We start from the raw sequence: 70,430 nt of genomic DNA, 5'->3' as shown, positions 1-70,430 counted from the left end.
GGAAGAAGTTTCCCCTCTGAAAAACTTGCATTTTCTCAAATGCGTCATTTAGGCGATTAATACAAAATGAAAGACGTTTCCACGTGTCACACTTGTAGATGAAACAGGTAAGCGACCCTGTTCATTCTCACACAATTCTGACTTCAGGACAGCAGCTAAGCAGCCTTTTGCAGGCACAAAACATCCCTCAACACAAGTGTTTGCACAGGAAGCAAACCAAGGCCACCAGTTACAATCCAATTCTTGCTTATCAGCGCTGGCGCTTATCGATCTTGTGGATTAGCTGTAACCACCCGTTTTTACTGAATTCAGCATTATTTAATGGACTGCCAGAACGCTGCTGAAATGTTACTTTGAACGTCCCGTAAACCAATAGCTGGAAACAGAAAGGTGTGTTTGCACAAGCAGCACGAGGACAGTATCCAGGCAGGCCAACAGCAATAGCTCTTAGACGTGGGCTCCTGTGCTGGGGATAAGGGGCAGAGCAGTTTAAGTTGCTCCATGGAAGGTTGCCAGCTCCGTTTGGGAATGATGGGTGAATTCCACAGCCCAGGTTATGCTCGATCTCAGCCTGCGGGTGCCAGAGGTGCAGGGGAGCAGGCAGAGGGAAACAAAGATGAATGGAGTTTCTCTACTTCTGATGCGGGCCGTACAGAAACAGCTCATTTCACACTTAACACCACGCAGGTGTATCCACTCACTTTTCTATTTACCACTAAACCACCGCCTCCTGGTGCTCTTGACCGTAACACTGCCTAAATTAATCCTCATTCTTTACAAACAAGAAGTGCTAACTATTTATTTCCAAACAATGTTTTCAGTTCACAGGGGCCTTGCACTGGAGGTGGGGTTGTCTCCTGGGTAGTTTAATTTCTGTGGGCACTGTCACCATCTAGTGGCATCTGGCTATTGGCTTGCAGGGGCAGCTGTTGCGTTATCCTCCCGTGGTCCTTGCCCCGTGGTCCCTCATTTCTCCCGCTTATCAACACTGCCTTTGCCAATTCTCAAGTTAAAAGCCTGCAGGTGTGATGGCAGCTTTATCTGGCAGATTTTCCCACTGCCCTTGCTAGGGAGCAGCTCTGCCTGGTTGGAGGAGGATGATTTCCATGGTAAGGTGTCTTTGGAAGACTGGAGGGTTGTGTTTAAAGGTGTTTGAGTGCAGAAGGAAAAGCTTGTGGGGGAGTTTTCTGCTCTTGAATGCTCAGGCTATTGCAAAGTGGGAATGCAGAGGGTTATGACCAGCCAAAATAATCTCTGGCAATAATACAGCAGGGTTGGGGGTGTGTGTGTTAATCATACAGCCATGACTATGTTATTTAGTGGTTTGCTCCAGTTCATGAAGGAAGCGTATGGTGAAGATACCCCCTGCTTGCTGCTTGGGTCTCTGTGCCATCCCCCCTAGTGCAAAACATTCACTTCTCATGATCAAAGCCCAGCTCTCACTTTCCTGTCTGATGCTCAGAAATTTGAGATGAGCAATGCTGTGTGTTTATCCTGGACTTCTCCCCTGTTGCCGTACCCTTGACAGCCCTTAGTGGGTTTCTGTGATGTCCCACAGGTGGGTGATGTCCACGGCTGCTCCTGTGTGAGAGCTGGAGGGTGACACCACTTGCCATGTGGCAGTGCCTCGATTTTACAGGGGTCATTTCCACGCAGGAAAGCAAGCAATGAACCCGTAAATCAAAGCAGTAATTTCCCCTTGCCAAGGCTGAGAAGGGACAACAAGCAGGACGAGGGCTGTGGCACTCTGCCTGGTATTGTGGGTTTCTCAGAAATGACTTTCAGCCCTATAAATCCCACTCACTTTACATAATAATGCAACTTCTAGGCGTTTCTTCCCCATGTGCAGCTTTGGTTTGAGTTTTCTTTGGTTGTGAGTCACTGGTGGCCCACAGCGTGTGCATTAACGAGGAATACAGCGATCGGCTCTGATGCAAAAGCAAAGCCTGGTCTGGCCGATCCAGCTCGCTTTGCCTTTCCCACAGACACTGTGCAAAGCCCCAGGGAACTGAGCTGCTTGCAAGGCACTCTCTTCCTCGCTTAAGAGAGGAAGGAGTCATAAAAATAGTGAGGAAAAGGCAAAATTGCACTCTCCCATATGGTCTGTGTAGCTGGCAGCCTCCGCTCCCGCAGAGGTCCCCGTGGGACCCCCTGCAGCCACCCCTGCTCTGCACCGGCTCTGGCTGCGCACCCTTGGGTGCGTAGCTCGGTGTAGGAGAGACCTGAAAATGGAAAGGCACATGGGCTCAACTCTGTAACTTCTCCTTCTGCCAACGTCTGTCCGTGCAGCTGAAGGACTGAGAGGTCTCGGCTCCAGGAAGGCAAAAGGCGATGCGGTCGCGTCACCTCCTCGGAGAGAGCTTCATCCCCGCGTGAAATGCCATCACGGGTCCCGTGCGCTGCCCTGGTCCAGCTTCAAACAGCCTTGCGACCTCAAACAATGCCACTGCTTGTGTCTCATCCATAGCGCTGAAAACTTCATGTGGTTTTTCAGTTTTCTATTTTTAAATTTAAAAGATACCTTCCCCTGTCCATCTGCCTCTCCAGTTAGCAAGTGCCCTGTGAGCAGGGGAGAGCGCAAGCAAGGAGCTATTCTCAGAAAAATGAAGGTAACCACATCTGAAAAAACAAGAGCATACCCTCACAAAGAACAGAAAATGAAAATGACTGCTTTTAGACCAATTAAGCTAACTGTTGGGTTTTCTGTTTTTTCTTAATTATTTTTTTTTTTTTAAATTTATTATGACTCCTGGCTGGAACTTGGAGCTAATGAAGCATAGTGAAATAGCAAATGGATCGCTTCCTTGAGATGCCTACTAGCTCCTTCCATGATAACTTGATACAAACTACAGAAGGAATACGAGTTCTGGTCAAAGTTTGAATTAAGTTATAAGAGCTAAGCTATCATGAGTTTTAGGTTATATTGTTTGTATGACTTATAGAACATAGTAATTAGGAGTTTGTCTTGAGAATGGCCCAAAACACTAAATGGCAGTTCTTTTCCCGAGGGTGGATGGAGAATTTATCTTCAGAGTAGGATGTATGCAAATAAAAGAAAATTTTTGGCCTCAACTAACTTTACGTTGTGCTGTCAACGCTGAGGCTTTGCAGCGCATTGATTGGAATTACAACCCTGTGGAAATCGGCGGTAAAGCCGTCAGCTTCGCCGGGGTCACCTCCTGTCTCCTCTCCTCCCCCGGGAAAGCGCGGCGCATCGGCATCGGGAGGGGACCGGATGGGACCTGTGCTCGGGCAGCGAGTGCATGTGGACCTTGAAAACAGAGGAGGGCCTTTTTATTACGTTGCCACGGTATTTGGGAGGAATGTGCCTCTTAACAGCATTGATAGCACATTCATATTTATTCACCTCGATCTCAGCTTCAAAGGAAGAACTTGCTGTCTGTTTTCCCTTTATTGATGCACTTTAAAAAAAGAAAGCGACTGTATTCAGGAAATTTACTTTTGTGCTACTGCCAATTAAAATGTTTAGCAAGCTCAGTCCTGATTAAGAGGCAGAAAATGGAGGTCAGTTTATCTACAGGTATGATCCTCAGCACTGTGGGTATTGGGGCATGGAAGGGGAAATCATGCTCACCAAGCAGTTGAGGAGCATTAATCCTCAACTGCAGCTTTGTTCCTGTAAGGTCCAAATCTACCTACAGGTTGCCTTAAATACCTAAATAGCTCCTAATCGGCTAAAATCAGATACCTACCCCTTGCACCGTTCCTCACCGAAAGCCGAGTGCCAGCAAGGGTTGGTGGGGCTCTCTGAACCTGGCAGGAGAGGTTCCCTCAGTCTGCTCACACAGCAGAGGATGCTTAAAGCCAAAATGTAATTAACTTATTGGTATTTGACCAGGATGCTGTGGTCAACTCTCACAAGAGGTCATGAGGTCTCCACTGACCACAGGAACTTGGTTTTGCATCTCATGGCAGGTATAGTAAACCTTCAGTTAATGTCTCTTGTATAATGCGTCGGGCTTTGATCTCCCTCTGTAGCAACCCTTTACGCCCAGCATAATAAACCATGTCTAGTGCATGGGGAAAAATCCACTTACCTTTTCTGCTGACTTTGTCCAAAAGATGAATTGGACACCTACTCTGATACTTGCTTCCAAGTTACTGATTCTTCTCACTGGTGTGTTTTGAATTCATCTATCGAGAAATAATGACTCAAATGTCACCTTCCCTCCCCATGAGAAAAGCAAAGCAAAGGGGGTATAATATTTTACACAGGTGTTCTGTAGAATCTGTTTTTATATCTTTTGTGAAAGGAAGTTTGGGGCTTTGGCTTGGTTTCAGTTGACATCTCATTATCGCAGAGCTGTGGTGCATCTCCTGGAGAGCTGGAGCACAAAGGGCTCGGTTAGGACTTGCACAAATGTGGGAATGGACCTAAACCCATTAAATGCAAGTTCTGACAGCGTGGGTCAAACTCGTATGTGTCAGTCTTTGGGTTCCTCCTTTCTCATTCTCCTAATTGGGCTCATTTTCTGTTTAAAAATAATTGGCAGAATATTATGATGTCAAAACAAAAATAAGGCAACTGCTGCTGAGATCCGTGAAGGCAAAATGTTTTCATGTGCTTCAGAGTTCACGTGGTGCACCTTTCTGTCAAAAGGTGCACCAAGAGATGCGTTTTGTCGTGACCCGATTTTGGCTGGCGGTTGGGAGTACAGGGGGCTGCTCTCTGCGACTGGGTGACAGAAATATGACTTTTCAGTTTGGATCCTGTAAAACAATGTGGGTAGTGACGCCCTGTGGATCAGTCGGGACCAAACAAAAAGAAAAAAAAACCCAAAGGGGGGAAAAAACCCAATCCACTCTCACCATTGATCTTTGAAAACTCAAAAAATAAGGAAAATCAGTCAAAACTTCTTTGTCATATTTTAGAGAGTTTTCTTGCCACAGCACTTGTGAAAGGGGTGGGGAAAAAAAAAAAAAGACTCCAGCATCCCCCAATGCTTGGAAATAGGATTTTCATACTGGCCAAATCCATGCTCAACAATTAAGCTGCAGTCCAGCTTTTTGCCAAATGTTTGTTTAAAAATAATGTACATAGGCTTGATCCCTTTTAAAGAACACTTCCCAGCAATTTACTGGGAAATTTAAAAAAAGAGGGGAGGGAGGGAAGAAAGTGGGCTTCTGGGACTGCAGCATTCCTGGATGGGATCACCACCTGCGCCGCTGCAAGACTGGGCACAGGTTTGCAGTGCTTGGTCCTGCGCTGGCGCAGGGCTCGGGCATGCCTGTGCCGGACATCCAAGCGTGTCTGAAAACGGGCAGCTGGCTCCTGTTCTTGCTCCAAGGAAGGAGCAAGCTGTGCCGCAGCCATGCGTGGTCCGGTGCGTGGTCCAGCGTGCCCCGTGGTGTGGTGCCCCAGCCAGGAGCTGCCTGCCCCTGTGTCGGGGTTCAGCCCCAGGCAGCAGCTCAGCACCGCGCAGCCGCTCGCTCACTGCCCCTGCCCCGGTGGGATGGGGGAGAGAATCGGAGGAGTGAGTGAGAAACACTCCTGGGGTGAGATGAGACCAGTTAAATAATTGAAATAAAGTAAGATAGTAATGATAATAATAACAATATAATACTATACAAAGCAAGCGATGCACAATGCAATTGCTCACCACCCGCCGACTGATACCCAGCCCGTCCCCGAGCAGCGATTGCTGCTCCCGGGGCAACCCCCCCAGTTTCTATACTGCCCATGACGCCGTATGGTATGGAATGGCCCTTGGGGCAGTTGGGATCAACTCTCCTGGCTGTGCCCCCTCCCAGCTCCTTGTGCCCCTGGCAGAGCAGGGGAAGCTGCAAAGTCCTTGCCTGGCATAAGCAGCGCTGAGCAACAACTAAACTATCAGTGTGTTACCAGCATTCTTCTTATACTAAATCCAAAACACAGCACTGTGGCTGCTACTAGGAAGAAAATTAACTCTGTCCCAGCTGAAACCAGGACAGGCTGGCTTGCAGACCCGCTGCCTGCTCTCCTCTCTGTCTCTGGGAGGAGGCACAGGCAGGAGCCTAATTCAAGTCCTATCAATTTTCTGCAAGGTATTCCTTATTCCACACTGTCCACTAAATCAGTTCTGTGAATGGTTTATTTCTGTGTGCTTCTGAGCAATTTATGGGAGTCTTTGGATTGTAAATCCATGTTGTTTCCCACTGGATGCATAAGTTGCATGACGTGCTGCTTCTCCCTCTTTAGGAGCTGGTATTTCTAGGTTTCAGCGTCTGGTATAAAGTTCAGTGTGACGAGCTGAAAATGTGCATTTTGCTCTTATTCTGAAATATGGGATTACAATTTGCTGTCTTGGTGACTATTCCCACTGGTGGATTTATACATTTAGGCTTGGCATTTCATGGGGACTTAATGGATTGAGGTCCCCAGAATGGAAATATTCCTCTTACGCATCCCTCCTAGAATGAGTCCAAGGGATAAGGCTGAGTAATTCCTTGAGGGTCCTCTAAAAACTCCAGCCAAAATATTTGGCTTAAGCCAGCACAAATGGCTGTGAAACTGTTGGAAGGTAATTAGGTTAGAGATGGAAACAGCAATTCACAGTTTGGAGGAAGAGGAGAAATAGTCACCAGTTATTCCACAGGCTGGTCTAGGCAATGCATTGGACATGCCTTAGCAATTAGGGTTGGTTGTTTTTTTTTTTTTGTCAGAGTGAAATTTGCTGTTTTGCCAAAGTCCTGAGCAATACCCTTTTCTTTTCCCAGTTTAAGGAGGATTGAAGTGAAACGCAGACCTTGCCCTGACTCTGACAGTGAATTTCATTCCAAATGAGCAGAGGGAATTGCTAGAGAATACTCCTGGCTAAAGATTTATACCATGTGCAGAGATGCATCCAGAGACTTTGGCCACTTCTAATGTACAGCTCAAACCTGTGAGAGCCCCTCTGACATCCAGCTATTGGAGGGAATTGTAGAATTTAATATGACTACAAAGTTTCTGCTGGCTTTATAACCATCACATGAACAAGGATCATTCAGTCCTATAGAATTCTATAGGATGCATCAGGAGACAATATAAACAAAACTCCATGGTTTTGCAGCACTTTTATATAAAGCCTTGCAGTGTTTTTGTAGCTCTGCACTGCTTTCATCCCCATTGCACGAGGGTTTCTTGCACCCAGTGTTCTGGCAGCCAGGAGCTGAGTGGCTGATGCATGAGTTCATGGAGTTATTACCCCTCTGTCTGCATCCTGTTGGAGTTGCCCATGAATTTGCACTCTCTTCTCAGATCTCAGATGCTGGAGGCACTGCAATGGCTGCTGTCGTGCGAGTAATGAATTCCTACCCGAGAAAGAGGAGAAAAGCTTGTGGAGTATTTTGTCAGGTCTAGATCCAACTTCAAACTGCAGTAGCTTTGATGATGGCTTGGCACTGCCCTTGCTCTGCGCAGATATGTCAACTGCCAGATTTGTTTTTATCATATGAGGAAACAAACTGTTTAATGAATGAAACCAGATGCGCAAGATTGTGCTGAAACACCTACAGTCACTTTGTAAAGGACTCGAGCCAGAAACCTTGGAAAAGGCACATAAAAACATTCATGGAATTTATTCTTGGCAATTAAAGGTAAATAGGCATTATGCAGATATTCTCTTTTAACTGCCCTGTACCCATTCCTTGCATTTCCACACAATCCGTGTGGCGTAGGACTCCAGCACTGTCCATCTGTTCCTCATCATCTTGTGTAACTCCTCGTGGGACACCGGCTGGGAATAGGGCTGGGGGTGGTTCCCTGGATGTTTTCTTCACAGAACAAAAAGATCCAGAAACACGAGTAGTTGTGAGAAGAGCAGATCTTCTGACGCTAGGTAGAGCAAATGCGAGTTAATTCTTGAAATGAACCAGGCCAATATTAAAGCTTGCACAAACAGCTGGTTTCAGTTTGGACAATTCCCATTGACCGGAGTGGTTTTCTCCACCAGGACCCACAGGGATTAGTCAGTATAGACTGCCTGTCATCCACCATGCAACCAGCATGTGTTCCAACATGTTATTCCATGAAACAAGCTAGTTAAAACTTCCCGAGAGCTACTGAAACACTACTAAACTGAAAAAATGCCTTGTTAAAAACTGATTGAATCAGAAGTTATCCTGCAACTTTACTGTATGACCCAAACGACTTTGAACTTCTCTGATACTCATTTTATTAATACCAGTCAGATGAGAACCCCATTGTAACTTGGATGAGAGACTGTGGGTTTTGGTTTTTTTAATACCCAAAGTTAATGATTAACTCTTCCCCAAGAGTCTTATTTTCACCTTAATATAGCCAGTAACTGCTATTAGAATATGCTGTGGTGACAGACTTGACTGTTAGCCAAGGCGCGGTGCCACCAACCCAGGTTAGCAAATAGGCACCAATGACATGTGGGACGGAGGTAGGATGGGTGAACAGGGCTAATGCCATTCCCATGACACGTGGGGACCAGCACAATAAATGGGAGAGCCAGAATTTTCCAGGTGAATCTGAAATGAAATTAAATCATTTGTGTTTGCTTTAATGTAGGGATGTCTGATATTATCTGTCTACAGCATTAGTCTGTGCTGCTGCCTTTGAAGCTAATAATTGGCATTAGGGTGGTGTGTTAGTTTCCATGTTAGGCATGATTTTGGAATGAATCTTGGTTATCCAGACAAATGGGCATTTTCATGGTATTACCCACTACCACATGATGCTACATAATCCTCATCAGTGGCTGCGTTCAGGTTTGGGCATCACTGGGGTTTGGGATTCTTCATTAGCTAATTAAGAGTTGTGAGATGGGCAAAAATACTTGGGGTGTTGGAGAAGAAAGGTTAAACCAGCAAAATACGGCAAGCTTAGCCAAGCGGTGCTTTAGGTGGTCGTGGCTTGTGATGCTGAAGGGGTTCAGCATTGGCGATGCCACCATTCATCAGGGTGGTGTGTGGAGCTGCAGTTAAGGGTGGGGAGAAGCAAAATGCAGAGGAAATATCAGGATGTGCCCTTGGAAATGAGATCTTTAAGGCCTGGGCTAGTCCCTTGAAAACTACATTGCTACAAATCGCAGGCAGGTTTGGTTGAGAGCAATCCCAGTGGGAGAAAGGCGGGCTGGAGTTGCCCAGGAACTCTTCACAGGCTTTGGTTCTTTGGTTTTGGGTGTAACTGTTGACTCCATTGCAATGGGCTTACATTAGGTATGAGTTGGATCTGGTTTGTGCAATGGCTTGAGTTTTTTGGATTACGAGTTCTTAGATGATGGCCACAAAGGAATTTTAATTATGAAAGTAAGAAAGGTTCTGCTGGGAGAAGGGCAAACCACGAAAATTATTGGCAGTGAGAAAGTCAGCAAAGAGCAAGTAATCAGGGAATTTATAGAGGTCTTATTGAGAATTACCTGAACGTAACTTTTAAGGATACCTGTGAAAGAATCTCCCATAAGGAAAATGACTTAAAATGACAGTAATATCCACTCCTACACTTTATGCAGCGTCCAGCTGTACTTACAAGCTTTAACGAATGCAGAGCTGACGATCAAGCTAGCTGTGTGGCCACTGACCATGTAATCACCACAAATGTCAGGATCTCTGGGAGAGCCCACCGGGGCATGCCAGACCTGTGCTGGTGTCAGTGGAAGCTCGCAGGCTCTTGCAGGACAATTGAGATGCACAGGACAGAGCTAATCTGCCTTGCTGGGCAACACATCCAAAGTCCTTTCACAAATGGGGCAAACTGCACAGTTTAAAACCAATTCTGTAGGAATCTGTATTTCCAAATGCATCTCTCTTGAAACCAAATATTTAAACATCAGAATAAAATGACCAGTTACATTTCTTCTTTAGGAAATAGTGGGCAGCTTTGCTCTCCTCTCCAAGAGCCTGAATACCAAGTAACCTGGCAAGGAGATCATCACCATGCCAGCGTAACACATCCCTTGCCCTGTACTCTGAATTTAAACTAACACGATGTCCTGGTTTGGGCTGGGATAGAGTGAGTTAGTTGCCAACTGGGGTTAAACCGTGACACATGACCAACTTCACATGAGAATGCTCTTGGAGTAGCAAAGTGCTTGCTTGGCTAAATCCAGCCTCCTACTTCTGTCTGCAAAAACAGAGCTGTGCAAATTCTCCTCTGCGACTTCTGTATATGAGAATAGGGTCCAAAACTGTTGCGCTCTGCTACTGGTAAAGCTTTAACTTTTCTTCATAGGTGGACAGTTGATGGGATGGGCAGAATTGCCACATACACAGTTAAAGGCTGGTATGGCTACAGGGTACCTTTACTGGACAGGGAATGACACCCACTGCTTGACCTAGAAGACATGCCTGGGCTGAGCAATATACACACCTACGGTCTTCTCATGGGAATAGTTATTCCATCGTAAATAAGGGCACTTCATGGCTTTTGTGGTATCACGTGCTTCCATCGTGTGGAAGTATCTCGGTAGAAACATCTAAGAAGGTCATACCTTTCTTGTTCCAAATACTGTCCTCTGAGCTTTGAGTAAGACTGTCCAAGTAGTGGGAATGGGTTGCACTTCTCAGCTGTATTCAGAAGATCAAATCTGATTTTCTTCGACTCTGTGACCTTGTTCTGCTCCCTGCTAAGGTTACTTCTCTGTGTATCTGCAAATGGGGCTGCTGCCGAAGGCATAGGAGATAGGACAAAACCAGTGTTTGCAACAGATGTCTTCCCAAGAGGATCCTGGCTCTGACACGGGCACGGCACAGCCTCACGCTAACTGCTCAGGGCCAGACTGCCAAGGTGTTTAAGTGTTGGTCACCTTTCAAAGGCTGGTCTTTAACCTCTTGATCTTGTATTCATAATGAAATGGGAGGGGTAGCAGGAACTTGCACTTTCTGATGTGGATTTTACTAATTAGTCCAAGTGCTTCTATAACACATATGGATATTTAAGGCCATGCACACCATTAACGCAAACTGCTTACTTGTAACGGAGTAAACAGCATTGGATAGACCACAGTGCTAACACCAGCAGACTCCTGACTTGGGAGACTGAAAAAAGGCTGCTCACTGTGCCCAGTGCGTGTGGGAAGTAGGTTTTGCAATGGTGCAACTGCATATTTTACTGATGTCCAGAGGCTGACAAAAGCAGCAGCGGTAGGTGATCACAACAGACAGCATCTCACGCTGCTGCTGCTGCTCCGAGGGGCATCGGATCCCCACGTCCGGCACTCGGAGCTGCAAAGCCTTGCTCCTCCCTGGCTGTCGTGTGCGTGTCTGGGATCGAGGGGCGAAGGGGCAGCCCAGGAGGGGTGCACGTGTGTGGGTGGTACTTGGTGCTGCCCTTGGACATGAACCATGGAGCCCTGGCTTTGTCCAGGGCAGAGCCCTGCTGAAGCAGGGTGGTTCTCCCATTGATGAATGCTGCAAAGATGCAAACGAAGCAAGTCCCTCTGTAGCGGTGGCTGGTCTTTTGCTCTGTGCTTCTTCCTGTCTGAGACCGTCACACATGCTGGGGAACTGAACCACTCGGCCTTTGTAAGTGCCCCGCTGGTAGGTGCTGCCTGTAGAAATAAGGCAAATGGCTTATCAGAAGTCATACTATGAGCTGGTAGCTCTTGACATTTATTACGAAGCACATGACGCATCAGAAAAGGGCAACGGGACCTACATCTTTTTGATGCAGAAAGCAGGTGATGCAGTGACTATGTCCTAGCTGGTGAAAGGGTGCTGAGGACCGCAAGCAGAGCCTGGCACTGCCACGGTCTCAGCACAAAACCTAGTGGAAGCTTTTCCTCTAACAGCAATTATTTGCGATGGATTTGGGAAGTCTGGTTTCAGTTCAAGCCCACATACACACAGCCAGGGTGGGTATTTGACTGAGGCAAAGATATATCTCTTGCAGGCTCCAAGAGATGAGGGGGATGAAAGATGGTAAAAAAGGAGCTTTTGTCGTCTTCCTGTTAGATACGTGTCTTGAGTCAGGTGGAGCAGCTGTAGCCTGATACACAACCACGCTTCTGTAAAGACCATGGTTGTGTCCAGCTCTGCTGACATATTTCTTGATCAAATCGAATGGGAACTGCTCATTAGCTCCTAAAAGCATTTAAGTTTCAGTTAAAATCTCCACTCTGGCTAAGGTAGTGTAAAAGGGCCTCAGCAATTCATGAGCTAGTTTAAAGGGAGAAGGGGATTTGCTACATAAATAAGGTATGTGGTAGATGCCACGGACTGAAAACATTGATGTGTGAGGCTTTTCTCCAGATCATTAGAGATTTTATTACTGTTAAGCACAGAAAAACAGACTTTAAGTGGTTAATTTGAATATACAGAAGCAAAAGGAAGAGTAGGAGGAAGATGTAGGTCAAGTGCTTCAGGAAGATGCCAGGCGAATGTTCAAAGAACCGCAAGATTGGTTTTTATCAGTGTCAGAAGTAGCTGCGTGCACTTCAGCTGTCGGTATGGAATTCATTTTTCTCCCATTAGAGGGACGAAAACAAAAAAAGGCAAATAAGTAACACTCCGTGGCGGTGCTGCTGTGCCCTATGCGGGCACCTTGCCACACCTCGTTGGTGTCCCTGTTTGGAAACCCCCCACCGTAAGGTGTCAGGCTCGTAACCCCGGCCACGCTGCCGTCGGCACCGTCCTCCCGAACCATCGCCGTCACAGCCCGGCTCAACCGATTGCTGTTCTGGCTCGGAAGAGCATAAATAGCTGAGGCCAGCAAGGAATTGGAGGGAGAAATTCCTTTTGGTTCCTTTTAGTACGGTGAAGGAGCAGGATTTTATGATTGATTTCCCTGATTTCGGAGGTATTAGAGGATGTTTGTGAGTCTGTATGAGACTGGGGGAATTTGGGAGGCTGGGCAAAATCTGCCACTAAGTCACTTTTTTCTGAGAGGCTGTACAAAAGGGCCTTTAAATCTTGTGGGACCATCAGACTGACCCAGAAAAAAATCTCTAATGGCAAGGGTATGGGCCAGCAGCGCTTGAGCCTTGCTGTTCGACCTCCTCCAGCCCCGCTGGCCCCAGCTGCTTGCTTTGTCACAGAACAGGGGTTTGGATCCAGTTTAATCGTGCTTGGGCCATGCCTCTCCCACCCAGCTCGCGTGGTTTGGGCTGGCAGGCTTAGCCTAAGCAAAGCTTCACCAACGCAACGATTTTATTTGGGGGGCTGGAGAGACCTGGTATTCCCAAAGGAACTCTGCACAGACACTGCTGCCTTTTATGAAGAAACCCATTGAACAGTCATCATTCATTTTAATGAATTATTTTTGCTTCGTCTGACTTAAAAAACCAAAAACAAATTAAAAAAAAAAAACCCAACCAAAAAGCCAACCAACTAACCAGCAAACCCAAAAAAAACCTAACAAAAAAAAAACCCCAAAACCCCCAACTCCGTGCAATAAAGCTAAAAGCTTTTAGCCTCTTTGTTTTAATGTGACACTGTTCCTGAAAACAGTTGCAAATGTGCCTTTTGCACAAGGCTGTCGTATGACACAGCACGCTGCAATAGCTGCTTCCACCGTGTGTCCCTTGCCCACGTAAAGAATGTGCGATTCTCCTTTTGAGAAGGGGAAAACCTTGCGTTATTTCTCTTGTGACCTACTTGGGTCTGAGAGGCTCCATGCAGAGCTGTGCTCTGCACCTTTGCTTTCATGCTCTGCTGGTCGTACGGCTTGTAGAGGTTTTGGGGTGGTTTTGGGTGGTTCTTGCCAGCCCTTCAGCTGCTTGGGCTCAGCCTGGGCTGTGCTCGTGGCACAGTCTCTGGTTTAGAGGCTGCTGAGTGTGGGCAGAGGTGTAGCAGAGCCAGTCCCGTGACTTGAGGCTTTGAGCTGGACATGAAGGACAGTGGGATGGGAGGAACAGGGTGACCTCCAAATCCCTGAGCTGCTCCACAAGAGCTCATTTAGGCCAAACGAACTAAAAGAAAGAGAAAGGAAGATCTAAACTAGGTCAAACTTGGCTTCAAAGAACCAAATGTTAATGCCTTGTGTGTGATCTGCGCTGGGAAAGTTCACAACCCGTTTGCACTCTGGGGTTCAAACGGTGACATATGTGCACTGCCCATGTTCACAGCTGAGCCGCTGCTGCAGACGAACTGCGAGAGCCTGTGAACAGGGCACCTTCCAGGAAGGCTAGGGCATGAAGGCTGGTGTCGGTGCCCATGTCCAAAGCCAGGCTCAGAAGGTGCCTTTTGCACAGTAATATTAAGAAAAAAAGTGATTTAATCTTCCTTCTCCCTGGTTCACCTGTACACTGCAGACTCAAATAAGGAAGAGCTTGCAACCTGGGAAATGCCACCCATGGCTTTGAAGGTGATGAATGTGAGTTTTACCCTTTGGGGAATTTCTAACTTGTCATCTCTGAATTATGAGGTCAAACTCAGAGCAGCTACAGGGATACCTATCAAATGTGGGCAGCTGGCAGTGCAAATCTTACCTGTCCTCAAATGGGAATGAATTAATTTTTTTAACTCATGCCTCCATCTACTAGGAACTCATTGAAGGAGAGCTATGACAACCCATCTCCCCAAGGGATGCCGGAAAGCTAAAACCGAGTGATGTTTTCTCTCCAGAGCATAAGAAGCTGTTAATTGGCAGGATATATGGCGCTGGCCATAATTTTTGAGGGCTTTGCTCATTTTTTATAGCTGCTCTTAACCCCATTCCTGCCCTTCACAGTTCAAATCTTGTTGCTGAAGTCCTGAAATTGATTTAAACGGGGCCAAGACCTAATAAAATCTGGTGACATAAAAATATCAGCTGGTAATCACAAGCTCTGGGAGTCATTCTTGCTTCATCCCATTTCACACTCCAGTGGAAGTCTAGTTTTGTCCACTTTGAAGCATTTTCTGTAACTCGGCAATTAAGGCAGACTAAGAGTCTGTCTCTACTGCGATGGAAACCAGGGAGGGGGCTGCTGGAGCTGCAGAGGGCAGCTCTGAACTCAGTGGAGGAAAAAGGGAACAAGCAACAGTTGGAGCTAAATCTCTATAGCAATGTGGCCTGTAGTTGAAGAGATTCAAGCAATGCTTCACTCTACAATTGGTGTGGGTGTTTGTGGATGTGGAGCCAGTCAGGCCATGCCAGGGCGTAACATGTATGTATGTAAAAACATGTAAAAACCGTGTATGGAAAAACCTTGCAGTTAACTCGGAGAGTGATGCCGAAGGTACCCTGCAGTACAGCTGTTTGAGGAACACCAGCCACCGCTGGAAACGAGCAGCACGATTTCATGGGAGCGCACGCAATGAAAGAGAAACTATCTCTGAGTTTGTGAGCAGCCTGCCAAAACCTCCCCGAACTTGCAGCTTGATGGGGACTTCAAGCTCTCCACCAGGAAATGAGATTTTTGCAAGACACCTGAGGCAGAAGAGAACAAGGCTGCTGAAGTCCAAGCCAAGCAACGTCCCCCGCTGCTGCACCCAGTGGGCGACTGTCACAGCTGGAGCAACCTCAGATGGAAAGATGAAAGGTGTGATCCCAGCCTGGGTGAAGGAACCCAGCCTGGGCCAAGAGGATGGAGACAGCCAGGCTTTTCAGAGAGGGGAGAGACACCATCGCAGCAGAGATGGAGGAACTATCAAAATATGAATGCAAATGGGGTATTTACGGCTTTCGGGTTGGCAAGTGATGAGCACCTTAATGTCTTGCCAGAAACAATGCTCTTAATGTTCAAAGAAAAGCTGCAGGCCATGAAAAGTGAGCAAGAAGAATTCAGGGCTTTCAGGGATAAACTTAAAGAAATATGAGAGTAGGTGTATAGGGAAATGAGAGATAAAATCTTCAGTTGTTTCAGGGAAAAGGGCAATCATTTGGGGGTTGAAAGTGAGTCAAACTATTCATCTTATTACTGAAAAAGCATGGGATTGAATGGTTTAGGAAGAATCTGGGGGTGTCTTCCAGGCCCTATGGAAGGTCTCAGCAAACTGCAGGATTTGAAACAGCCAAGGGAAAAGTCGGGTCACATCCCCGAGAGCCAGCCCCTTGAGGTGGCTGAAGGTACGTGTGAGAGAGCGGCTTTCCTCCTTAGGAGGCAAAAATCGAGCATTGCCTGCAGTGCAAGTCTTTGGGAAGGAAAATGTTGATCCGTTCTTCCCCTGTGCCTTGTGCTTTGAGAAGGTATTTCTTGGAATAGTAGGCGGGCTACAACAATCCTGCATGAGCTGTAATTGCCTCCACGAAGGATGAAAATACACTGCAATAAAGGAGGGTAAATGGGGGCATGAAAGACAGAGCAGTTATGGGTAAATATGGAAACTTGTTTGGACAGATTGGACACAGACGAAGCGCTGGTGTCACAGCTTTAATGAGTTTTTGGGGTTACAGAAGCCCTGGGCTGCAGCCCGGTCCCTGTGCCCTTGGTGCGGTATGGCTGGCACCCTGCCCCGCCGGCACAGCTTTACCACCCCGAGTGACAGAACCCAGCCCAGCCGTGGATTTGGGTCTGAGCAACCTCCCGAGGTGGCAGCTGGATTCGCACCCCTCTAACACCCACCCCAAAACGCATCGGAGCCCGCTCTCCTGGGCAGTCGCTCTTTGCCCTGACGTTCTTGGCTTGTTTTTTCTGCTGTTAGCTGCTCTGGAGCATGCTGCTTGCCCCATTGATTTTTAATAAGCTTTTGAGGAAGCGCTGCTTTGCCAGCACTTAGCAACGAGTGCCGTGGTTCTCCATCCCTTGCCGCCGCCGCATAAAATGCTCTCGAGCCCATCAGCACAGGAGAGGCTGTTGGCTCCACAGCGTCTCCCTGCCCGTCTCCTCCCCAGCCTGGATGAGAAACTCTGCACAACTCATTCTGCATCCCAGTGACAAATGCAGCAGTAAGCGTATTGGCACAAGGCATTTCCATTTTTTTCTTTAATGGTTATTCCCACATCCTCCTTCAGTTTGTGCCCTTCAAACCCACTTCCAGTAATTAAAATGGTAATCCCAGTGTCTGCTGTTCATTTGCCGCCTTTGTTACTTTGCCCTTATAAATCCTACGCAACCCCAAGGCTTTGATCTGCATGTGTGCTCTTCCCCTGGTTAATGGTCCCAGAACATCTGCGATTAACATATTTTTAAAAATCTTGGTTTTTTCTTCAGACTTCGGTGCCTTCTGTGCTCTTTAGTTCTTAGTTCTTCTATTTACAGAAGAGGTATATTATTTAGTTCTTAGCCCTTTAGTTATTCTAGTTTCGCCAGGTGTATTTTTTGTACGCTTGCATGAAGGAGTGTATGGATTTGAACGCAAGCCTTGCTACTATATTTGGGAAATTTGGTTTTAGGGTGTTTTTTCTGGGGTCTGGGTTCATATCACTCCTAAGCCCGTGCACGGAGGGGGCTGCAGCAGCAGCCTGGGGCTGACTGCGCTGCGGCGGTGCCACATGCCTGCCCAGCCTCGCCGGTGGCCATCCTCGTGGCTACCGGCCCTCAAACCTTCCTGAGTATTTTTGGTCGTGCTCAGAGAACTCCTGATATATGAAATACCAGCATCACTAGATGGCACATGTGAGCTGTTCTTGTCTGACTAGCACAGGACAAGCCAGGCAGTGAGGTTTCTTCCCTCGAGGTTATTTTTTATACTTCTACGGCTGCTTCTGCCAGCAGGATACATAGAACACATCCAAACCTGCCCTATAGCCCCATTAAATGCTGTCCTGCTATCCAGCGTGGCTCTGCCACCTCCCTGTTCCTCCGCTCTCCATCCCAGGGACGGACTAGGAGAGAGCTGTTACTCTGCCACTAAATATAAGCCCAAGGGATACCATATAATAAAGAAAACAAATGCGTTATCTTTATAAAAGCTGTCTTTTAGCATATTTTATGAATTCTGTCTTTGTATAAATAATCGCTTTTTATCATATTTTACAAATTCTGTCTTTGTATTATAACTGCCTGCACAAATATTGGCCATCGGAGTCTAAAAATGCAGAGTAAGAGCGGTCTCGTGGTCTGTGCTGGCAGGGGACAGGGTGTTGGCTGTCCCAGTGCGTGGTCCTGAGCAGCCGGTGCCCTTCCTCTGGGATGTCTGTCCCCCCGCTCTCGCTGCAGGGGTGACATGCATCGAAGTTACGGCCTGAAGTGGCTGAAGCCAAGTGTCAAACGTGCTCCTAAACCGCCCCCGGGCTGGCGTTAACATCTGCTGCTTAATGGGACCTTTGTCACGTCCACTAAGAGGAATTATTCTGTTTATTAGGTGCCTTGTTCAGGGCTCGGTGTGCCAAGTGTTGAACTCGTGGAGGAATTTCCTTCACTAAAGCTTTCAATCAGAGTTTAAGACCAAAGATCAAAAAGAGGCTTTTGGACAGACAGAAGGAAAACACTTTGATCAAAAGAGAATAGAAACTGGTAGCACTAATTACAATCAACGAAATGAAGAGGCTGATGTGTATGTGTACGTGTGTGTACGGAGTCTGAGGGCAGTGTTTATTCTAGACTTCTGCCTTATTCTTTCTTTAGAATTTAACTGCATTTCTGCGCCGTGACTGACGTTTCTCAGAGCTGAGAGGAAAATTGCGTTTTCCTTCTCTAAGGTGGAGTAGATCAAAGAGCAGAATTTCTTCCAAAAGAGGAAACCCGCATTCTTACAGGATGCTCTACAAGCTGCTGTTACTGTCCAGCTTGTTGGACTTAATCCAGGCTGGATGCAGCAAGGAAAACAAACCCCTGCGGAGCTCTCGAGGCCAGCATCCCCGGGAGACGGGCTGCTCCCAGCCTCAGCAGAAGTGCCAGGTGTCGGGTAATGCTTTGGCTTGTGCTCGGGAAATAATGTCTGCTCCAAACCCCGCTGGGATCCACGAAAAGGCTGCCCCGAGCTCGGCTTTGTGCAGTGAAGCATCTGAACTATTTTCTGACCTGTGTCTGAGCAAGTAGGTGGAGGTTTTGTTCTGATCTTCCTTCCAATGTGGTAAGGGAAGCCCTCCCGCATGGACTTAATTTGCAACATCTTTCGCGCCATCCTTTTGCAGCATTTGCACCCTGCACCTGCCTTTATTTTTGTATAAACGCCAAACCAGAAATTTTAAGGATTCTTGGCTCGAGTCACCCACCGATCCTCCCTGCAAGGCTCAGTGGGGTGACCCCAAGGCAACCAGCAATGCTCATCACCAGCTCTAGAAAATATTTCTTTAGGAATAAATCTTTTCTTAGGCGTTTCTGTAAACGTAAAGCAGGCTGGAAAGGAGAGCTCCCAGCCAGCACTGTGCATGAGATCCTTGGCTGGGAAGTGTGAATTGTAGCGACCGTAAAGAGCCCCTTTCTGAGGAGCCTGGAGCAGATGTGGTGACAGACTTTCTCAGCGGCGTGGCACAGCCTGCTCCCCCGGCAGTAGGATCTGTGCCCTCTGGGGAACATCCCTTTGCAGCTGAGACATCTTCTTTTATCTTCAGAAAAAAACCCCACCTCTTTCCCAGAGCAGGCCCCAGATTCAATTGCAAACAGCAATTTGTCTTGTGCTAATGCAGTCCTCCCATTCCTCCAAGGGATGGGATTACAAGTGCACTTGATACCCGGCTTTAATCTGATGCCAGGACTTGCTCAGAGGGCTGTGAAAGGTCTTTTCTCTTGCAGGCTCCTGACCATGTAATCCTTCCTCTCGAGTTTCTGATATTACAACCCTACTATTCTCGCCAGTCAGTTGTTGGCCGGCCCTAATATTTTGAGTTTTTTGAAGAGGAAAACCCGTGCGTTGTGGAATCGAAACGAGAACTCTGGCTATTCCTGTATAACGCCAAGGACAGGTCTAAACCCACAGCGAGGTGCAAAGGACCCGCTGGCCACCTCTGGTCCTCTCCGTGGGTGCTTTGCTTCTCTGCAGTACTGCGTGGGAAGGAAACTAAAAAATGCAGCTCGTTGGCGTGGGCTGTTCTTCCCTGAACCAGAGATGCCCCCTTCTGCCACGGGAAGAAGTAGCTCAAATGGAAAAGCTGTATATAAGATAATATACGCTCCAATGCGTACACCCTTCTATGTGCATACCTATCTTGTTTAGGACATCCAACAATTTAATGGATGCTATTTATTACACTAAATAGGTAAAATTGTTCTACCATCCAAGTCTGATGGTAGTTTCCCCCATCTCCTTCAGTGCTAACCACAGTCACATCCACTCAGCAACGGCAGAAGCAATTTGTCACAACGCTTAGAGAAAATCTCATTTATATACCCAGTTTTACCTGAAGAGATTTAAAGACCTGTAGTCTAAGCCTACGTGTCCTATTTTATTGGGTACTGAAGCTGCAGCTGCATTTAAGGTTGGGGCTGCGCACACGTGACCCAGCCACATTTAGATTTGATCTCACACCTTCGGTTTAACTGCACAGAATAAATGCTGCAGCTGATGAACAGATGTTTTTAGTTAAGTTTTTTTTTTTTTTAAAAAAGTGTTACGTTTTCTCTGTATTTGCAGGATTATTCAGTCAGGCAGCCCAAATATGACTTTATTAAATAATCACTTAAATAGAGCTGAAGCACTCGCATCTTTTTGGCAAATAGCAATCCAGTGTGAGTATTTTGCTGCCAAGCCCCCATTTGCTTCCAGCAGTGTTCTAGCGCTTAAACTTCATTTGTGAAGATGACAAAAACAAGCATCCTCTTAGCTCGAGCAGTTCTTGTTTGCCAAGGTGAATTTTCCTTGAACATTTTACATGGCTATGAGACCTGCTGCCGTGCCAATGATGGCAGTTACCGGTGAGCCCCGGCAGCTTCTTCCCTCCCTGAATCTCTCGTCCGTCACTGCAGCTCCCTGGCAAACGCGCCGAGGATGAGCCACGATTGCACTTTTGATACTAGCTAACCCGTTGTGTGAGGGCTGGTTTCTCTCAAACTGCTTTTCAATGTGAAATACGGGATATCTTCCTTTTCTGACCATGTCCTCGCCCCGGAACACCAGGCAGCGAAGCTCAAGCTGTGCTCGGTGGCTCTGGCCATCAGCATCAGGCTTTGAGGTTGCATTTCGGGACGGTGTGTGCAGAGTGACCCACTGCACACCCGACCCCCCTCCCGTGGTGCAGCCCCACGGGGCCGGGCAGGCGTCATTGCAAGGTGCTTTGTGTCTCTGTGCTCCCTCTTTGTTGCAAACACATTTCCTGGCGAGGCTGGAAAGGTTTTTTGTGCTCTGCTTTGCAAATAGGTTCAGTCGCCAGTGGGCAGAAAAATCTCTCATCTAGAGGCCAGTTTCTGCCATCCCCGCTGCTTGTACCTTATTTGATGAATAGTTTTTTTCCTATTCTACTCAGCAGTCTGGTCCTGGACAAGTAAAAGAAGTTTATACTGTATCGCTAATAATCATGTTTGCAGCTCTGTAACCACAGTGTGGAAGACTTATCTGCCAAATTAATACCAATGCTTCCTGAATTTAAATAGCCTACAAATAATGTTTTGCTTGGCATGTATTTATCACTTCTTTATCTTACATACCATATCTTTGCTGCTTCTCTAATGCTGCTTGCAAGACAAGATAATCATGTATATTTAGAAAATACTGTGGCTTCTGAAAACTTTGGTTTCAATTTTTCCTCTTCCTGAGAAGCAAAGAGGGCTGTCGTGTCCTTCAACATCTGCAGAAAAAACGTATGCCAGGAGGGCATGACTTCAGCTTCTTTCCTCTTTTCTTCTCTGAAGATCTCTCTGGTACCTGCAGCCACGGCTCCTTGCAATGATGCCGCGCTTGATGCCTCTGTGTCACTCGCCACTTCCCCGTGGTTACTGATATCATCCATGCTCTGTCCTCAAAGAAACAACTACTCCAGCCAGCCTCGCCTGACATATTAAATTTCCAACTCTCCTCAAAAAAATGCAAGTTGTAAAAGCCATGACATCTGTTTTGACAGCCCGCACCCAAGGGGGAGGGTGCGTATCACCTTCCTCTCTCCCCTGCACGTTTGCCTCACAGCGTGAAGATGACTTTACCGAGCCCACGGGAGCTTGTGCTCCTGCAAACAGCTCTGTTTGAAGCAGACTACTGGTCCAGGACAGGCACGAGAGAAAGTGTTGCAGCCTCTGCAACTTTTGTTCGGAGTGAAAAGGAAAATATACAGTGACGGAGAGGCTCTCGGCTTTGATCATTGCTGGTTACGGGAAATAAAAACATAACCCAAAGGGAGTGAGCGAGGGGTGTAATAATGTCAGGTCAATCTCTTTGTTATTCTCCGAGATCAAAAGAAGCTGGGGGAGTTTAGCTTTTATTGCTTTCCCTTTTGTTTTCTGCTTTTTGGCTTTCTTCCTTAAAAATCGATACAGGCCTCTAACACCCCCGTGCCCCCACCCCTGCTAACCCCCAGCCACCGCAGACTGTGGCACGGCGCTGGTGTAGCACACCGACCGGGCATGCCCATCGCTGGTCAGCCTGCTGGGTGCTACTCAGTAGAAATCCTAAAATAAGCCTTTTTTCCCTGCTTTGAACTGGGATTTGTTCTCTCAGTGGAGCTCACCCTGACGTGTTGATGAAGGGTACTTGGGTGCAGCGAGGAGAGGGCCTGGACGGGGCTCCCTCGCGCCAGGGATGCACTGATCCTCCCAGCATCCATCCGCAGAATTCAATTAATAACATCTTTTTCCTTCATTACTAGCTATGGTGGTTTTGTCAGCATCACAATGGATTGAGCTTGGTGCCCTGGGGAAAACCAGGTTCTGGGCTGGTTCATCTTGCTAGGGCAGAACGTGAACTTCTGCGGGTCTGTATCTTGATTAAGTGCCCGAGCAGAGCCTGGGAACTCCAGGCGGGTGATGGACTGGACAAGCGGGAATGGGAACAACTAGCGACTTTTCTGACCTGAGCCATCTCTGCTGGTCACCCAGAATCCATATCACTGCGCAGCCACATTTTGAACCTGCTCGTCCCTCTCCCTGTGCTCACCCCAGGGTACCTTCAGCCGGCCTGTCCTGGCTGCAGCCAGCCTGGTTTACGTGGTCACTGTCCTGGCTGCTTGTCCCAGAGGTTACGGATCCTCAAGGCTAACTTACACGATCTGTTGCTCCATACTCTGTTTTGGGAAAATAACAGGTTAAAACCACTCAACTATTTTTAAGAGTTTTAAAGAGATTCAGATCATCTTGAAAATGATTGGATATTAGGTTGATGTTGGATACTAGATTGGATATTAGGAAAAATTTCTTCATGGAAAGAGTGGTCAAGCATTGGAACAGGCTGCCCAGAGAGGTGGGGGAGTCCCCATCCCTGGACGGGTTCAAAAACCAGGCAGATGTGGCACTTTGGGACATGATTTAGTGGGCATGGGGGTGTTGGGTTGATGGTTGGACCTTAGAGGTCTTTTCCAACCTTAGTGATTCCTAGTTTTACTTTCATTAAAAAATAATCCAGCCAGCAAGCCAGGAAACACAAAATTAATTATTACTCTCCCCTTAATTGGTTTAGTGGTGGCCTTGGTAGTGTTAGGTTAATGGTTGGACTGGATGATCTTAAAGCTCTTTTCCAACCTGAACGATTTGATGATTCTATGATCTTGAGAGAATGGGGAAGGAGGGAGCAGTGACATGCGTGGGTATGGAAGGGCTAAGCACCCAGGGAGGAGCAGGGGTGGTTGTTGATGCACACAGATACGTGGCTGGGCTGGTGGTGGCAAATAGCTGCTTATGCTCATTCTTAGAGACCAGAAGCAACCCATTTACACTGGTCAAGCTAGAAATTGTTTATTATGATATACAGCTGCCCCGTGGAGCACCAGAGCTACGTAAGCATCCCCAATGCGGTGTTTTCTGTGGTGGAAGCAACCTGTCCCCTGACATGGGAACAGCAGGCAATAAGGGCTTGCCTCTGAGCAACAAAACTTTGTTTGAGTTTACAAGTGTAAGAGGCACAAAGATGTGTTTAGATAGTGTGATACTGAACAGCAAGGCGTCCTTGCTTATTTTATCATTCCATCAGCGTGTTCTTGACTGATGATAAATTCCTTGCAAGTTAACAAGCTGAAAACATTTTTGTTATTAAAGAGGGCCAAATCAAACTCTACCGAACAAATACATCTTGGATCTATGGCTAATGAGTTTTTCAGCTATTCAAACATGATATGTGATATGAATGAAGCTGGAGTTGAATTAGACCTCGCTGCTCATGTAAAATTCACAAGCTGCAAATGAGCAGCAGGGCAATTTTTTCTCACAGCTTCATTTCAGGCAGCTAAATTCTTTTGGGGAGGCAGAGGGAAAAATGACAGTTTTGCACAGTTTAGCTATATAAATGTGCTTAATGAAAATAGTATTTACTGATCCCATTTGATGAAGGAATCGAATCAGAAGCATACTTTGAAATGTGGAAGGGCCGATCCTCCCGTGCCTCCCACCTTCTCACTGCTCACTGCTGTACAAAACAAGTGTCAAGGTGCACCCGTCAGAAGGAGCAGAGGGCAGAGCGCGGTGGGGAGCCCAGCCCCGTCACTGTAACCCCATGGTGTTGGTACCTGCAGCGAAACTCTACTGCCTTTGGTTTATTCCCAGTTCATTCGGTATGAAATAGTATCAGAACCCGGGTCATAGATTCATAGAATCATAGAATAGTTTAGGTTGGAAAAGACCTTTAAGATCATCCAGTCCAACCATTAACCTACACTACCAAGTCCACACTAAACCAATCAAGGGTAGACCAGACTAAACCATGTCCCCAAGCCCCACCTCTGCCCGTTTTTTGAACACCTCCAGGGATGGTGACTCCACCACCTCTCTGGGCAGCCTGTTCCAATGCTTGACTGCCCTTTCTGTGAAGAAATTCTTCCTAATATCCAATATAAACCTTCCCTGGCGCAGCTTGAGCCCAGGGTCGCGGCTATATCCCTTAGTGATACAGGACAGAGCTTAAAAATAATCCTTTGGCTGACACGCAGCTTTATGTAACAAAGGGTGGGTCAGTTCCAGGTTTTCCAGCAAACTGGTGCTAAATAAGCCTCTGAGTGCTGGAGACCTAAAGCTTGCGATGGCAAGAAACATTTAGATAGACCTTGTATCTGAACTTTTGGTGGCATTGCTATTTGTCAAATCCATTGTTATGGATTCCCTTTTATTCTGTTTTCACCTGGTAAAAAAAAATTAAGACGTAGCATTACCAAAAACTATGGGCTGCCAAAATAAAATAGGGGAACTGACATTTAGAGCATTTTGGTGATTTCTTACACTGATGAAGGAGTCTCCAAAATTTAAACCACGGTCACAAGCACAGACTTTCTCCCTTGAGGACATCTGGTGCAATCCTTCAGTTCATCTGGCACTTGCCAGGATAACCTATAGCTCGTAGCCTGTATGAAAAATAGAGCCCAACAGGGCAGATGACACCGCTGCCCACCTCCATAGGAGGAGATTTGCTGCCATCTTTTGGTAGATGCATGTTCCAGAAAGTAATGAAAAATGATCTCTGCGCAGATACGGAACATCTTCTCCCTCTGCTCGATCTCAGCCCAGCTGTGGCATCCCCTCGCGGTGGAGGCAGCCCGCGAAAATTAATCTCAACCACTGATGTCCCCGAGGAGACCCTGAGCACCCCCAGCCTGCTTGTGGGGCAGGGGGCCTGGGTGGTTTCTTCTTAGTCTTGATGGTGGAGAGGCTCAGGCAGAGACGTGAAAGCCCCGAAGGAGGAATCTGAACACTGGGGAAAACTAGAAAAGTCGAAAGCAGGGTAAATAGCATGTGTGCAAGATGCATTTCCAAAAGAACGTGGTGAGGGCTTGACTGCTGCCTTGCTACCGCTGCTGCAGGTGCCAGCTGAACGTCTCCCTGTGCCCACAGCAGAGGGGACGTCCCGTGAACCGCCTGGTCCCCCACCTCCACCAGCACCTGCGCCAGGATCCGGCCGGCAGCAGGCTGGCCCTGCGGCTGCGGGCACGTCACATGCCGGCCGCGATGGACCTCTGCCTGCCTCCTGCCCCGGCCCACGCCGCAAGTCCGTCGTGGTGTAAAAATCGCCTGAGCTAGAGAAAGGCTGTAGGGAACAGGCTGCGACTTCTGCACGCAGAGTCGCGAGTTTTTTATGCCTGGAGGTGGGAAAAGAAGATATTTGAGAAGATGGGGCGGCAGCGGGGACGATGCTAGGGGAGGGAGCAAGGCAGGGAGGCCGCGCTCTGTAAACCATGCTCGTTGTTGTGCGGTTTCTTCCTCGGCACAAGAAGGACATGGAGCTGCTGGAGCGGGGCCGGAGGAGGCCACAGAAATGCCCCGAGGGCCGGAGCCCCTCTGCTGCGGGGCCGGGCTGGGGGGCTGGGGGTGCTCAGCCTGGAGAGGAGGGGGCTGCGGGGAGGCCTGAGTGCGGCCTGGCAGTGCTGAGAGGGGCTGCAGGAAGGGGGGGGCAAGCTTTAGAAAGGCCTGTTGGGACAGGACAAGGAGTAATGGATTTAAACTAAAGAAGAATAGATTTAGACTGGATATAAGGAAGAAATGTTTTACAGCGAGGGTGGTGAGGCACTGGCACAGGTTGCCCAGAGAGGCGGTGGAGGCCCCATCCCCAGAACCATCCCAGGCCAGGCTGGACGGGGCTCTGAGCACCCTGGGCTGGTTAAAGCTGTCCCTGGCACTGCAGGGCTGGGCTGGGTGGGCTCTGAAGGGCCCTTCCCACCCAAAACACTCCGTGATTCTATGATTTACCCTTGCAGAGGGCAAAGAGCCGGGGTTGCCCCCTGGCAGAACTGCTGCTCAGGACGAAAGCGCAGCCTGTGGCTGAGCCAAAGGGATGGCGGGGGATGTCCCGTGGCCCGGCTCCCCTCCGGGGTCCTGCCTCTGTGCCGGCAGCCCCCTCTCTTCCCTCGCTCCTCTGACTCTTGGGTGATGGGGTTCAATGCACCCCAGCAGAAAGCTGCCCAGCTGTTTTTGCTGGGCTCGGTTTTTTCACGGGGCAGCGAGTGAAGCCAGCCCAGGGCAGGCTCCGACAAGCCGCAGAGCGCAGGGGAGAGGGAAGGGACGGGCTGCTGCGAGCGGCAGGGCCGAGAGGCTGGCCAACGCCGACGCTGCGCCCTGATTTCAACCCCGTGCTCTGGTTACGACACCGCTGCTCGCAGGGTTGCCTTGGAAGCTGGATCCACAAAATGACTGTGGTTAGAAGTAACTCGCCAAATCTGAAACAGAGACCTCTTGTTTCAATTATGTGTTTCTGTGCAGCACAAAGTCCTTTGCAAGGTTTATTTAGCTTGAAGCCTGAGTCAAAGCTCGCAAGTGCCGTGTGTGTGCGCTCCAGTCGTGTTTCTGAGGAGGATGACGCCAACCTCCGCTCCCGGGGTGCGCTGGGGCACGCACCCGTCGCCTGCTGCGGGTACAGCCCCGCGACGGCCGTGGGAGCGGTGCCTTTCTGGAGGGGTGCTGCTGGGAAAGCAAAGGCACGAGCCGGGCGAGAGCGCGAGCAGGGAAACTGCCTCTCGCCATCCCTGTGCAAGGGAGAAAGAGTGGGAAAGAATTCGTCGGTTTTTTAAAAAAAAAAAAAGTAAATAAGAGTGCGCATGGGTGGGATGTGGACTCTTCGCAACAATTTCTTTTTCTAACAACAGGGTGCTGGGGCCAGAAGGGTGGATGTCAAGACCACGGGGAGTTTCCTGGGTGGGACGCTTCTCCTGTTTATCTTGTGGCTTGTGCTCTGAGCTCTCCAGCAGCCTCCAACAGCGAAGGATTAATTTTATGTCTCCTCCTGAAAGCAGCACAGCTTCAGCCTCTGTTCCTCTCTGATAGCAGAGCGCTCCCCGCCTGACCTTCTGTCACCGGGACAGTTTCGTTCTGGACTCAGCCCCAGCTTCCCTGTAAGCCGTGAGGGCTGACTCACGCATCTGAGTGGGAGTTATGAAAGATGTGAAGCTCCCTAACTCACTGCAGCATCTCTGCGCCCCGCGGCTGCTCCCCACCCGGGGAAGCTTTGCTGCCCCGCAGCCGCCCCGGCCCTCCAGCAGCGCCCGCGGACGCACGCACGGCTTCACCTGCTCAAAAACTCCCTCCCAAGCTCTCCCTTCCTCCTCTCTCACCGCTCGTGGCTCAAGAAGAATACCGGGAATGGGGATTTTAACTAGACAGGGAGTTAGGATTTAACTAATTCTAGGGAATTTAACTAATTGTAACTAAACGGGGAGTTTCCACTGCAGCTGGGGAGCCCGGTATGTGGGTACGCTGGACACGCAGGCTGCAGCTGCTCTGGGTCGCTCGGGGGGCTGGAACCACCGTGTCTTGGGGAGCCTGAGGTACTTATGTTTGAAAATAATCCAGGTAATTAAGAATATCTGAGTGAGTCAGGGATTCATAGACACGTTTAAGATGTACATCATTCCAGGCTTGCTATGGGCAGGCAGCTTTTCTCCCTATCCAATCTTCGTAAAAGAACATTGGGAGTATGAAGGCTTTTTTATTTCAGGTTGAGACTGTAGGATGGTTGGACTTGATGATCTTAAAGGTCTTTTCCAACCTAAAAAATTCTATCATTCTATGCTGTGCCCCTGGGCCGGTGGGGTTCCCGGTGGGGCCCGGGGAGCATCGCCCAGAGCTGGAGCTGGGGCCGGTGGGGTCCTGGTGGGTCCTAGGGAGCATCGCCCGGAGCCGGTGGGGTTCATTGTCCCGGTGGGGCCCGGGGAGCATCACCCGGAGCCGGGGCCGGTGGGGTTGGCTGTCCCGGTGGGGCTGGCTGTCCCGGTGGGGCCTGGGGAGCATCAGCCGGAGCCGGGGCCGGTGGGGCCGGCTGTCCCGGTGGGGCCTGGGGAGCATCGCCCGGAGCCGGAGCCGGGGCCGGTGCAGTCCCGGTGGGGCCCGGGAAGCATCGCCTGGAGCTGATGGGGTCGGCTGTCCCGGTGGGGCCCGGGAAGCATCGCCCGGAGCCGGCGGGGTTCATTGTCCCGGTGGGGCCCGGGGAGCATCGCCCGGAGCTGGAGCCGGGGCCGGTGCAGTCCCGGTGGGGCCCAGGGAGCATTGCCTGGAGCCGGTGGGGTCGGCTGTCCCGGTGGGGCCCGGGGAGCATCTCCCGGAACCGGCGGGGTTCATTGTCCCGGTGGGGCCCGGGGAGCATCTCCCGGAGCCGGTGGGGTCGGCTGTCCCGGTGGGGCCCGGGGAGCATCTCCCGGAGCCGGCGGGGTTCATTGTCCCGGTGGGGCCCGGGCAGGGGCGGCCGGCGGGAGCCCCGGCGCCTCCCGGGGAGCGGCTCCGGCGGCCCGGTGCAGCGGCAAGGCCCGCCCCGCCCCGCCCCGCCCCTCCCGCCCCGTCCCCGCCCGCCGTCACGCAGCCGCCGCCGCCGCCGCAGAGCCCGGGGAGGCGCCGGGCAGGGGCAGCCGCCGCCGGAGGAGGCCGAGGCGGGAGCGGGAGCGGGAGCGTGGCGCGGGCTGCGGCCGCCGCGGCGGGGCCAGGTAGGGCGGGGGCGGGCGCCGGGGGGGGCCTGGGCATCGCCCCCGGGCAGCCCCGCTCCGAGCCGCGGCCTGGGGCCGGGGGGGCAGCGGCGGCGGCGGCCAGAGCCGGTCACGGGTGCCGGGGGGGAGCGGGGGAACGCGAGGAGGCCCAGCGAGGGGGGCGCAGCCACCCGCGGCCCGTGGGACGGGGGATAACTGTTTTCTGACGTAACGTTGGGGGTGACGAAATGTGGGGCCCGTTTTCGAGGCGTGGGGCGAGGGCGGCCTCGGAGGGGGGCGAGGCGGGGGCATGGGGGGCATGGGGCGAGGCGGGGGCATGGGGCGAGGCGGGGGCATGGGGGGCAGGTGGCGAGGCGGGGGCATGGGGGGCAGGTGGCGAGGCAGGAGCAGGTAGCGAGGCGGGGGCATGGGGCGAGGCGGGGGCATGGGGGGCAGGTGGCGAGGCGGGGGCATGGGGGGCAGGTGGCGAGGCGGGGGCATGGGGCGAGGCGGGGGCATGGGGGGCATGTGGCGAGGCAGGAGCAGGTAGCGAGGTGGGGGCATGGGGCGAGGCGGTGCAATGTGGCGAGGCGGTGGCATGGGACGAAGCAGTGGCATGGGGGGCATGGGGCGAGGCGGTGCAATGTGGCGAGGCAGGGGCATGGGGGGCATGGGGTGAGGCGGTGGCATGGGGTGAGGCGGTGGCATGGGGGGCATGGGGCGAGGCGGGGGCATGGGGTGAGGCAGGGGCATGGGGGGCATGGGGCGAGGTGGTGCAATGTGGCGAGGCGGTGGCATGGGACGAAGCAGTGGCATGGGGGGCATGGGGCGAGGCGGTGCAATGTGGCGAGGCAGGGGCATGGGGGGCATGGGGTGAGGCAGGGGCATGGGGTGAGGCGGTGGCATGGGGGGCATGGGGCGAGGCGGGGGCATGGGGTGAGGCAGGGGCATGGGGGGCATGGGGCGAGGTGGTGCAATGTGGCGAGGCGGTGGCATGGGACGAAGCAGTGGCATGGGGGGCATGTGGCGAGGCGGGGGCATGGGGCAAGGCGGTGCAATGTGGCGAGGCGGTGGCATGGGACAAAGCGGTGGCATGGGGGGCATGTGGCGAGGCGGTGCAATGTGGCGAGGCGGGGGCACGGGACGAAGCAGTGGCATGGGGGGCATGGGGCGAGGCGGTGGTATGGGGGGCATGTGGCGAGGCGGTGGCATGTGGCGAGGCGGGTGGGACGGGGTGCTGCCACGCGCCCCTCTTGGCCGCGCGACACCGTCGGCCGTGCCAGGCCGTGCGCGGGGCAATGTGGGCGCTGGCCCCGTGGCCGGGCTCTAAAGGTCCTTCGGATGCGGAGGAGCGCGCGGGTTTCTTGACCAACGCCTCCGCAAGCGGGGATCGTTTTTTGCGTGCCGGGGTGGCAAAGGTCATGGGTGGCAGGTGGCCGCACCTGCCTGGATTTAGCAGCCTTCTGGCACCGCCGTCCCTTCCACCGCGCTCATCCGCGCCCCTGGATCTTCTTTGCGGGTTGGCAAATTCATCCTGACGTGCACCAAAACCCCAAACCCTGCTCCAGGCAGCCAAACCGATTTTTGTTTCACTTTATTCTGCTTATTCTCAAAAGGTATCTCTTTTTTTAGGGGGGAATAATACCCATTTAAAAATCTCGAGGACTTGGTTTTCCCCTCCCAAAGCAAGCGGGGAGCAGCGTGCAGCCGCAGCAGCAGTGCAATTGCCTCCATTCTGCCTCGTCACAGCCCTGGCTGGGAACAACTCTTGCTGGAGGGTGAAAGACTCATTTAGTCTTTGGGCATTTGTAAAAAAAAAAAAAAAAAAAGTACCAAAATTTTCTGAAAATGAAGCGGAGCTGACTCATCCTTACTGACCGACGCAGGGTTGAGTCTCTGGGGAATATTTATAGTGCTGCCAGCTGAAACACATCCCATCTCATTTCTCGCGCGGTCTAGCGAGGGTCAGAAGCACGTTGCAGTTTTGTCTTGTTCAGTGCAGCGGATGATTGAATAATCACCTGTCTCGTGGCATTTCATCTATGGAATTTTGTCGGAATTCCTTCCAAAAAGGGTTTTGCACTATTGGAAAGACATCCCCAGAATAATCCCTCCCCGCCAGCGCTCCCCCCTGAAGGTTTACGCTGATCCACAGTCTGCACCTTTTCTTCCTGCCCACGTTTCGGGTGGCGTGAAGGGGGTGCGGTGGCGTGTGGGACATCGCTGTCGGTTGCCATGGCAGCGGGAGCGATGTCCCCAGCCCTGGCTCTGCGGGATGCAGTCGGGAAGCACAGCGCAGGCCCTCGTGGGTTTGGCATCTGCTGCAGGTAGAGAAAAACCCATCCGCCGGCTCCGTAGCCCGAGCTGCGGTGCGGTGCACGCTCCTCATCGGCGTGAGAGTAGCAGGCTGTCAAATTATGCTGGGAGACAAAATGCCGTTTTAATTAGTCACCCCGATTGATCTGGCGCTGGGTGTTCCTGCAGCGGGGCCGGGAGCGAGGGATGTGTCCCTTCTTGAGCGCTCTGCCGGGGCGTGCGCCAGCCTTGCCCCTGCGCCGTGCTGGGGGGGGACAGCAGTGCCGCGCATCTCCTCTGCAGATGGGTGAAAGAAGCAGATCGTTAGCCTGAACGTTTAATTTAACCTGCGGGGTATGTGGTTCTCTGTTCTTCCCTTGCAGTTTTAGTAAGTACAGTAGCTACAGCAGGCTACAATATCCCCCGACTTTGTTTAATTGATACTTGTATGTGCTCGTTTAATAAGGGGTTTCTGTACGACGTTGTCATTCTTAATTTATACCCACGCAATTAAGAGCAGGCTCTTTCTTTCTTTAATTCCATAAATATCAGTATAGACTAAATCATAATATTTACATTTGCTTTTAAGGGGTTTATCGCCTCTGCGCTCCTGTGTTTATTGGGCAACAGAGATACTGCATCAACCAATCTTTAAAACCGAAATCTGCTCCATCATGTACGTAGTTCAAAAAGCAAAGCTGCAGTAGGAAGGCTGTGAACCTGCGAGTGTCAGAGGGACGCTGCATGGGTTTACTAATACCTGTGTGAAAGAAATGGTGGACTCCAGAGTCTTAAATTTTGAGTCATAATGGTGCATGGATTATACGATGTTGGCACAGTAGCAAGTTGGGGCAAAAAGTGTTGTTAAGTATCGCGTCCCATAAGGCAGAGAACTTTCAAATCGCATGCTTACACTGGCCTCTCAAACGACTTGTGAATGTGCCAAACTCGATGTTTGACCTTAGCAGGGCTACTTGTATTTACAGTTAAGCATGTTTTTAAATCTCTGCACAACTAGGCTTCTGAACCTGATTCAAAGCAGACTGTGGTCATGACTTGAATGCGTTTAGGATCTGGATCATAAAATCGAAACGGCGGAGCCAGCGCCGTGCTCCCCAGGCAGCTGGGGATGTGGGACGGTGGGACAGGGACGCCGGTGCCGTGCGGAGCTGGTGACTCCGGCCGGCCTGCCCTGGCACGCGGAGAGAGCGGGGCCCTGTTCTGCCTGAGAGCAAAAGCACCGTCCTTCGTGGTACACGAGTTCAAGTTTATTAGGAAAAATGTGGCTAGAGTAAGGTTAAATCCAACCTTTTTATTTCTTAGCCTTGAATCTGATAGACTCCCATTGTCTTCAAGGGAATTTTATTGTTACCACGGATTTTCTTCTGAAATTTTTAGATTGCTCCTTCCCCTCATGTAAATATCATAAAGTTGGTAAGTCTGTGTAACTTAAACTTAGGCACGTAAAAGAGTTACCAAGCAGAGATGAGTTTTCCTTTGGTTGCAGCCAGTCCTTACATTTGCCAAGGGCACCCCGGGGGCTTGCTGCCTGTTGGGCTGATTTTGATGTAATTGCCCGGCACTGCATCGTAGGGTGAAAACTTTGCCATCTGTGACACTGGAAAATATTCAAATTGGGCCTGCTGGAAGCGCTTTGTCTTTAATGAAATCTTCGCTAGGGCTGGCTCTTGGGTCCTGCAGCTCCAAAGGCTGCTCCCTATTTTCTCCCAGTGGCAGTTACAAATCAGGCGTTCGCGGAGGTGGTGCTCACAGCAGCGCTCGGTGCTGACCCCTCAGTTCGGGTTTTCTTCAGCCGTGACTTGCCCTACAGTACTTCCTACTCCAGAAAATCAAAATATTTTCTTACTTGGAGCACGTTATATATGTTCTACTTGGCCTGCTTTGTGCAGGAGTTGAGGTACGCAGGCACTCTGAGCTCTTTGCACAGTTGGACAAGGATAAAAGCAATGAATTCATTTCAGCCCTAACCTAATCTGAGTTAATGTGCTGGGATCCCACTGGTGAAAAGCAAGGGCACTTGGCCACGGCCATTCCTTGATCCTTTAAGAGTTTGAATCCTTGTTAAGCATGCTTGTCTTACAACTGCACTCGCCCAGGATGTAATCAGTTTTGTTTTCCATCTGTTAAACAAGAGGCTTCTGATTAGGCAGTGCAAACAGAAATAATTGTTTTTGTTCTTGCTGACAACAGCAAGGTTAACCGCCGCGTACCTACCTCGCAGTGTTTTCCACACTCAGCAATTTTAAACATCTTGCTCTGTGTGCATTACATGATTTGCCTTACAACCGGCAGGGATTTGGCTTTCAATATTGTCCCTTAATTATAGTAATTGCCTAAGTGGAGATCTCACCGTCTCCCACTGTCCTACAGCCCAGGCTGCAGCAGTGGAGCAGGCTGTCACGGCTCATCCGCCCGACGAGCCTGGCCGCATCCAGAGGAGGTACACGAACGCCAGCGGGAGCAAAACTTGGCTTCCTGGGCTTGGATAAGGGAAAAACAGAACCTACAAAATCCAAACCAAAAGCATACAGCATTCAGTTTTCAAGAAAATATTTTGATTTTTTGAAGCAACTCAGAGGGACTGTTGGTCAAATACATCTGGTGGATTCCAAAGTGCAGCTGGCAGAGCAGCGCGTTACCTTTCAAAGCAATGCTTATTTGATTTTTCAAGCGTAGGGATTTTGAACATTTTTAATTTTTGATGATGCTAAATGGCAATACCCATCAGAGGGTTCTCGTGAGACTGGGCTGCTCTGGCAGGCCAGAAGCGTTTCCTGAACACATGCAGCCCTTAGTGAATCCTCCCGTCCCTCTCCCGAGTGCTGCCATAGCGCTGCCTTGAAGGTACGATCCCCGAGCTGGTCATTGCACTCTGCTTCTAGTGACTTTAATAAGGAGCAGAGGAGTTACCTAAAGAAACCTGTTAATACTTGGTTTGGGTTTTTTGTGTGTGTGTGTGTGTGGGGGGGGTTTGTGGGGTTTTTGTTTGTTTGTTTGTTTTTTAAGGCTGGTTCTGTGTTTTCAGAACCACATCTGATCAACTGTTAAAATGGTTTCTCCTGTAGAGAGCCGTGCTTATAAACATTAAATCCCAGCTTTCATGTTTGCACAACAAACGGAGAGAGACATGTAGGTCTAATACAAGCAGCTAAAACTGCTTTGGAATATGATTTTTTTTTTTTTTTTTTTTTAAATTTAACTGTTTAGCTGCTTGCATATTTGGGGCTGCAACTTATTACTGAACTATCCCTGGAAAGAGATGACAGGACTTCTTGACGCGTTCAGGTAGTCTGCACAGCTGAAGCTACATCCTACCATGCGCCCTTGTATCCTACTTAATTTATGTTCCGAGAAGTTTGCTTTTATTTAGCCACCAGATCTGTTTCGTTCCCTCTAGGACAGGGATTCTTCATGTATGCAAGAGCAATATCCTGCTTCAACAGGCAGCAGCTTGTTGGATGGAGTGCTTGAGGCGTTGAGTGACTGCTGAAACTCCCTATCTGATATATCTGGGGTGGTGTGCTCGCCCAGAGAACTGCAGCCAAATCTACAGCCAGAAAGACTATTAAGAGCACCCCTCAAGTTCAGAGCTAGCTGTTTGCTTTGTGGTTTAAAGGAATAGTTTTCTGCTAATGTTGGATAGTCTGAAGTAAGGATTGGCAGGCAATCTTTTTTAAGCATTTGCACGCTTGTGTAATAAAGTGCTTATTACTTTTGCATAACCAAAAACTTTGGGAATAGGGAATTTTAGTGCAACACCTGGTATCGAGAGGACCAGCTTTATAAGTATGATTCATCTCCTTTGCTTTTTTTTTTTTTTAAATGATGAAATCTTGTCTATAAAGACAGAAGGTGTACACCATTTCAGATCGTTTGACTTTGCTTCCCTAGAACAAATTGCTGTACTTGGATAAGAAAGTAGATTTGGTTGGTTTGTTCCTCTCAGGATCATGTTTTCTCCTCCGTATACGATGAGACGGTTTTCTCAGCGGCTGAGGAAATGGGATGCATTCGTGAGGCCACTGAACTACGAATGGTCAGGGCCTGCTGAAGATGGCAAAGTGAGGACCTACACAGCAACGCGGGCATCCCTACCGAACGGAGCACGATGGAGGAAGCTGCCCCTGCTGTGTCCGCAGCGCCGGGCTGGTGCCTCGCTCCAGGCTTTGCGGAGAGCTCTGGTCTGCGTTTGGCTGCTGAAGCGGGGTTGTGGCTGCCCTCCTGCCTGCCTGACTTCACAGTGTAGCATCCCTTCAGTCTTAATTTTTCTCAGCAAGCTCATTTTTTTTTTTCCCCAGTTGATGAACAGAAAAACACTTAAAGGTCGATGTCTAAGGAGACACCTTAACCCATTACCAGCAGTGGCAAAGTCAAAGAAAACTCAAGCAGAAGAATGACCATTTGTCGATTTTGCTGACATAAATGTTACCCATTTGCAGCTCTGAATTAGAGGGGGAGAGATGCTCCTGATGCTAGATGCTTCTGATGCTAGATGCTTGTCCTGGTTAGATTTCCTGAGTGGAGGACTTGGGGCCTAATGCTTTGCATCAGAACGCATAGATCTGTTGCAAGAAACAGGAGAAACGTTTCCAAGAAATGGTTTTAAAAAAAGAAGTGGTTCATTCATGCAGTTACACTGGTAAGAGAACAACAATTAACTCTTTGGAAAGGCATAGACGGTTCCTTTTTTTTTTTTTTTTTTTTTGGTATATATTTGTTCTGCAACCTGTTTCTCATCCTCGGTGGCAAATGCCTGGCAATTGCTTCTGCTGGCTAACGAGCAAAATCAAATCCCACTATTGGCTGTAGCTCCTTTCTTCAGGCTGCATTTAATTGATAGGTGGTGGATAGAAAACAAAATTGGCTGAAATGGGCTTAAGTTTCTTGTTGCATAAATGAATTAAATAAGTTTCTGAATGCTGTAATTTTCCCCCCCTTTTTTTTCCCCACCCAGAAAATGGCTGTTCCACCTGCGTATGCTGATCTGGGCAAATCCGCCAGAGACGTTTTCACCAAGGGATATGGTAAATAAAGCCAAAATAAGTTTGGTCTTTTGCTGTCCACCTGATTCCTGAAACTATTAGGATTTTATTACTTTTCCCTGATAAGTATTCCAATAATTTCCATTAGAATCCAGAGAATTTTCTCTCATAGCCTCCCATTGCTCTTGCTGTCTGGAAAGGGAGGGTAACTTCCTTTTCTTTTGACAAAATTCTTCCAGTTCCCCATAGGACTGTTGTCTGTTTTGGAAGAAAATTGTATATTGTATTTTGACTGTTTCCTTGTATCATGAATGGGATCATTGATGTCAGTAGTTTGCTTATGAACAAAATACTTCTCAGCATGAATAAAGACGTTACTACCTAATTTGGTCCCAGTTATATTGCTGAGGTCAATCAGGATTAATCAGCCAAGTGCTATCTGAAGTGAGTACAAGCTGCATAATCTGCTTCATAAAAACACAGGGTTTGATCGCTGTACCCTTGGTTTATTTTTTTAATAGTTCATGGATGATTTAGAACGGAGTTTTAAGAAATAAATCAGAAATGCTTTTCAAATTGACATATATATAAAAAATTTCATATATATGAATTTTTTTTTTACTCATTTTTTACTCATCTTCTAGGTTTTGGGTTAATAAAGCTTGATTTGAAAACAAAATCTGAAAACGGACTGGTGAGTTTGGAAATGCATTGAAATCCAAAACATTGCAATGTTCTTGTGTTTACTGTATATTTCTTTTTAAAAGTAAATAAATATCCCTTACTCTCCCCTTATCATTTTTCAGATATAACTTTGCAAGTTACTTTGCATTTTTAATTTTTGTGTAATACACGCGACTGTGCACAAATTAGAGTAGAAGATACAGTGAAGGGCTGCTTTGCGACCACGGTAATTGCTTACTATGAAAATTATGTTGCTGTTTGAGGCCACTGCCACGGCCTGTGCTTGGAGGAAGGGTCAGTGCCTCCCTCCTGCCTTACTGGGTCAAATGAGCAGAAATAGGCTGGTTTCAAGTTAGGAGAGGTTGTGCTCCCTCATGGATTTCTTTCTGTAAAGATTTCTGATTTAGCTCTGTGCTCACCGGGGGCACAAACTCTTGGGGGGGTCATTAATTAATGAGCATTTTGCAGTAATGTTTTGCCCGGGGCTGATAATCAGTTTTAAAAGAGAGCTTGCACACAGTTGTGATTTGTGACTTCTCCGTGTCCTGCAGTCAGAATTCCGGACAGCATCGTTTCTAAATGTGCTGCACGCTCTTTTTCTTAGCAGTCGCTAAGCAAGTATAGTTGCAACGTAACTGTGTATTGGAGCTAATATTTAGAACATCTCTATGAAGCATCTGCAGACTTGCATGCTGATTCACAGAGACACCTTGTACAGACTAGCACCTTATTCTGTGTTACGCTGCTGGTGAGGGTTATCCGCGTTCCTGTCCCATATCCATTCCCGTAGCACGCAATGCTTTTTCTCTCTGACGCTGAATTTTTTTGTGGGGCAGGAGCGTGTTGATATTAATGACTAGCAAACATGTCCTTAAATCTTCTGAGAACTCTGCAGTATTGAATAATATCCCAAATTATAATGACTAATACGTTCTACAAGTGTATTTGCCTGCATGCAAATGTATAAATATTTGCAAATATATATATTATGTGTATATATATGATTTTCTTTTCCTTTTAGGAATTTACAAGCTCAGGTTCAGCAAACTCAGAAACAAGCAAAGTTAGTGGTAGTTTGGAAACGAAATACAGGTGGGTGGAATATGGATTGATGTTCACAGAAAAGTGGAACACCGACAACACGCTAGGCACTGAGATTACTCTTGAAGATCAGGTAATTTTTGGCTCAAAAGATGCAATTTACAAATTAACTTATGCCAATCGCTAATTATAAATCCAACCAGTGGATTTCTTTTCTGTTCAGCTTGCACGTGGCCTGAAGCTGACCTTTGACTCCTCCTTCTCTCCTAACACTGGGTAAGAAGTGAGTAAGCTTAAGTGACAAAAGAAGGCATTTTTTATTTTCGTTTTCCAGAATACTGCCTTGCTGCTTTGCTTGTTCTGTCCTAAGATGCCAAGGCAGTTAATAATCAGCCTGTGTATGATGACATCGTGTACATCTGATTTAAATCTTAGTATTAACAATCCCTTTTTAATCCTAAACTGTAGCAAGCAAACTTTTAAATACAGTAACTTGAAAATTAGAGTCAGAATGAGGGCAGGAAGAAAAGGTTTTGTTTGCGCCCCTGTTGCTTAATTCTGGCCATGTCAGAGGATGAGCTACTGGCTGAATAAAAGCGCTAAACAAGTCAGCTGTAATGCAAAGCTTAACAAGCTCCGGGAGCCAGTTGGCCACGGCTCTAATAGGTCGACACAGTAATTGGGCTCTTCTCCCGAGCGGAATTTATCGTCTGAATTCTTGCTGGGCACAGCGTGCCTCGGTGGTGGATGAGTATTTCTGACACGGCGATTGGATGCCACGTTTTATGTGGGCCAGAGGGATTAAGCAGCAGCTGTAGGTCTAGATGTTGGTTTATTTTTTGCCCCTGATTATCTTTTTGCAAGCAGTGTTGCCAGTGAGTCAAAATATTCTGCACGTTAGCTTCCCAGAGCGGCACGCTGCACTGCAGGCTGCTGGGGTTAGAGTCGTAGTGGAGGTTTCACCCTGTCTTTTAGGTGTAGTGACCTGCATTGTCAACTGCTTCCAGTCCACTGCTAATTCTAGATTAACTAGATATTTTTGTATTTGTTAACCAGAATAATCTCTAGTGTTTGTTGATAATTATTTCTTAACTGGTAGGATTTTTAAAGAAATAGAAAAAATCTGGTATGAGAACGACAAGTTACAGCTCTATAGCTATTTCTATAGCTATAGTATCTGAGTTACAACGATTGCCTTGTGGGAGGACTATTATAATTTGAATAAATGGAATGAGATTCAATCCTGGTGTGACCTGGTTTAGGTTGACAGGGATCCATCATGTCTGAATGTGTGACACCTTCTCCCCCTTCGTTGTTACTGGGCTGTGATGAGTCTTTCAACAGGGAAAGTCATTTTTAGGAGTGCTCCGTGTTAGCTTGCCTCTGTCCCTCTTGACATTGGTGGGAGAGGTACCGCTGACTTTTACAGAAGTTGCGGACGAGCTAATGCTGAGTGCTTTTGGCACTCCTGCTCTTTATTTCTGATTTTGTAAAACACAAGACATTCCTGAGTCTGAAATAATAATAATAATAATAATAAAAGAGAGCAATCTCTCTGTGGCTCTGGTACACCATTGAAAAGGTTCTTGGAGGCTGTTGTTGCTAGCTGAAGTGAAAGGTTGATTTGCAATTTCAAATTAGCCTGACTTCTCCAGAAAGATTTCAGTAAAAGATTTGGTCAAAGACAGAAGACACTTGTAAGGTAAAGAGAGAACAAAAAAAATCTTAACTTAGAGTAGCTGAAGATGTTAGACCTAACTCTCTTGCCTTGTGAGGGTCTGCACCCTTGATGTAAACCGACCCACGGACACATGAGAAAACACTGTTCTGGCCAATAGTATAAAAAGAAACAAGTGACTCAGGAAAGTTTATTTCTGCGTTAACCTGGCAGCCTTTCTAATGGCTGTAACCATTAAACTTCATCAAGTGTCCTAAGGAAGAAGCAGGGTGCCAGAGCCACTGAAGCAGCCTACTTCCTTAGCAGCAGAGACTTTCCCTCAGGAGTCTGGAGACAAAGTAGTGATGTCTCGATATCTGACACAGTAAATAAAATTACCCGGTTCACTAGGATTGTCTAAAAATTGTTTGTTTGGGACAGGCCAACTACTATTGACTTTCTGTGGCCAACCTGTGAACTGCTACAGTTTCCGTTCCTTCCCTGCATCCACCAAATTTCCAAAACCACTGGATTAGTTGGAGATGAGGATTTGTTTTTGTCACCTCCTGTCTGGCTTATTGTGCTGCTGCTTTTCAGAACGCAACCCAGAAGTGCTTAGTAGGGCACCACACCGCATTTTATTGCTTGATTGCAAATAATTCCCTGTAGCTGAATTAGGGTTTTGCGAACGTGAAAGGTAAGGAGGTGACATACCATGTGGCTCTCCAGGTATGCGTACTTCGTCTTCAAGAACTATTACGCTGAGTTGAAGTAACTGATTTGATTGAATTGCTGCCTACGAGCGTGCCTTTTCAAAGATACGAGATTCTTTCTTTTCTCTTTAGGAAAAAGAGCGCAAAGGTTAAGACGGGGTACAAAAGGGAACACGTCAACATTGGCTGTGACATGGATTTTGATATTGCCGGTCCTTCAATACGTGGAGCCCTGGTCGTTGGCTACGAGGGGTGGCTGGCAGGTTACCAAATGACTTTTGAGACAACGAAGTCTAGGGTAACCCAGAGCAACTTTGCTGTTGGCTACAAGACCGATGAATTCCAGCTTCATACTAATGTGTAAGTATTGGCAGATGGACATTAAAAGGGAATTCAAAAGGATTTTGCTGCTTACTAGAACAATGACAGGGATGGATTTTCAGCAGTGGTGAAAGAGGGAATGGTGGATTTGAAATTACTTCTTCATTTAAGATGGCAAGCTGCATTTTTTTAGCTGCATTAATTTTTCTTTGAATTATGTGGGTGAGGGAGTGCATGATGGAAGGAACTGGAACTCACTGAGCACCCAAGCATCCAGTGTCTACCTTTTGAACAGATACGGATTGTTAGCATCTATTAGTGGAAAAATAAAACAAGTGGGTTATAAAAATATTCTTTGTGAAAGCTGGAATAAAAGCAATGCCTTCCTTTTGCACATGTCAAAATCAAACAAAATGGTGGTTTGATCTGTAGATGAAAGAGTTAAGCAGAGGATGAACAAGGACAGGCAAAAGGGAATGAATGGGAGCAATATGGACTGGGTTTGGTTTATGGGGTATGGTGTAAAAGTTTGGTTTAGTATTATAACTCCTAATAATCTGTTTACACAAGCCTTTGTCCTTTCTGAATGCATGAACAGCGGGAAACCAGGACCAAATTCCATGAAAACCTGAATTCCTCTGTCTCCCGTTCCTCTTAAAAAAGCAATTTATGCCTTTGGGGAAGACAGTTCTTTAAGACCAGGCCATCCCTAATCCATCCCCCCAGCCCCCCCTTTCCCATTCCCTTGGGTAATTGGATATTTTGCGCATAGCAGAGCTGTTGCAGGCTGTTCCTGTTCGAGGGCTGAACAACTGTTCTGCCTTCCTGGAGCTGCTTCTTCAAAGGCTTTCTGTTCTGTTCCATGCTGTTTTGCAGAGATCTGGTTTAGGAAGCTCACACTGCCTTACGGAACACTTGAACCTTCACAGCTCAGTATGTTTGGAGGATTGCCAAAGCACAAAAATGTGGGCGGAAAACTTTCATCAAAACAATATGCGGGGTCCCCCTCCACTCAGGAGTTAGGAGTTACTCCTTCAAGCGCAATGACTTTCAACCTGGTTATACTGTAGCAGTTCAAAACATCGTTGGCTTTTGCTATAAAACGCTGTAATTATTATTACTCTTAATTGAAGCAACAGCAGAAAATCAGTTTATAAAAGCAGCAGGAGCTCAGATCTTACTGTACTGTTTCTTGGATTCCTGAGGGTCTGTTTCTTAGGTTGCCGTTACTGTACATGGATGATAAATCATCGTCAGGAGGATGCCTAGTTTGTTTGTTAAATATTCATACTCGACCAATTGACGGGCAAACCCATAAATGTGTGATATGAATAGAATTCTTGTTTATTGATATTAATAGGTAGGTATTTGATGTGTTTCAGCTTTGAAACATGTCAGAGTTTTTATATAATCCCAGAAACAGTTGCGTGTGGAGCTCCCATCACTAGCCTGCTGTTGTATCCAGACAGTTCAGTGTTTCACAGGGATGCTGTGGCAGAGCTGACAATTTAACTAGGTGGGGCTTGAAACATCGTCTCATGTTCCCGGCGTTACACAGACCAGCCGGGGACTTCAGCAAGCTACTTTCCTTAACGGTGCCTTCATATATGAATTTTCATAGGGGGATAATGGTTTTTTTTTATCTACATCTGAAAAGTGCTATTATTACTATTAGAATTAAAAGGATGTTTGCCTTTTTAATTATTATTATTATTTAATAATAAATAATAACTAAAGGGAGGTAGGGCTGGATAATTTCTAGTTTTAAATATGACTTGCCTCGTTTTTTAAGCATAGCTCAGACCGCCCCCCCCCTAATGTTGCAGGTCAAGACAGAGCTGTGTGGGAACCTTGCACAAAATCTGCCTGTATAACCAGCTCTCCTCAGTCCTTTTTAATCCCTCCTTTTCTTGAGAGCCAAGCACATGCAGTTATGTGTGAGCTTCAGTCTTATCTGAAGTAAGTATTGTAGTGTTTTTCTGGAAGAATTGCTCTAACAATTTAAAAGGCTGCTGCTATTGCTTGAACTTTTGAATAGGCTCATCACTACTGTTTGTGCAACTGTTATGAACTAAGGAACGTCAGGCCGAAGGGGTAAAAGTGGAGAGATTGTGAATCTGCCCCTTTCTCTAATGTTTGGAATGCTCTAATAATTGGAACCAGATTATTTCATAGTTTAGAAAGAACCACAAGTATTTTCTTTGCAGAGGTCTTGCTGTGGTTTAAAGCCCGTTTCGTGCAGTATGTTTGTATCCTCTTTTAAGAAAATGAGCGAAAATGGAAATCCAGATGCTCCCTGGTTTACAAGGAGTGCAAGGCTTTTAGAAGTCTTTTGCTCTTGTTTCTATGATCTGCATGCTCCGACGTTTTGCGTTTTATTTACCGCACTTTATTCCCTAACATTGATGTCAGTAGTAATTGGACGTTGTGCTCCTCGGCAGCAGCAGTGGTAGAAGGCTGTCATCATTCAGCTGTTGGCCAGTGCTCTCTGCAAAGGAAAATTAGTTTCATTTCGGTTTCGAGCAGAGAGATCTCTATAGTACATATGTACCATAAGGGCTATTGCAAATGGTATTCATTTGCAACAGCCGATAGACTCGGACATTAAATTGGCATCTTCACTTCTGATACAGTTCATCAGTGTCTGGTAAAAGCGTGCTGACGAGGCAGTGTTAGGATGAGTGCTCGGGCTCGGTGATTGGGGTACGGCCCTTTCCGGGCACTAGGGAGACGTATGCCTGGGAAAAATAATTATTTCGGAGATATGCAGAGAAGAATAAATCTCTTTACTACAAAGACTCCCATCTAGAGAGAAGGGGAAATTGGAAGCTGTCATCATTAGTCTATATTTGATAGCTTGTCATGGCTTTTTTTCCAAAGTCGCTTGTTGAAATGTAGTAACCATCAATAAATTTAAGCATTTAACATCGACTTCATAACCAATCTGGCCTAATGTCTCTTTCTTAGTTGTTACAGGGATATTAAATGAGGTGTAAGTGAATGTTCTGCATATAGATCTTACTGGGGAAAAGAAAAAAAAGATGATTGTTTCGGGGTGCAGTTTAAAACTAGACGAATGCGTTCCTTCCAGGAATGATGGAACAGAATTTGGAGGCTCCATTTACCAGAAGGTGAATGATAAACTGGAAACTGCCGTGAATCTTGCTTGGACAGCCGGTAATAGCAACACTCGCTTTGGAATAGCAGCCAAGTATCAGATTGACCCAGATGCCTCTTTTTCTGTGAGTGCTATGCATGTACATTTATATGCATTTGAAAATAGGCTCATGTAACGGAAATGCGAAGCGACCTTTACATCAGTAAAAGTACGGTTTTGATGCAGTTCTGTGGTGTATAGCTGGCACATACATCTATTTGTCTTGGTTTTGGCAGCACGAGAACACAACTATTGGCTTTTCCTTAAAAGTGACACAGAATGTTTTATCGTATTATTGGGCACTGTTTTGAGATTTTGAGGCAAAACCAACTCCAGATTTTCTTTTTGGTGATTTAAAAGATTAAATCCTTCACCTGCTTAAAAAGTGTTATTTAATTTTCAAGTAGGAAGGACTTTGAAGAAAGATACTATTTTATTTACACATAGTATTTTTTCCCTTTAAGGCTAAAGTGAACAACTCCAGTCTGATCGGCTTAGGATACACTCAGACTTTAAAGCCAGGTAAGTCTATGCAGAAGAAATTCAGACATCAATAAGTGATATTTTAGTCTGGAAATATCAAAGAGGTTTTTTTGTGACAAAATTGTGAATCGTTTTGTAACACTGCTGTTCTGCCTGGCAACCCAACGATGAACTTATCCAGGGACTGCTCTGTTAATTTTGGATGACTGTTGCAAGCAGGATTATTAGAGGCTACCATCCACTGAGCAGTCGGATACTCTTTTACGTTGATAGAAAATATATCTACAATTAGGTGTTTCACAGATACGTAAATGCGTTTTTAGTACTTTCAGATGCTTCCTATTACTGAGTTTATTTTGCTTGAAAATGTGACTTTCTCAAAGTCCCCTGGCCCAGGAAGAGGACAATCTTACTGCTGTGAAATTGGTTTTAATGTAGTCTAATCAATCTGCTGCCAGAATACCAAGCAGATTGACATGAGAGATTGCAGTAGACAGGGCTTAGGCCTTTTCATACCTGGATTTTAAAGTGGTTTAGAAAGTTGGGTATGTATCAAGGTCCCAATTTTTCATAATTCTGGGCTCTAAAATTAGATTAATCAGTAGACCAGCAGCAGTGAACTGACTCAGCTGTAATTACTTAAGAGTGATAAAAAGCAGAATCTATCACCGTGGTTTATTCTGACTTCCTAATTCAGAAAGATTTCATATTTGCAGATTGTTTTGAAATGCCCAGTCCTTCCAAGGCTAGCTGCCAAATGACATTAACCTAGCTAGCCGATAAATTAAAGCAGCAACACAGACGCTGCGCTTGCTGAACATAAAGCTCCTTCCAAGTTTTAACAGTCGGTCTTTTCTCTCACTTTTCTCTATTTCGCAGGTATCAAACTGACACTGTCAGCTTTGTTGGATGGCAAAAATGTCAACGCGGGTGGTCACAAACTTGGTCTAGGATTGGAATTTGAAGCATAAGGAGTGATTCTACAATCGCTAATTTGAAAATACAGCATAGCTACCTTCAGAATATAGTGTACCTTTCAATGTTTTATGTCTGGGATGCAAGTATTGCTAAGTATCAGTCCTGCTAGTCCTGGTTAAAGACAGCTAAGCTTTAAAAATGATGTTGTTAAAGAAACGGAGACAAAAGCATAAAAAAAAAAAAATCCTAATTCCAGGCTTTTTTTTTTTTTAATGTGATTGCCCATCGCATCTGTCAGCTGCCACATGATAGGAAGTAGGAAGGTGCCGATTACCTTTCCTAAGGTATTGACTGCATGAGGAATATTTTAATGTGGTATAAAAACAGAGACGTTAAGAATCGCAGAGCACTATATTGTACTGTTAATTCCGTAAGCAAAATGTTCCAACACTTAAGGTTTCAATTCACGATGGAATGTGCAAACTTGTCTGAAAAAGGGATTTTTGAAAAAAAAAAAAAAGAATTTATTTAGCTAGGCATTTCATGAATGGTTTGTCTTTTTTGGTTATCTTACACCTGCAGCTGTCTCCAGAATGCTTTAGGTTGTCCACCTTGTGTAAGTCCGTTGCGGAGGAGGTTTGATGTGACTCAGCCAATACTCCCTGTCCTGTGTTGTGGTTCCTTTCCCTTGCACTGACTGGAAAGCTTGTAAGACAGGGCCATAATCAGGGAAGAGTCTTTGTAACTGTAATCACATAGTTGCATCACTAAATTTAAAATGGACTTTTGTTTTATTACCACTTTTTTTTAGCAACTAAATGGGTACATTTTTAGAGAGTCTTCCATTTTGTGTGGAACTAGACCCCAAAATGCTGTACTTGACACTACTAAAAATGGATAAAAAAACCCAAGCCCAACTTGAATAAAACATTCAAATGTCACCTTTTACTTTGTCTTTATATGAATTGTGAAAACAGTTTAGTATTAATTCTTGGCTCCAGAAGCAGACTGGCAACATCTTCGTGCGTATTTTGTACCACACAAACGAAAAATACTTAGTAGATTTAAGTTTCAGACGTGGCCACGTTTTTAGCGCTCGCTAAGCTCTGGCAACCGCACATAGGCGTGGAAGAGAACAAGGTAACGCGAGTTGTTTATCTTTCATTGCAGAATTCACTAAGTTGAACTACCTTCCTATAAACAAATAGGTGCGAGCAATGAACAGTCATCAGTTGGGATAAACTTTCAGTGGCTTTTCATTAACACATTTGTATTTTTTCATATGTAAGCAAGCGATGCGGGTGGCATGCAGATGGCAAGAGGCTGTGGCACGGGAGGATGTGCCTGATGAGGCAATGGTGTTACGACATTCTGAGGCGGGCAGATCCGCCTCGGCTACACCCTGCAAATTGTGCAATGCTGGCTGTCTTCCCTCTCGTTGCAGGCTACTTATCGCAGGCTATTCCTGAGTATTTCCTAGTACGTCTTATGGCAAGTATTTAACACTTGGAGGGGAAGTAGCCGCCTTCTAGATTTCACTAATCCAAACACATCATGTGCAGCCAGGTCACAGTGACTTGGCAGACGCTCAAAATTAATTTATGTTCCTGTATGCGCTGCGTGGCTTGTGCTCTGTGTCCCTTTGGGTCCCCTTGAGCCTTTGGGCTCCTTGTGCTTGGTTTTCTCATGCTTGAGGCATCCGTGTTTTGGACTTTGTTCTCCCACAATCAGCTTCAAGGCTTCTCTCAGGGCTTGCATTGCCTCACAGGGGGTGAGTTGTCGGGAAAGCAGTTGTCCATAAATCTATCAAATTCTGCAGAAAGCATTCGTCAGCGCTCCAGCGCACAGCCCAGTCGTGCTGATGAACAGCACCCCGGGGCTGCGGCTTTGTGTGGGGAGCCCAACCCCTAACGCCAAGCTGTGTCTGAAGGGCAGCGGAGCTGGGGCAGGGTCTGGAGCACAGGGCTGGTGGGGAGCGGCTGAGGGAGCTGGGGGTGTTCAGCCTGGAGAAGAGGAGGCTGAGGGGAGACCTGATCGCTCTGCAGCTCCTGGCAGGAGGGGGCAGGGAGGGGGTGTTGGGCTCTTCTCCCATGTAGTTAGCGACAGGACGAGAGGAAATGGGCTCAAGCTGCACCAGGGGAGGTTTAGGTTGGAAATCAGGAAAAATTTCTTCATGGAAAGAGTGGTCAAGCATTGGAACAGACTGCCCAGAGAGGTGGTGGAGTCCCCATCCCTGGAAGCGTTCAAAAAACGTGCAGATGTGGCACTTGGGGACATGGTTTAGTGGACTTGGTAGTGTTAGGTTAATGGTTGGCCTGGATGATCTTAAAGCTCTTTTCCAACCTAAACGATTCGATAATTCTATGAAGGAGAAGGAAATTCCCCTATTTTCTGTCACGGCCCGCTCAGGCCGGCCGCCGCCCCCTGGGCGCAGGCCCGGGCAGCCCCGTCGCGCTCCCCTCAGCTCCTGCGCGGCGCCTTCCCGCCTCTGCGCATGCGCGGCCGCTCCGGCGGCGGCGCCCGGGCGCTCCCCCCTCCCGCGCAGGCGCCGTGCCCGCCCCCTGCCCGCGCGGCGCCGGTGGGCGGTGCCATCGCCACGTCGGAGGGGGGGTGCCCGGGAAGATGGCGGCCGCCGGCGAGAGGGGCGTCCCGGCGGGCCGCGCTCTCTGCCTCCTGCTGCTCTGCGGCTGGGCCCTGGCGGCCCGCGGGCTGGAGATCTCCGGTGAGCACGGCGGGGGCTGGGCTGGGCCCTGGCGGGGCGGGGCGGGGCGGGGGGCTGAGGGCGGCCGCCCCACCGCTCTTTCACCGGACTCGGCTTCGGGGCCTAAAGGTCTCTGCGGCCACCGGCGGGGCCCGCCTGCCGCCCTCGCCCGCCCCGGTTCTGCGCAGGGGCCGGCGGTGGGGCGCGCCCCGGGAACCGGCCTCGGCAACCGGCCCCGGGAACCGGCTTCGGCTGGGTTTTGGCTTTCTGAGGGAGCCGGTCCCGGCCGGAAAAGGTGTGTACTTCAGGTGTGCTCCCTCGGCGGGTGTGCGTGAGGCTGTCTCGCCAGGTGTTCGCCTTGTTTTATTGCTACGAAGATCAGTTTAGCTGGCTACCTCACTCATCAGCCTTAATATTCTGTTCTAATTCTTCTAGCTGTGCGCCTGTTTTTAGCCTCCCCCCTTCCCCAGAAAATAAGCTTATGTTATTCTGCAGGTTGGCTCCTAGTTAAGTCCATTTTCTTTCTCCCCCTTCCCTTCAACCCACAGACCAACTGTAACCAAATGCTAATAAGAAATACATATTTCAAGTGCGGCGAGTTTCTGTTTAGATGAAGTATTGGTTGGGCAGTGAAGAGAAGGGGAATTATTGAAGGAAATGAAAGGACCTGTTTTGAACTGGCAGTTCCTTTCTGGCTTGTCAGTCAGTGTGTCTGAACCAGCTCTCCTTGCGTTGCCCCTCACCTGGCCTAATGGGTAGGCAATAATGAAGGAAGAAGTTCAGGATGTGGGACAGAAACCTGTAGGAAGAGTTTATACTTCAAAAATCATGGAACAGCTTGCTTTCTAAAAAGTTAGGTTTTCCTGGAAGTGAGTTTTGACCCTGCCAAATGTTTTTATGTACAGTGTTTCCTAAGAGGACCGTGGTGCTAGTTCTGTCGTCGTGACTGAACGTTAATACCTGTTTGTGAAGCTGAGGCATCTCTGGAGCCCAGGCAATATGTCTAACATCATGTGACAGCGTTGTGTAACTGTAAACAGTGCAACCACCGTTTATAATGCCACATAGTTTTGGGTAGATATCATAAATCAAATGTGGTGTAGTTGCTAAACTTGCTACTCCTATTAAAACAAAAAATAACTTCTTTTAGGAATAATAGGAAGTTCCTCTTTCTCACTCTGAAGCTGCAGCATTAGCTGGTGGAAGTCCCTTGCATTTAAGCATATATCCTTCTAAACCTTTCATGTTAAAATGAGTTTAAGAATAATTTGAAGTGTGAGGATACATGCAGTGTAGTTCTATAGAAAAAATATGCTTGTTTGTATTTCAAACAATTCAGCTGTTACTCTGTAATACCTTTTGTCTATTTGGTGAGGGCAGCAGTAAGGTCTGCCTACCTCACTTATAACATGCCAACTAGCTGTAAATGTGAAATGATCTTGCAGTTGCCCTTCCTCATATTTATCTCCACGTATGCAATTAGCTGGCTTGATTCCTGAGGGGAGGTAAGAATTCCCTAAACTTTTCCTGTAGAAGAACCGAACAAGTTAATGTTGGTACGATAATTCAGAGTAGTAGTTTCTTCTAAGTGTGTTAAATGTAAAGTAGTTGACTTTGAACTTTAGCAGAAAGGCACCGTAATGTCTAGTTCACATGGGATTAGTTTTGTCCTCTGTGTTTTACAGTTGGTTAAAGAGTAATTCATACTGGGAAGGTCTACCATGTAAACAAGAAGTCTGTTGTAACTGATCCTCTGTAAATATACATGTTTCATGAATAACATGATTCAGTGTTCCCTGTATAATATTTTACTTATGAGTAATTTGACACAAGCAGTTGGGTGAATGCTTCGTTTATAGAATTTGTAACTTTCCAGTGAACCAGGGAGCTCCTTGGGAGCGCTTAATGAAAGTATTGTTACTTTTTTAAAATAAAAAATTAAAAAATAGTTTGGCATGCCAAAATACAAGGCAAGTATGGTTCCACTGTTTAAATTATGATGTGTACTGAAAGTCTAAAATGTGTTCTTCATTTTGAAGGTGCCTCCTGATTTGAAGCTGGAAGGGATGTGCTATAAACATGAATAGTTTGCTCTTTGCTATTTTTTTAGGATTAAAAACCCATTGGCTATTTATAAACTCCCTCTGCGTCTTTTTTTTACCTTCCTTTGGGTAGAGAAGAGGGTGACGGGCCCTTTGTGTGGTTTTAAAGCTCACCTCGTTTTTTATGTAGTTCTGCAAAGCCATCCTAGCACTGGAGAGATTATGAATTTGCCTAAGGGTGCTCTGTTACGTAGCACTGTTGCTGACTTTCTTCATTATAATAATTTGCTGCCGACAAAAGGCTTTCCTACAGGAGCATATGCAGTCAGCTTGTCCTTTCTTCAGCTATGTTTTTTAAGCTGTGGTTCAGTAGTTTTGTTTGAGCTAACATAAGGTTGGAAATTTTTTTCTCTGTCTACAAATTTAATAAAAATAAGTGTCTGGGAAGAGATACAAGGACCTTGTGTCCTGGCTGAAGGAGACATTGCAGCATGTTCTCATTTTTTGCTGGCAAATATGCAGTGGTGAAAGATTAAAAACTTTTAACTGCTAGAAAAGCTTTACTGAGAACTTCTTCCTCTCTAGACCTCAGCAAATTCTGTGGGAGAAAGAGTTTGATGATGGAGAAAATACTAATCACGTATGATTCTGTAAGACATCGTAAGTCCACAGATGGAGGGAGGGCATGTCTCTGAAGTTCTAAGTCTGGAAAATACTCATGCTAAATTTTTCAGGGACACTTTGGCATACTAATGTAGTGTCCTGGTTTTGGCTGGGATAGAGTTAATTTTCTTCCTAGTAGCTGGTGTAGTGCTGTGGTTTGGGTTTAGGATGAGAGTAACGCTGATAATGCTCTGATGTTTTAGTTGTTGCTAAGTAGCACTTACACTAGTTGAAGACTTTGCAGCTTCCCATGCTCTGCCAGCTGCACAAGAAACTGGGAGGGGGCACAGCCAGAACAGTTGATCCAAACTGACCAAAGGGCCATTCCATACCATAGGGCGTCACGGGCAGTATAGAAACTGGGGGGAGTTGGCCGGAGGGCAGCGATCGCTGCTCGGGAGCTGGCTGGGTATCGGTGGGCGGGTGGTGAGCAATTGCATTGTGCATCACTTGCTTTGTATATTATTATTATATTGTTATTATTACTAGTACTATTTTACTTGATTTCAATTACTAAACTGTTCTTATCTCAACCCAGGAGTTTTCTCACTCCTCTGATTCTCTCTCCCGTCCCACCGGGCAGGGGGAGTGAGCGAGCGGCTGCATGGTGCTGAGTTGCTGGCTGGGGTTAAACCACGACATGCAGAAAGCACGTGTGTCCAACCTTTGAATCCTGTCCCACTCAAGACTCTCTTTCTGAAGTTGCCAAAGTATGGGAGTGCGAGTTTCTGCATATGAACTCTAAAAAGTTTGTAGTGTGAAATATGCCCTGTTTGTCATATGATTTCTTGCCTCTAAAGTAAATGCCTTGCCATAATTTTCATTGATAGCTGAAGTATCACAACAGAAGTTAGTGCCTTGTGCTTAATATTGACTGTTTCTCATCCTTTTCTCAGATTCCGTGAAAGTGGAGACCGTTCAGAAAAATACTTCTAAAAGTGAGAATGAAACACTAAACAGATCCCAAAATTTGACAGACAGCTTGCAGAGTACAACCCCAACAAAAAAAGAGGTGTTCCCAACAACACCTAAAATCAATTCGGTGGCCCCAGTAAAACCATCTACAGCAAAGGGTGATTCTCTGCCGTCTGTTCTCTCTCGTGCGGTGACTGCTAGTCCTGTATCTCAAATGGATGTTGATGCTTCTGAAGATACTAAAATTGAGGAAGAGGATCTTCTAACAGATCTGAAGGACACACTAAATAGTTCACCACCCATCATAAAAGAAACTATGGAGTCGGAGGGAGGAGATGACTATGGTACTTATGAAATGACATCGAATTCCAGATACAACCCAGACCTAGAGATGCCAGAAGATGATGACTCTGACACCATTAGTAATTACAATGAGGAGATCAAGACCCTTGATGAGAAGATAAAAGATGTTTCTGTCACAGGGTTGGAAGAAGAAGAAGACAGCCATTTCTTTTTTCATCTGGTTGTAGTTGCCTTCTTAGTAGCTGTTGTTTATGTCACCTATCACAATAAGAGGAAGGTAGGTATGCTGCGAAAGGTCGAGTGAAGCAGCTTTAGTATTTAAAATGAAGTTGCACGGCCTCTTACACTTTTTTAGTAAGAACAACTTAGCTTTTTGGAGAATGAAATCTTTGCCCACTTAGTCTTGTTGTGATACTAATATGCAGATCATTACTGTCATTTTCATCTGCGTAATGAAAATGAACTTGAGTCAAACATTTGCGATTAGAAAATCCATTAATTCATGACATCAGTAATCTGTCAGTTCAGTAATGGACACTGGCAGTGTACAACATGAATTCTGTAAATGAGACCTGAGCCAAGTTGAGTGAAGGTGATTGATTAATGCATTTTGTTTCTGCACAGGATTATAAGCAGCAAATTAAGGAAGGTTTAATCCCGAATGGTGTGTGAATGTTCTTGTTATAACTGTGGTAATCCTTGTAATAAGTATTCACTTTAAGGTGGTCTTTATGGCATAGATCTTCTGAGGGGTTAACTACAAACTTTTAGGAAATGTTTAACACTCTTCCAGATTTAGAGAAGCCCGAAGTTAGTGTTTTCAGTAACTGTTTCTTCAGTGCAAACTAACTCGCTGTATCTCAAAAGTAGCCCGATTAGTGTTATTTCAAAATATATTGCTGCCGTCAAAAATTAGCTCCAGCCCAGCCAGACCCAGTACAGATTCATGCACAAATTTGCAATTAAATTGTAGGTTAGTTTTTAGATATGAGGAAAATTTAGTGTTTATCCTTATCAGAGAACACTGATTTGGTCAGGATTTTGGGGACTCTGAAGAGAACACAGCTAAAAAAACCCCAAAACTTCTGCTTTACAGTGCAATGGCATATCTGGAATGTGCATTGCTAAGTCTTTATAGGGGAAAATGTGGAAGGCTGTGTTACATTTGAAAATTTAACTTTGAGGGAAGTTCAAATAGGTGATAAAAATTGCCTTGTCTTTTCTACATAAGTGAGATAATGCGTGTAGTATCATTTGGGTAATTGAAAAGCTATGTGTTGATGCTACTTTTAGCACTTAGAAATAATTTTGGGAACAGAAAATACACTAGTACTTTAAGTACATAGCCAGTGGCATGTATTTTGGTGAGACAACAGTCAAACTGGTTTAGGTTCTCCTTTTTCTTTCCCTGTGCCCACTTACACCGTCCCAATTCCCAGTATAGTTGCCCTGTCTAGTAAAGTGGATTCTTAGGTGATGTTGTTAAGAAACAAGGCTAAATAGGGTGAAACAAGGCTAAATAGGGTGAAGATAATAGATATTTAAAAATCTGATCACTTGAGTGCTTTAATTTATCATATAGCCTCTTTAATTGCCCTGCTGATGTTGCTGAAGGGGGCACTGAGCTGTAATGCAGAAACAGTTCATCAGGGGCACTGAGCTGTAATGCAGAAACAGTTCATCAAACTACACCATTGCTGCTTCTGTTGCCTTTGTTTCAGCACCAGCAATACAATTATTTTTGACAAGGGTGAAATGCCAGGATAGGTAAGATGAATAAACTAACAGCTGTCACCATCTGGGGATAGATTAATAGCCTGCGCATGCGGTACTTTTGAAGCTACACACATATCTTTACTGGAAGAGTTACGGGTTGGTTGCCATGCTTTTGCCAAACTGCAGCTGAGCTTGCCAGTAAGTGACTCGATGGCAAGGCCAGTGTGGAAATGGCTGACTACTAGTGCCGTGTTTTATAGCAACGGTAATGCTGTTGCCAGGATCAAAGGGCAGAACTGTGATATCGCTAGAGCTGTTAAGCTGTCTGTCAAGCCCAAAATGTTTCTCCGTACCATTATGTAAGTTGGCTGCTTTTTCTTTCAGATCTTCCTGTTGGTCCAGAGCCGAAGATGGAGGGATGGCCTGTGCTCTAGGACAGTAGAATATCATCGCTTAGATCAAAACGTTAATGAAGCAATGCCTTCCCTGAAGATAACTAATGACTACATATTTTGAAAGCACTGTGATTTGAGTTTGCTGAACTTACCACTCTTTGCCTGCCTAGTCATGTAATGTTATTCAGGTATTCTAAATATGCTGCTTGTACTGAAATGAGATGTACTCTCTTTGACCTGGATGTTTTTGAGATTAAATCTCATGCAAGATCAAGGGCATGATATATCTGTTTGCTACTTTGGTCGGGTTTTATATCAACTATAAAGCTACCGAGTTTAATAATTAGTGCTCTTTCCATTCATTAAGCATCATCCCTTCTGTCTGGAGCAGTCTTAATAGTGGTAATACAAAAAATAAGCATAAAATATTTTAGGTCTAATAAATTAATGATTTTGGCATCACTAAATCAAATTAATGATCTCTCTGCTAATCACTTATATGGGTCATAAATCCCACTGTATCGCAAACTTAAAATATAATTACTTTTTTCTGTGCTTAAATCCTGATGCTGCAAATCTTTCATCTTGGGTTTTTTTTTTTTTTTTTTTTTTTGGTTCTGTTTTCTTGTTGCATAACTTGATCCTATTTTAGGCAGAATAGCTAGCATGGCAATTTCATAAGTTCTGTATGTAGTCATGCAGTAAATAATTTAAAAATAATTATCTAGAAACCATTTTATTTCAGAAGCTATATACCATATATTTCTTTAAAATGTTCAAGATCTTTGTGAAGGTATGCAGCTTCTTGACTGTCCAGTTTTTTTCTCTAATGGTATTCATGACTATTTCATTACCTTTGTAATTAATGAATGGAAAATAAGCCTTATTGAATAATCTTAGTAAAATGTAGGTAGTTGACAGGCTTTCAATACATTGAAATTTTCTGTTGAATTTTAAGACAGTTGGGAAGCAGTTGTCTGGTTTGCTATATTATAAACGGGAGAGGCCTGAGAATGTAAGAATAATTTATTTTGTTGTTATTCTGACCCAGGTAACAGGCAGATGAAAGTAATGGTGTGTGGGGCTGCCAGTCAGTGGACAGCGCACTCTAATTTTTGACAAACATTTACGCATTAGTGTAAATCAAGTTACTGGTACAGTAGTTTTTTTTACCTTGTCTTTTGTACTTTTCATTATTTATGTTTTCATGAGTTGTAAAATATAAAATCTTAGTTTTCTGTACATTCTGTTTGTGATTTAGTTTTCAAACTGATAAATATGTAAATAACGGTGGATCAGAACCCCATAATTAATGACTTGGTATTCAAGTAGTTATGTAACATTTTGAAAAAAATCAACTTTACAGCTGTCGGCATGAGGAGTCTGAAGGCATGCTACTATCTGACAAATGAAGTGCTAAAAGTTCTAAATCCTACTGTTAAATGCATTCTTTTCATAAACACAAGAAGTAAAGCACAAACAAAATATCCCACAACTGTTTTCTTGCAGTAATTTTTATCGTATTTGGACTTGTATCACTTAATATTTTGAATAAGGTTTTTAAAATAAATGACAATAATGAGCTTGTGTTTCTTTATCTGAACTCTGTCACTGCTTTTATACAGTACCTTACGATAAAGAGCTTGCTTATGCTGGGGGTTGGACAACCAGTTCAAAACCATCTTTTCTGTTACTGATTAAATTCACTCTGCGTAGGGGGTGTACGGAGTTTTGTTTCATTCATCTGTTAAATGGTATGTAGGGTAGATAGCAAGGCTTAAATAAAATCTTTTAAGCCGTAGGAATGAATAAGTTTTTTAACAAGTAATTTTTTACCCAAGTGGTCTAATTAGTAATTCTTGTGGAAGGTACTTGAAACTCTTACTTGAACATACCCACATTAAAGCATGACACTGCTGTGGTCAAGATCCAAAGGGAAAGGTTACTTTGCAGAGTGCCTTTAGGATGTTTAAATGTTGGAATTGGAGAGGAGGCGGCTAACGTTTTCGTACCCAGGAAGTTCAGTAGCTTTCTCCTTAAATAACATTCATAAAGTGTAGTGGGTTTGACATTAGACAACAGTATGTTCACAGCTTGTGGTTGTGAACGCTTGTGGTTCCTTTCAGCTTGGTACCACGGGCCTCACACACAACCCTGAATGAGATACTGAATTGCCTGACTGCACGGAAGTACAAGGATATCCACGTTAAAAGCTTCATTTCAAATGTCATTTTCTCTTAAACACATCCAGTGAGTTAGGACATCAAGGCAGATGTTACATTTTCAGCCACCTGACTGACTGTAATAGCTAGAACACTGTTTAAAAAATGTAGACAATTAACATTGACCTGAATTAGTAGAAATAAGGCATATGTGTTACCTTATTCCATCCTGGATGTCTTCCAAAGCTCTTGAAGCATAGTTCAACTGGCTGAGTCAAACCAATCTCAATGTTTTTCTTCCAGGCTTTCTGGACGGATAACAATGTTCTCTTTAAGACTGTATGTTAATATGTTGGTGGAAAAAATCTTGCATTTCCTTGCCTGCCCTCCCTCCCTCAAATCGTTTGTCCTTGTGAAAAGACTGTCTGTAGGGAGAGAAATTTATTAGCTTTCCAGCTTTTGAGGTGTTCCTTCCAACAAACCCACTCTTCTGAAACCCTGTAACTTCTGCTGGAGGAGGAATGCACACAGCTGATAGTGAGATTGCTTTTTGTCAGATTTTTAGGGAAAACTGTCGAAGGCCTAACATCAACTCAACTACTAAACCTGCTGCTTTGCAGTTTGTTTTGCAGTCATCACATTTTAAAATGCTCCTGTGTTTAGCTGTGCTGTGACAATGCTTGTCCCACAGATTTAGTATTCAGTAGGTGCACCTAACAGTATTTAGGGCTAATGGACTGCAACTCGCTTTGGCTGTACTGCAAATGTTAATAAATTCTCTTCTGAAATGTCCATTTAGCTGTCTTTTTCTGAAGAAACTCTTGCATGAGGTTACCTGAGAGGAGAAAATTGTATCTTGAGCCTTTTGCTCTTGATAGTCGTATCAGTACTGAAATATTTTGAGTTAGGTCACTGATATTTGAGGTCATGAAATCATGGCTCGCATGTGTGTCTTCTCTAGCAGAGTGCAGCTTTGCCTCCTCGAAGTACTTCGAGCGCTTAAGGTGAGCAGTTGCTCTTTGCTTGCTCTAGCTATTGTGCGCATCCTCTTTATCTCACAAGTAAGAAAAATTTCTTTTAAATATTAATATAATTTTTTTTTCAATAAGCCTCTTTAGTAACGGTACTAAGGGCAGCTTATTTGAATGTTTTCAAATTCACAGGGAATTAACGTGAATTTGAAATCTTTGAAGTTCTTTAAACAGTGGGTTTCATTTGGGGAATTGTTTAAATGGATTCACTTCTAGGATGCTGATGTATTTTAAGTACTTGGGGCCAATCTTGCTCCATATACCCTTAATTGGTTTAGTGGTGGACTTGGTAGTGTCAGGTTAATGGTTGGACTGGATGATCTTAAAGCTCTTTTCCCACCTAAACGATTCGATGATTCTATGATCAGGTTGACAGCCATGGTAGCAAGCTGCCCCAAGAGATAGGTTTGGTTGAACCAAAGTGGAAGGTTTGTGGATGCATCTAAGCAAATTAATTTAGATAATGATGTTTGTGGAATATCGCTATTCTTAAAAGCCATCCACTGCTGATCCACTCCAGCATTCAGCTACTAACGCTAGCGTAGCAGAGGCTGTAGTACCAATTAACGCTGGTTATTTGTGTCCTGATAAGGTGAATGCTAAATAATCAGCTTGCTACCGAAGGCACCTTGCCATCCAGTCCCTGCAACAAGGCGTGTACTTGCTCACCTTCACTTGTAGCAAGAAAATACCAGAAACTAAGTTAGAAAATAGTGAACTGTCACCTCTGCCCGGCTAACGACAGTGCTGAATTGCTTCTCCAGCGTGCTTGTGTGTCCCTCTGCCATCTTGGTGCTGTAAAAAAGGGACCGCACCCTGGTGCAGACGGAAGATTTGAAATGCGCGCAATGACTTTGACACTTTTTTCCCCAAGGATATTTTTTCATTCGCAATAGCCTTTGGATTATTGCCTGAACAGGGGGAGCGCCTTGCTGAATTGACTCGGGTAGTTGATAACGCTGCTTCCTAATAGTACCAATAAAAAGGGAAAGAGTTTCTCGTGATCCGGTTTTATAAGGGCTCCACCAGCACCGGGAGAGTGGAGCAGATGTCATCCGTTGTGCAATAAAAGAGCCATTTGCTGATGAGGTAATCGGGGTTGAACTACTGTTTTTTAATTTCTTTAATTGAATTTGCTTGTGGAAAATTAAGAGCAGGCACTCAAAAATTCATGAAGTGCTGAGATCAAACAGAGGAAAAAGCAAGCAGATTTATGTCAGATCTTACCAACAAGAAATGTCTTGATGAATTTCTTTACTGAAGAAAGGAAACTTTCTCACATTAAGGTGAATTATGACTTCCATCAATATTCTGATAAAAGGAATAAAATATTCCTGAAGAGCTTTCTGATTAAACTTCTCCAGATGAAAGTTGAAGCTCTATTTATGTAGGTTCTCATTAGTGGGTGGGTTTTGTGGAATGAGGAAAGAAATAATGAATAGGGTAGTTGAAACAAATGATACATTTCCCTTTTATTATCCAGGAAATCAGGTATTTTAAAATATTTATAGTTTAATTTTCATTTAGCATCACTGCATATTATTCAGCTAAGTCAACTGTCCTTGGCTGCTGCTCAGTTGTATACAGGATGAATAGAGAAAGGTTTATCTGAGCAGGGTGGTGTGAGTTACGGGAAATTAATTTGCAACATGGAGATGAAAAATGTGGCGTCTCTCAAATAAATTTAAAAGCTACAAAAATAATAGGGCAAAGGGATATTTCTGTGGCTCTAGCAGAGTCCTGGTAATATTAGAAGGAGAAGGGGAATGCTTTTACAGCCGTAACTCGGGCTTGGGAAATCTGTGCTTCGTTTCCAAACAGGGAGCAGTACAGCTGCAGGCCAAGGTGGCCGGCACATTGGCCAGGGATTTCCCAAGTCATGGTCAGTTTAGGAAACCCACGATGAGCCGCAGCAGGTGAGATTTGAGTAGCTTTTATTGGCCGTGAAAAGCTGGCATGCTGAGCAAAGAGAAATCTGGCTGTCAGCTGGTACTCGCTTGGGACTCAATTTTCTGCCTGGACCTGGTGCTGCCCAGGGCTGGGGTGAGGAGGGCGGTGTGACCCGGCAGCTATCCTCGCTCCGAAAGGGAAGAGCTCCTCTGCCCAGGCTGTCGTCAGCAATGCTGCAGGCGGGCGGCGGGATGGTCCCGTGGGCATCGCCGGCAGCCGGCTTGGGCTACCGAGAGCCCCGACACCCCGAGAGGAGACTCTTGCTTGCCCCCGCCACGCCACACTCCCCTCCTCGGGAAGGTAAGCAGGTTCTAACCCAGCAAAACCATTCCTCTCTTCATCCTCCTTCTTCCTGCGTTGATTTTCAGTTGTTTTGGGGCACTGAGCTGCTTTACCATGCAGCCAGACCAGTGCCAGAGCTGGCTCAAGGCGAGTGATGGGAATGTTTAGGACAGAGATGGAGATGTTCCCCTTCCAGCAGCAGCAAACTCTTTGTCGTGGTTCAGCCCCAGGCAGCAGCTCAGCACCACGCAGCCGCTCGCTCACTGCCCCTGCCCCGCTGGGATGGGGGAGAGAATCGGAGGAGTGAGAGTGAGAAACACTCCTGGGGTGAGATAAGAACAGTTTAATAATTGAAATAAAGTAAGATAGTAATGATAATAATAACAATATAATAATAATAATAATGATGATATCCAAAGCAAGTGATGCCCAATGCAATCGCTCACCACCCGCCGACCGATGCCCAGCCAGTTCCCAGCAGCGATCGCTGCTCCCCGGCCAACCCCCCCAGTTTCCATACTGCCCATGACGCCGTATGGTATGGAATGGCCCTTGGGGCAGTTGGGATCAACTGTTCTGGCTGTGCCCCCTCCCAGCTCCTTGTGCCCCTGGCAGAGCATGGGGAGCTGCAAAGTCCTTGCCTGGCATAAGCAGCGCTGAGCAACAACTAAACCATCAGCGTGTGATCAGCATTCTGCTCATCCTAAATCCAAACCACAGCACTGTGCCTGCTACTAGGGAGAAAATTAACTCTATCCTGGCCGAAACCAGAACACTCTTAATTTGGTTTCTCGTAAAGCCGATACTAAGCTCTCTCGTAAAACGAAGCCCGGAGTGTTTTACGTTGTACAGTCCAGGTGAGCGACTGGTCGCTGCAGTCTCAATGTATTTTGTTGCTGACAGGCCGGGCCAGCCTGAGGATTTGAGGTTTCTTCTGGTTTGGGTGGGTTTTTTTGTGGTATTTTTCTTGGAGGGAACCCCCTGAGCGGACTCAGCGGGGAGGCTGAGGGGCGGTGCTGCCCCGTTGCAGCGATGGTGTGTGCATGGCCGTGCAGCTTCCCTCTCCTGTCCCAAATCCAAACCAAAGCTGCATTTTGTGCTCCTGTAAGGCTGAGTAGCTTTATGGAAGTGCTAAATCCTCAGTAAGGCTGATAGAGCAGTAATCTTCAAGGCCGTATATCCCAGCCACCACAAAGCAGCAGAACTAATAACATCATTCTTACACCTTTTCTTTTACAATCAAGCGTCCATTAAGGAGGAGTCCCTATACTTTTTTTTTTGTTAAACTTTCCTGATACAGAGCATATGAATGTCCTCAGTGTAATAAAACCCGGTTAATATTAGAACTTCTCAGCTTCGCTGTTCCCAATATATCTAATTGCTAAGGGAAGAATGACATCTTTTCTGTAACTGGTCCTTAAATCATTATCAAAATCATTTAGCAGCCTCCTTAAACTTATTGTTAATTACAAGGTCTGTTGCCTTGTTAGGTTGAAAATCACTAATCTTGGCAATTTCCTATCTTTATTAAAATGAAAATACGAAGGTCGTGTAATCCTTATTGAGGGGCACTCATTGAGGTTTTATTAAAGATTAAGTGAAACCATATTTAATCACTTTGTACTATTCTGTAAACAATGTTGAAATGGATACGATTAAGCTATTTAGAGAAGCTGGTGGGGTTAAGAAGTGAAGTTCAGGTTCACAGATGTACCAAGGATGCTGAAATATTTCAAATTCCCACTACATGAATTGGGGGACTCCTGCGTTTGTTGATCACCAAGCTGGTACTCGTTATCAGCTAGCCCTGCAAGGCAGTGGAATTACGTTGTATATTTTTGTTAGCACCTTATAGAATCATAGAATCCTAGAATCGTTTAGGTTGGAAAAGACCTTTAAGATCATCCAGTCCAACCATTAACCTACACTACCAAGTCCACACTAAACCAATCAAGGGTAGACTAGACTGAACCATGTCCCCAAGTGCCACATCTACCCGTTTTTTGAACGCTTCCAGGGATGGGGACTCCACCACCTCTCTGGGCAGCCTGTTCCAATGCTTGACCACCCTTTCCGTGAAGACATTTCTCCCCATATCCAATCTAAACCTCCCCTGGCGCAGCTTGAGCCCATTTCCTCTCATCCTATCGCTTGTTACTTGGGAGAAGAGACCAACACCCCCCTCGCTACAAGCTCCTTGCTGCCTTCCATCTTCCAGCGTCACCTTGTGATGACTGATGGAATTCCTTTTGCTCCCTGCATTTACTTGCAGTTTGTCAGAGGGGAAAATGGTTATGCTCTCCATATAACTGTTCCCCCTCTGCAAGTGGGGGACAGTGAATAAAACTTTTCAAAAGTACCTACACGACATAGTTTCTGCATTGCAACGAGCTGTGGTGACTCACTTTAGGATGTATCTTTTAAGGTTAACTCACGCTTATTCTTAACAGTTCTGTTAAGTCTCCAGGTTAAATTGTGACAAGGTGACTGCTCCTGAGCTGCAGTCACTGGGGCAAGGAACAGCTGATTGTCCTTTATAAAGGTGCAAAGTGTTTTCAACACCTAAAAATTACCCTTTTAGTATTAGCTGACAAATGCTACCAGTTAATCTAGAATAGGTTTTAATTTCTAATGCACGCTGCCTGTGAATCCCAATGGCTGGAATGCCAGATTTGCAGAAAAGGAGAATTCTATTCCGCATTGTTTGGGGAGGGAAAGAAGGGGGGAGTAAAGGGCGTAATGGTATCATGCAGAAATTAAGCCACAATCTCCCAAGCAGTGATGCTACATTTTCAGTAGCATTTATGGGAAAGATTCTCTGCATTCAAATAGGTGCTCCCTAGAGAAGAAAAACTGTCCTTGATCCTCTCTGAGTACGGGGGGTTTGGGCTGGATCATACCGCAAAATGACGACAAGGCTGTGTGACATACGTTATCTCAGCAGTATTGGAGCGGTTTGAGGGCCAGCCTTCTTTTGGGCACTTTGTTATTATGTTTAGCTTAATATAAGGCATGCAACTTCATACAGAGGTGGCTGCGGCGTGCTCACGTGCAGTAGTTTGGTGACTCGGGGGGAGCTGGTAGCATCTTACGTATTTCCCTGTGGCTGTGTGGATTGTGATAAGGTGATTAGATGGCAGCTTTGACCAAAAAGCTTGCTGCCGGTTCAGCAGCAGGAACGAATCTCCACTTCTACCTGCAACCAAATGAAGGTGGTCCTTCCAGAGAGTAGTAAGATGTAAATATTTGAAAGTCCCACTACCATCCTGGCTCTGAGTAAGCAGTGGAAAGCCCTTACTATATGTGTACTTTATATACTATATGTGTGTGTGTATATATATATACACTATATGTGTACTTTATATACTACATGCTCCAACTGTTCATGGCTGAAGCCTGTGGGATGGGCTCTTCTGCCCCGTGGCACAGCTGAAAGTACCATCTTCTTGAAGGTGACATTAGAGGAGTCCAGACTCACTCCTTTGTCAGCTCCATGCCTGATTTCTCACTCTGGAGGTCAAGAAATTGCGAGAGGTTGGATGCACTTGCCTGACTCTCCCTCTGCCCGCTACCGTAGCAGTCGCATGCCAGTGCGACGGGTTTAGGGGAGTTTTGCTGACTCAGGAGGTTTCCTGCCCGTCCAGGATGGAGGGTCCCAGGGACCTGAGCCCTGTGTGGGGAGGTGAAGCTGGGAAATGTGCGTTCATCTTTAGTGACCTGTGGACGCGCATGTTCGCGGAGGCAGCCTCAGAAACAAGGTTGGTGTTTCCACATCATCCGTGGTCGGCATGGGACTGATTTACAGAAGGAACTCGTTTTTTAAAGCAAGCCAGGACAAAGGATTGGGTGGTTTCTTTATCTCCTCTCCCCAGAAAAGCCCTACGCTCGTCCCTTCTCATTTTGGCGTGAATATTATGGGTATCATGATTCAAATGAGACGCGTTCTGCTGCTGGGCAGGTGGTGGCTGTGAGAACAAGAGGATCCTGCTGTCTCCCGTGGCACTTGCCCGGAGCACTGCCTGGGACTCCGCTGGTGGGTGAGCGGATAAAGCATTGAATGAAAGCCGTATCACAGAAAGAATTCAGTGGTGAGGCAGAGGAAGGTATGTTAACTGGCAATCAAGCTTACCTTGCTGGTGCAGTGAATTCGGCATTGCTGAGGACAACTTTTCCCTAAGTAATACCCAGAAGAAAAATAATCATCAGTTTAGGTATTAAAATAATTTATTTTCCCCTGCTTTTCCTGATGCTGCTCCACTTTCGGAGAAGCAGCCAGCAGGGGGGAGTGTGACTGCGCCGTGCAACGCAGCCTTCCAGCCAGCAAAAAGCTGGAGAAGTGCAAAATAAGTTCGGAAATGAGTGGTGGGATGCGTTCAGACAAAAGCTGGCTGGGTGAGACAGCTGGCGTGGTCCCGTAAAGCATGCACCTTCGCTTTCGGCTGCTTGCTGGGGGAAGGAGGAGGGATGGGGCTGTACCGCATTGTGCCACGGCGTGTTTTGTTCTGCGGATTCTGGTCGCACCGGCGGGTGCTGGATCTGGATGGGTGCGGTGGTGGGACGAGGCTGGAGGGGCTCCGGGAGCCCCTCTGCTCGGCGAGGCAAGCGCCGGTATTAAGGACAAGGTGAATTGAGGTGCTGGCCCATAGTGGGTCCCCCAGGGTTCCTGCACCAAGGTGACAGAGATGCTGAGGGCTGTTCACCTACTCTTTTAAATTTAATTAAAAAAAAAACCCCAAGAAATGGAATTTTTTCCTTTGAGTATGTTCTTCTTACAGTGCATCCCCAGTATTTTTTTTTCTCCCAAAAAATGTGGGGGGTCTAACATCATGAGCTCTTATATATTAATCCATCTGAGCTGTAATAATATGTTTATATGAATAAAAACAATCTCTACTCTTGTGGGGCTTAGCAAAATAACCTCCAACTTCGAAATCACAGAGATCTTCTCTAACCCTGGGGAAAATAAATCTTGTTTCCTCAGTCCAACATACATTTCTATTATTGTGCAAGAGGAAAACATTGGAAAACAAAGAAACCAATCTCCCTTAATGTTACTGCATGGTAGCAGAAATATATAAAAAGAAAAAATGTTGCTAATTATGGGATTATAATATGATGAATTTTACCTGACAGCATCTAACCTTTTCCAGAGCAATATACAAATGATTGCTACGTGCTTGGGTAAATACAGATTTAGAAATGTGTCACCAAAACACTAGTTAATAGATTAATTACATGCATGCTGATAATACCCATTTCTTTGTTGAACTTGGTGTCTGAAAAGTGGTTATTTTATATCTGTAAATAGTTTGCTTGCCTAATTACTTGCTTAGCCATTTCTCCTTCCAATTACACACATGTGCAGTCATCGTATGGGAATTGCTAATGCCTGCGGAACTGCAATGTTGGGCAAGAATGTGTCTTAGAAGAGGTGGGAGAGACTTGGAACAGGGAAAAATCATTTCTCCACTTGGGAGAGACATAAAAATTCCCCAGCTTAACAGCTGCTTGGTCTCGGGTGATCTCTGCTTAAGTCTTCCTTCCTTCCCCAGTGCTAAAGGAAATGCAGTGAAGGTGCCAAAAATGCCCCCAGACCAGCGAGCATCACTGTGGGAATTGCACGTCTTCTGCAGTATCCATGTGTCATACTTTCTTCTTCAAGTCTCGACATGCCCTGTATGGGTCCTCCAGTGGCTATTGGGCCATCAAAGGCCATATGAACCCATCTGAGGGCTGTGGGAGATGCATGGATGCTATAAATGGGTTCTCCAGTGGTTATTGAGCCGTCAAAGGCCATATGAACCCTTCTGAGGGCTGTGGGAGATGCACAGATGCTATAAATGGGTCCTCCAGCGGCTATTGGGTCATCAAAGGCCATATGAACCTTTGAGGGCTGTGGGAGATGCACAGATGCTATAAATGGGTTCTCCAGCGGCTATTGGGCCGTCAAAGGCCATAGGAACCTTTGAGGGCTGTGGGAGATGCACAGATGCTATAAATGGGTTCTCCAGCGGCTATTGGGCCGTCAAAGGCCATAGGAACCTTTGAGGGCTGTGGGAGATGCACAGATGCTATAAATGGGTTCTCCAGCGGCTATTGAGCCGTCAAAGGCCATATGAACCTTTGAGGGCTGTGGGAGATGCACAGATGCTATAAATGGGTCCTCCAGCGGCTATTGAGCCGTCAAAGGCCATATGAACCTTTGAGGGCTGTAGGAGATGCACAGATGCTATAAATGGGTCCTCCAGCGGCTATTGAGCCGTCAAAGGCCATATGAACCTTTGAGGGCTGTAGGAGATGCACAGATGCTATAAATGGGTCCTCCAGCGGCTATTGAGCCGTCAAAGGCCATATGAACCTTTGAGGGCTGTAGGAGATGCACAGATGCTATAAATGGGTCCTCCAGCGGCTATTGAGCCGTCAAAGGCCATATGAACCTTTGAGGGCTGTAGGAGATGCACAGATACTCAGTGTATAACAGCTGAGAGCAGAAGAGGGTCTCCTGTCCCCCGTCCTCAGAAACCAGGCTCCCCAGTCCCAGAGTGACTAGAGCCAACCCTATACTGGTGATTCATTTTCACGTTTACAGCAGCAATTAACTTCTCTTAAAAGCGATTGTAACTCCCAAGAGGGAGTGCTCAGAGCAGAGCTCTGTTAATGTTCAAAGGACTCTGATATACCTCTGAAGCATGTCAGTCCTCGATACTATTCCTCTTTATGCTTCCTGCAAAAAAAAAAAAAATTGAATATAAAAGTTAAAACACCCACTAAATTGGTGCAGTCATTACCATGCATATTTTCCCAAGATTAAGGCGATTGCTTTCCTAACAAAGTTAATCAGAACTATTAAAAGAAAAGGAAAATGGCCATCATGGCACCCACCATGCCTCCTGGTTGACTTCCAGCTTTATTTCTCTGTGACGTGCCAGTCCTAGAACACAGAGCAGGATCCAGAGGTGGAAATCTCAGCAGCACAGATGGTATCTAATCAAAAATATGCCAGTGAGGCTTTGGGATAGTTTGGAGATGATGCAATGTTTAAGAAGTGGTGGTTCAGCAGCAGCACCAGAGTAATGTTGGATGGTGACTCATGATTATTCTAGTGCTTGTCTTAAATATTTGAATCTGCTCTGCATAAGCTGAATATCCTTAGAAATTTTGGACTGAACTGAATTAATTTAATTAATTTATATTATTCATTTAATAAAAGCGCTGTAGCTCCTTTAGGCTTCTCTGGTTTCCATCCAGTGATGGATGCAGGAGTGACATGGAAGCATCTTCCTCATGGTAAGGTTGGTAATATTTTAGGTAGTCCTGCAAGGAGCAGGGAGTTGGACTCGATGATCCTTATGGGTCCCTTCCAACTTGAGATATTCTATGATTTTATGATTCTAGGGTCATGTAAAGCTTCTTAGGTCCTGATATTAGTAGTGGTAATGGGCCCTACTGACGCTTCCTGCTGATCTAGCTGTGCTGCTAACACCTAACCCAAGATGGGCTACGTTCAAAAAGCAGGACAAGCGTGTGAGTGACTATTGCAGCAAGGGTTTGGTGCCATGAACACAGCAAGATTGAGTGAGTCTACATATTTCTGTCCAGTTTCTTGTTGCATTGACTGTTGTCTTAATTCTCTCTCTACACTGAATTGCGAACAGATGCTTGGGTAATTGAGGGCTGAGGCTTTAGAGATGATGGTCCAGGCTCTGTTACTCAAGCTGGATTATACTTCACTTCATAAGCAATCCCACCAGCTTTGGTACAATAAACCAAACAATATTGAGGGGGGGGGAAAAAGCCTAAATTAAACTGCTTACTGTGTGCAGCACTGTAAATGAAACTTGTTCCTATTGAAATGCCACTGACAGCTTGTGCTGGAGGTGCAGGAAGGACAAAGTGGGCTTTTAACAGGCTTTGCTTCTTTTTGCCAGATGGTCTCATTCTTGTTTGGGTTTACAATGCTGTTTCCCCTCTCTCTGAATCGCTTCTGGAATTAATGTCAGCAGTTTCTGCAGGAGGGTCCACTGAGGGTGAGGAGCAAAGGGGAAATATTCGGTCTGTGTAAGAAAATAAAAGAAAATACAGAAAATCAGGGGGTGGTTTGGCTGCTTGGCCCTGGTTTGAGAGCAGGGAGAATATGTTTTCCTCCCCTCTCTCCAGGGCTCGTGGCTGCAGCTTTGCCGACACCTTGTTGGGGGAGCTGCTCTGGTGCGACTATGAAAGGAGAAAAAAGATGCCCCTGCTTCTCTAAAAGTAAAGAATCCTTTCTCTTCAATTCCTGGCGCTTGCTGCAGAGCATGGCTCAAAATGCCCTGTTGGCTCAGGGAAGGGGTTGGCTGCGTTCCTCTTCAAATTAGGGAGCCTTCTTGGGAAGGTGGAGCCACCCCAGTGTTCGGGGCAGGAGGTGGGCAGGTAGCTCTTGCATAAGCACTCAGCAAGCAGCTGGGGCTACGAGTGCTTATGCTGTGCCAGCAAACCTCCCCAAACCTCCCCATCACCCTCCTAAGCCCAGCTGCACTCTCCCCCAGCCCCGGGATCACACAGCTCGACCAGCTTGATCATGCTGAGCCTTAGTTTGCTGCTAGGAACCCAACAGCGATGAAGGCACTCAAATACACTAGCTGGTTTTTCTATTTCAGGACAAGATTATCTTGAAATATTTACTATAGAGGTGTTGATGGAACCAGCCTGTTCATGCCAAAATGTCTGACTGACATGTTGGGTTCCAAATAACCCTTTGCTCTTGAGATACTTAAAAGCTTTCCAAACATATTCTCCTATCTCTGGGGGTATAATCTGCCTGTTTCATTTCTGGTCTGCTAAAGATTGTCTTTTTTTGCTTTTGGGTGAGAATATTTCAATGTCACAATTTCTGCTGTTTGGTGAATGGGTCATTTACAGATTTTTATGCAAGCATTTACCATTTGTTGTGGAAATCACTGATCAGACAGAGGTCTTTGCTACAAAAATGTTATTATATGTATATTACCATCAAACCTCTTAAAAAAAAAAAAAAAAAAAAAGAAAAACCCAAACCCTCAAATATTTTCTTCTATTGAAGATACACAGAAGCCCGTTGCTTCTAGCAGAATTTTGACCCCAAAAGAAAAGTGCAAGAGCCAACTTTTTCAAAGCTGTAGTTGCTATAAACACTCAGATACCACAGTTGCATGTGGAAGTACACAGGTGTCCTACAGAAAAATGAGAACCCTTACCTCACTGAATTGATAACCCCAAGGAGATTTTTGAGCCTTTAATGCTGCAAAGTGACCCAAAGGGTGGGGAACATAGCCCTTGGCTTTAGGCAATCACAGCTAAAGCGCGCCTCAGTTGCAGGCTAGTAGCAGAGCCTCTTCCTCCTCTTCTGCAGCACGCCGCAGCTCAGGGCATGACTCGGACCCCGTGTGCTGAGCGTAACCGCCACAAAACTCCGAATTTCAGGAACATGTGGCATTTGAAAGTCGCAAAAATAGATAGTTGAATGTCTTCCTCTCCAGTTACAGTTTCCATTATTTTTACCACATTTTAGGGCTTACATGTGAACTTCTGTCTTTCCCTTTTTTAAGCAGATTAGCACTTTATAAATAAAGATAAGAGAATTACGAAAACCCTGCAGAAAGACGGTATTTGTGGTGATAAATTATGCAGTAGCCCTGCCAGTGATGAGTGTGTTCATTAACAGCAAGATGCGACACGTATTTTATTTGATGCCAAACTGAAAGACAAGCCTTTTCTTGCCCGTGCAACTGATCCATGCATCCTCGTTAAGCAGCGGGATCTTAACCCTGCACGTGACGTCGCCTGGCGTGGTCCCCGGCTGGGTCCAAGGGCTGGGACCACAGCCTGATCCTGGCAGCGCTGCTGCCTTCAGGGGTTATTTCTGACTTCTGTGCCTAATGACGGCCATCTGGGCTTGGGTGCGCTGTCACGTACCTAGATCTCCTTATAACGCAGCAATAAAATTGCAAGATGCCTACAATCTGTTTGTAATCTCCTCCAGAATATCACCACCTGCATCCTGTGACTAAAAGATGTAAATACTTCCTTCTGTGCAGAGTGGCTAAAACTTGCCCAAGGCTCAATTGCCAACTGAACGGGTTTCATTTTGCAAATGTAAAGCCTTTTTTTTTTTTGAAGAATGCAGCTTTTGCCTTTTTTTTGTTTTTCTTTTTTTTTCCTTTGGCTTGTTTCTCTTTCCAGAGAGAAAGAGAACCTGTTGTTCAAAGCTCAGCCCAAGGATTTCCAGGGCCCTGGGAGACGCCGGGTTACAGCTGACCCGGAGGCCCTAGAGCAGATTTGTTTTGCAGCAAAATTGTGCATAACACCTGACTTATTTTGTATTGCAGAGGGGGAGAGAGACTGTTAAATTAGGTATGTGTTTTCCAGTCCACGCAGGTGTCTTCTCTGGCTGTAACGCTATCTGAATCTGAGGTAGGGAACTGGTATGAGCTACGAATACATTTATTACTGAACAATAGCAATGGGATATGTAGAATGTGCAGGCAATAAAAACATGGACACCTTCCAACTGCTGCTGGCAAAACCCTTGGTTTGGTTGAGATTTATCATAACAAATCATCTCTGCTGGAGGTGGGCTTTCCAATGCCTTCGCTGCTGTACAGGCTGTCTCTTGAAGAGCAGCAGTGGGGCTGAACTTGTCACAAACTGCGGTCGAGCTCATCCTCTGTGACGCTTGCAAAGTGGCAGCGTGCCTTTCCTTTGCAGTTCTGTAATTTCTTGCAAATAATTTTATCACTGTGCTGTCCAAAGGCCTAAACCCAGCTCGGAGCTGTGATGTACT

At 46.4% G+C, this 70,430-nt stretch overlaps 2 protein-coding genes across 3 annotated transcripts; both read left to right on the top strand.

The window, feature by feature from the left end:
* The first annotated feature begins 29,189 nt into the window (after nt 1-29,189).
* On the top strand, nt 29,190-46,420 carry VDAC1 (voltage dependent anion channel 1). The gene is made up of 9 exons (XM_075714882.1): nt 29,190-29,221; nt 36,471-36,540; nt 37,143-37,192; nt 38,204-38,356; nt 38,447-38,499; nt 40,726-40,953; nt 44,006-44,156; nt 44,536-44,593; nt 45,434-46,420. The coding sequence occupies exons 2-9, from the start codon at nt 36,474-36,476 to the stop codon at nt 45,523-45,525; spliced, it is 852 nt and encodes a 283-aa protein (XP_075570997.1). The 5' UTR covers nt 29,190-29,221; nt 36,471-36,473; the 3' UTR covers nt 45,526-46,420.
* A 1,674-nt stretch (nt 46,421-48,094) lies between these two features.
* Nucleotides 48,095-55,810, top strand: C8H5orf15 (chromosome 8 C5orf15 homolog). 2 transcript variants are annotated; one of them, XR_012831255.1, is made up of 4 exons: nt 48,095-48,194; nt 51,775-52,373; nt 54,197-54,395; nt 55,259-55,810. XR_012831255.1 is itself a non-coding variant. In XM_075715255.1 (3 exons), exons 1-3 carry the CDS (start codon nt 48,095-48,097, stop codon nt 54,326-54,328), a joined length of 831 nt encoding a protein of 276 aa, XP_075571370.1. In that variant the 3' UTR covers nt 54,329-55,810. The 2 variants fall into 2 exon arrangements, 1 of the variants encoding a protein (XP_075571370.1); XM_075715255.1 differs by having other exon boundaries at nt 54,197-55,810.
* Nucleotides 55,811-70,430: the final 14,620 nt, after the last annotated feature.

Source organism: Pelecanus crispus, chromosome 8 (genome assembly GCF_030463565.1).
Source record: "Pelecanus crispus isolate bPelCri1 chromosome 8, bPelCri1.pri, whole genome shotgun sequence".
NCBI classification, from domain to species: Eukaryota; Metazoa; Chordata; class Aves; order Pelecaniformes; family Pelecanidae; genus Pelecanus; species Pelecanus crispus.
This window is presented reverse-complemented; position numbering and strand designations above follow the sequence as displayed.

Bases quoted from the DNA above. Each gene is read 5' to 3' on its own strand.
- VDAC1 (XM_075714882.1), top strand. From the start codon at position 36,474: ATGGCTGTTCCACCTGCGTATGCTGATCTGGGCAAATCCGCCAGAGAC. The intron at 38,500-40,725 runs GTAAGAAGTGAG...TTTTCTCTTTAG, and splicing joins TCCTTCTCTCCTAACACTGG to GAAAAAGAGCGCAAAGGTTA. The intron at 44,594-45,433 runs GTAAGTCTATGC...TCTATTTCGCAG, and splicing joins CACTCAGACTTTAAAGCCAG to GTATCAAACTGACACTGTCA.
- C8H5orf15 (XM_075715255.1), top strand. From the start codon at position 48,095: ATGGCGGCCGCCGGCGAGAGGGGCGTCCCGGCGGGCCGCGCTCTCTGC. The intron at 48,195-51,774 runs GTGAGCACGGCG...TCCTTTTCTCAG, and splicing joins CCGCGGGCTGGAGATCTCCG to ATTCCGTGAAAGTGGAGACC. The intron at 52,374-54,196 runs GTAGGTATGCTG...TTTTTCTTTCAG, and splicing joins CCTATCACAATAAGAGGAAG to ATCTTCCTGTTGGTCCAGAG.